At 44.1% G+C, this 52,630-nt stretch overlaps 2 protein-coding genes across 8 annotated transcripts; one reads left to right on the forward strand and one right to left on the reverse strand.

Annotated features, from left to right (window-relative positions):
* Nucleotides 1-745: 745 nt before the first annotated feature.
* Nucleotides 746-25,943, reverse strand: kdm4c (lysine (K)-specific demethylase 4C). 7 transcript variants are annotated; one of them, XM_071532044.1, is made up of 22 exons: nucleotides 25,826-25,943; nucleotides 23,624-23,790; nucleotides 22,850-23,025; nucleotides 21,952-22,066; nucleotides 21,433-21,626; nucleotides 18,965-19,014; nucleotides 18,392-18,495; nucleotides 18,010-18,147; nucleotides 17,672-17,865; nucleotides 16,585-16,847; nucleotides 14,235-16,318; nucleotides 14,008-14,119; nucleotides 12,638-12,819; nucleotides 12,129-12,378; nucleotides 9,917-9,993; nucleotides 9,204-9,259; nucleotides 8,923-9,031; nucleotides 4,511-4,705; nucleotides 3,746-3,916; nucleotides 2,729-2,848; nucleotides 1,642-1,734; nucleotides 746-1,415 (listed from the first exon to the last, which is right to left on the reverse strand). In XM_071532044.1, the coding sequence occupies exons 2-22, from the start codon at nucleotides 23,765-23,767 to the stop codon at nucleotides 1,248-1,250; spliced, it is 4,995 nt and encodes a 1,664-aa protein (XP_071388145.1). In that variant the 5' UTR covers nucleotides 23,768-23,790; nucleotides 25,826-25,943; the 3' UTR covers nucleotides 746-1,247. The 7 variants fall into 7 exon arrangements, with proteins under 7 accessions (XP_071388145.1, XP_071388147.1, XP_071388144.1 ...); XM_071532046.1 differs by having other exon boundaries at nucleotides 4,514-4,705; nucleotides 16,585-16,850; XM_071532043.1 differs by having other exon boundaries at nucleotides 16,585-16,850.
* Nucleotides 25,944-26,421: 478 nt separating this feature from the next.
* ecpas (Ecm29 proteasome adaptor and scaffold) lies at nucleotides 26,422-49,190 on the forward strand. The gene is made up of 49 exons (XM_071532071.1): nucleotides 26,422-26,464; nucleotides 27,274-27,404; nucleotides 27,801-27,917; nucleotides 28,441-28,559; nucleotides 28,783-28,932; nucleotides 29,277-29,454; nucleotides 29,798-29,937; nucleotides 30,420-30,498; nucleotides 30,588-30,707; nucleotides 30,978-31,063; nucleotides 31,180-31,255; nucleotides 31,343-31,392; nucleotides 31,494-31,560; nucleotides 31,692-31,814; nucleotides 32,133-32,236; nucleotides 32,437-32,560; nucleotides 32,781-32,861; nucleotides 33,014-33,230; nucleotides 33,608-33,699; nucleotides 34,341-34,475; nucleotides 34,621-34,780; nucleotides 35,088-35,260; nucleotides 35,588-35,689; nucleotides 35,988-36,111; nucleotides 39,677-39,822; nucleotides 40,099-40,153; nucleotides 40,321-40,435; nucleotides 40,574-40,642; nucleotides 40,832-40,949; nucleotides 41,428-41,595; nucleotides 41,713-41,792; nucleotides 42,208-42,313; nucleotides 42,663-42,710; nucleotides 42,822-42,940; nucleotides 43,614-43,764; nucleotides 43,876-43,941; nucleotides 44,149-44,238; nucleotides 44,453-44,519; nucleotides 44,611-44,702; nucleotides 44,823-44,889; nucleotides 45,035-45,232; nucleotides 45,688-45,899; nucleotides 46,112-46,155; nucleotides 46,302-46,494; nucleotides 46,629-46,776; nucleotides 47,210-47,315; nucleotides 47,437-47,525; nucleotides 47,612-47,683; nucleotides 47,863-49,190. Exons 1-49 carry the CDS (start codon nucleotides 26,443-26,445, stop codon nucleotides 48,000-48,002), a joined length of 5,529 nt encoding a protein of 1,842 aa, XP_071388172.1. The 5' UTR covers nucleotides 26,422-26,442; the 3' UTR covers nucleotides 48,003-49,190.
* The last annotated feature ends 3,440 nt before the right edge of the window (nucleotides 49,191-52,630 follow it).

The following is a 52,630-nucleotide window of genomic DNA, read 5'->3' on the forward strand; positions in this document are numbered from 1 at the left end:
TAAATTTCCTTGGGACCCACTGGAACTCCCTCAAGGACCCCTGGTGGTCCCCGGACCCCACGTTGAGAACCACTGTCATAAGCCATCTTTCTACTTCATTCCCTGAAAAAGATTCACAAAGAATCATGCCACCTGGAAAAGGAAACTTTACTTGAATTCATAAATAACAACTGACACTATTCAATAAAAAAGCAAATATGGATTTTTTTTATTTTGTTTTCCTTACAGCAGTTAGCAATACTTTATCTATAGCAAGCCAAAAATAAATACAAATATTAACTTAAATAATTTCAACAGTGTGTTTCATTCAACACAGAACGACAGTAGCATCTCAATTTCACATGTTAACAGGGCACAGTATCCAACACAACAGTCTAGCGTGGTTTCCTATCCGGGGTTCCTTTTCTTATCTCCTTATCATGGAAAGGGAATAACAGGTGGTGCGATCGATCAAATGAAAAATAGTCTTGATTATACAATAATTTATGCCACTTGAATGTCAAATTATACATTCAGCTTCTTTTGATCAACGTGGATGAACAAGAAAAGGACACGGAGAGAGGAAGCCACAGTAGCGTATTGGGACGTGGCCCATAGCAGAAGCAGGAGGAGACAATGTTTAACATGCGGGGAGAAAACAGTAGGACGTGATGAAAATACTACAAGCAAAGTGCATAAATATTCAAAATGAAAACTGGGAATAACAGACCCCCCCCCCCTCCATCCCCCCCCAAAAAAGCTACTGTAGATCAGCTATTTAGAAAAATCTCAAACTTTTGAATTTGTCATTTACAAAGGAAAAAGTATTTTGTTGTTTATTTCAAAAAAGGGTGATGTGACAAATATAAGTTGTGTTCTTTTTTTAAATTCCCTGACAGATGTGAAAGCACTAGGCAACCGGGGGCCATGATGCGCTCCGTTAAGCCATTCTGTAGATGGTCAGTCCAATCGAAACTCTCCTCTAGCCCGTCGCCCCACCCACCAACTCATTGATATACTGTACAAGCACACATTAAGTTAACATCCATCACACCCAAAGCACCCATTCCCTTGAGGTTCTCACGTCTTTCCTCTAATCTATTCACAAGGAAATTGTGTGGGCAATGTTTGTTAAGATGGAACTAGATCCAATAAGCTCACGCACCAGCATTCACACACTCACACACGCGCACATACACAAACAACCTCTCCTTTACATCCGCAGTCAATTCAGTGCATTCAATTGTCATTGATCCTTCTCCATTGCTTTATTTCCCTTTGGGGCTGCGTGGCTCACATGTGCTTTTGGCGGCTGTACGGAGGCCTGGCAGGGCCACATAGTCTTTTTGGAACCGTGAATTGGGCGTTCTCTGCCTCTTCCTCTCACCCTGCGTGGTAAAGAAAGCATCCTGGAAACGCATGCTGGAGGCCGTGGACTGCAGAGAGAGAGAGAAATGGGAGAACACGGCGGGGGAAAATAAAAAGAGAAGGAAGAAAAATTAGTGATGTTCCAGGTGGGCAGAGAGTAAAAATAAAATCAAGGGACAACTTCTATTCAAATGCCAATAAGAAGCCATAACACTGATCTGCATATCAAACTTTCAAAGTTTACATTTTAGCCTGTATCATCACTTTGAGTTGTCCATAGAGTCTAATACTTACAAGTCTACCCTTCACCTTTTTCGGCAGGTCTTCATCCAAAGTGTAGACGTCTTCCCTCTTGGCCAGCACCTGAGACCCGTCCTCAAACTCCACCTGAGAGAACGCAAACACATTCAACAGTCATCTACCTTGTTTGAATGCATTGGCTGATTGTTTTTTTTTGCCTATCCTCATCCCAGGTTGTGCTGAAAATTAAAATTGTCTATTTCGGGACATCAACATTTTTCAAGTCTACGTGACGAAAGATGGAAGATTCTTTTTAAACATCATAAACAGATTAAAAAAGTCATTTTCAGGTCACCTCTGCTCTGAGAAATGAATGCAATCTGCTCGTGAAATGCATTTTTTAATCACCTCAGCTTTATGTTGCAGAGTAAAAAACATAGTCTGACTCATTTCATACCTAAGCCCACCTTGACAATGGAAAGTTCCCGTTCTGCCGAGTCCAGCCCATTTCTAAAATCTGACCCATCTTAAGCCTGAGTGTGTGCGTCACAGATGCATTTGTGCATAACTAATGGTTGACGCCCCGCTCAACTAAATAAAGCTTTAAGTGGAAGCAGCCTGACTCTTGGCTTAGTGAATATTTCAGTGAGTTTGAATAATGCAGATTGTCACCTCCTCCTCATCCCCCATTTTTCGCTCTATCTCGCTCTCTCCGTCCCTCTTTTCTCTCCTCTGCCCATCTGCTTCCGCTCCGCGTATCTGAACAGCTTTTGCTCCCCATCTATCCATCTTTCCATCCCCCCCATCATCCTCCATCTCACTCCATTCCTCTCCTTTTTCTCGCCATTGCCTCAGCACCTCCCTCAGTCTCCTCCTCAAGTGTTCTCTCTCTTTTTCTCGCTCCACTTCTCTCTATACATAGACCTGGAGAACCTGATAACGTCAATAGAGTCACGATGAAGTTGAGGGAGTTGAACAAGTTTATTGCTGTATCTCTCTTTGACAAGAGGCTGGGCTTGCAACTTTCTCTCTACAAACAAAGACACACAAGTGTATTGTTTGTCATGCTTTTATGTGTGTAGAGTATGTGTGTGTGTGTGTGTGTGTGTGTGTGTGTGTGTGTGTGTGTGTGTGTGTGTACCTGGTACATATAGGACACGTTGGACCCCAGGTATTTGGCTCCGTAGAACAGCCCATCAGGCCACTTCACTTGAACAGCCTCCCCGACTTCAGGAGGACCCAAGTTCACACAGTCTCTGCTCTGCAAATGCAGGAAAATAACATTTGGTCTTTTTATGCATCAGTGTGTGTGTGTGTGTGTCAAAATGTCCTCACAGCGATAGAAAAATGAGGAAAGACTTCCAACACTTTGCCTGCCTTGATGTCGAAAAGGAGTCATTTTAGGTTTGGGGTTAGTGTTGGAATCAAGTTAATGTTATGGTTAGATGAGGCTCAGCCCTTTTCTCCCACCGTTTCAAAAACAGTGGGGAAGTTTGACAGGCTTACCCGCGAAAAAGAGCTGGAGACTTGATTGAGCTGAAAAACAAACTTTGGATACAGTGGGAAACATGGCGCTTCTGCTCCAAACATTTCAGATTCACCACCACTTGAAACACCTTGCTTGTCACGTAACGCATTGTATTACAAGACTAGTGTGTTGTATTTTCAGATGAATGCATAAGTAATTGTTTGTTGTCAAAGCGCTTACGAGACTTCGATGTACAGCAACACGAGCCTGGAGGCAGACAGTTAGTGGTCAGGGCTGAGGTTAGGGTTAGGGGTAAAGGATTGCGTGCAAATCGATGGAATGTCCTCACTAGTACAGTAACAAAAACAAGTGTGTGGTTACGTTTGTCACCACTACTTCTTTTAAAACGGTGTTAGCCTCACTGGGGGAGGTCTGGTGATTATGATAATCACTTGAGCAAATCCATGAATTTCAACCCATCAACAACAGTCATGTCAGTGATTATTCCCAGCTACCATGAAAAACGCTGTAGCCCCGATCACCCAACACATTTTAGAAAACTCTGCAGTCTGATAATTCTATTTTCATTTGAATGGAAGCTTCTTCCATCTGAAAGGGCTTTAATGTCTGCTATGACCTCGTAGAATTGGGAGGTGACCCGCGTGTGTGTCTAATTAAACAGATCCTCACCACTATATCCTCGGGGTAGGTGTCATTGGAGAAGGAGCCGTCGTCAAACATGACCTCGTAGAAGGTCTGGGAGGTGATCTGGGTGACCTTGGAGCTGTAGTAGCGCAGGTTCTTGTGTTTGGAGATCACCGTCTGGCCCAGTGCAATGGACGCCTGGCACGCCCGCTGTTTCTGGTACACACAGAGCGCAGGGCAAAGCTTAGACTGTATGCGAGGGGCGGGTGACAATACAGTATAGCATCGCAGTATGTGACGGCCACTCTAATTTGCATTTTAAGGCTACGAATAACCCAAAAATGACGTTGTTAAATGCAAAAAATATTCCTTGAAAGAGATATTTCAGTTTTTTCCAAGCAGTCCACAGAAGAAGAACAATGAGCTAATAAATTTGCATACATTATATCTTATCTATCATAAGAAAACGGGAGACATAATCAATATATTTCATGACACCAAGCTCAAATCATCCAAGAGATAAAGAAGTCCTGCATACACACACACGTCACAGCTGCACCATTTACTTTACTGTTCAGTGTATTCCCCTTTATTTTTATGCATGTGACCAATATTCATCTGTCCACTTCTACTCCACCGTCTACTATATAAGATTAACACAACTACAATAGGAACATTTATCCTAATCAAACATTTACAAGTACAAATGACATGAAAGTGTGCTAAAATGCCAACACATATCCATGTCCATTCCTGCTAAGCACAACTCTGTTCATAACAGCTGTAGGAAACACCTGTCCTATAACTTACAGCTGAGGAGCTCCGTGATTGGTGTCTGTGGCAGGTGATTGACACGACATACGGCCAATCATCAGGCTCCATGGTCACCCCAGCGGCGTGGGCACAGGTGACGTGAAAGGAGGTGGGACAGCGGCCGCACGAGCACTGGATACAAGCGCCCGCCTGCCGCTTCCCCGCACAGCGCTTACGACAATAGATGCACTTCTGTAAACACATGCAGACCAGAGGAAACAGTCAGAACCAAAACACTGACCGACGAGGGCTTGCATTCACCGAGATCAGAGTGTCAGTCACATCTGCCTTCCCTCCCATCTTTGCTGTCACTCTCCGCTGCATACTACATTATTATTCTTTATTGTTGTGAAGGAAACTCGACTTTATTCAACACACAGCCCTTTATTCAATACATAGCCTTTGGAATGGGGGTAAACTATGAGTCACTGTGCGCAGACTTTGTGAATATGAGCTCAAGAAAAACACCAGCAATTAACGACAAAAGACCAGAAAGTGAGTCATCGTTCGGTTGTGCCATGAACCTCATACATCGTTTAAAAACATTATGTGCTCCAAACAGTCATATCTGTGAAATCTGTTCAACTCGCTGTTATTGGATACAGTGGTGTAAACAAAGTGTGGAAACCGGAGAGTGAAATGAGAGGGCAAGGGAGAGAGGAGGAGAGGGAGAGGGAGAGAGAGAAAGAGAGGGAGAGAGAGCCCAGCTTTAACAGTCAACAAGAACATGTTATTTCACCGCTACAATACAAGGGAACCCTCAAATAAAAACACAACCCAATCAGATGACATCATTTGAGGTTTCCGCAACAAACCAGCACTGCAATGTCTATGTTGTGGTGTTTTTTTCCCCTTCTTGGGGTCACCGAGTGGTAGACAACTGCACATAGGGGTGGGTGTAACACACATACACATCCGACACACAAACACTGCCAAGCACACACATGCATAAACACACTCGCGCCTGCATTTCTGAGCCTACCCCTTGGTTTTCTGCACCAAACAGCCCATCAAGTCCATTTCCTCCGCTGTGGCATCTACCCTCTCCTCCTCCTCTCCTCCCACAAATCCTCCGCTCTCCCACTAAGGGGAAAAAATGACGACATCCCCCCATTATAACCCTACTCTCTTCCCCATTGCTCTTTCTCCCCTTTCGCATCCCTCCCATCTCACTCCATTTCCCTCACTCTCCCCCTAATACAACACCCATCTACTCCACTCTCTCTCTCTTTCACTTCACTTCCCCATTCTCTCTTCCACTGCCGTTTCGCATCTCTTTTAAGTTAATTTATTCATTAATCTCATTCCAGCGAATCCACATTAATGTAACCATACATGGTGACAGATAATAGGCATATATGTAGAGAAACTCCGGGGAGAATGAGCCTCAGCAGTAAGAGGGCTCAAGTGGGAGTTAGCTGGTTTGTAAATATGAATTCCAGCCTATAAAAAGGCCTGATGAAATGTGAGCTGTCATAACACTTGTCATATCATAGCCAGGTAAGTACATGATGTGTATATAAAGCATCTGTGAGTGTATAGAAACACTAGAATATTAAAAGGGCCTTAAAAGCTTCTAATTCCCCAAGTATATATATAACAGCAAGTGCTCATCATAGCCTAAGGCAGAATAGTACAGTGTTTGATATTTGGTAAAGATGGTAAAGATGGCTGTGTAAATACAACATTTTTTACAAGTCTATGTCCTTGTCAGCTAAGCCGCTCAAATAAATAGCCTTTGTGCCTTTCTTTGAACAATCAATAGCTGATCTAATTAGTTAACCCAGACAGCATTAATTAAATTTAACCTCCACAGCAGGTTTGGTTTCGCCTTCACAATTATCAGCTTAGCCTGTTTAATTCAGATATCAGATGAGGATCAGGAGGCACTGTGTACTGAAAGACTCTCAGAACGCTGATGGAATGAATGAATGTTTCAGTTAGCATGGCTGATAAATAATCTCCAACGTTCACCCTTTCTTTCTATTAATGAACCATCCTTTGCTCTGTGCCTCCTCAATTTCTGAAGTGAGTGGCTTTTCACTCTGTCTCCCACTTTCTCCTGGTGACTAACTTGGCCTACATTTCATAAAGCCCTCTCCCATACCTCCTCCATTATGGACAGCGGTACACTGATGAACTGGCCTGACTGTCTGGTCCACCTATTCAGGCCAGGATGACAAGATTCTGACTGGCATGCAACTTACACTGTGTGTGTGTGTGTGTGCGTGTACATGTGTGTATGTGTGAGTGTATGCATCTGTGTTTGAGCGCATGTATATGAGTGTTTATGCGCATTTGTTGGTGAAAAACAACAATTTCTACAAGAGTTTGAGAATATACTGAAGTGTAAATATGTTAATGTAGCTTTAAGTTTCAATGTGTGTGTGTGTCTAACCCACTTTCATCATGCCTGTGCCATCTCTCGGGTGTATTTGGGTGCCTGTGTTGAGCCATGCGTTAAGAACATTCCCACAGTAAATTATGAATGTGTATGTGTGTGTGTGTGTGTGTCTACGTGTGATAGTAAATTATGAATGTTCTGGGCTGCTGCAGGGGCAATGGGTCCAGTGCGAACGTCAAAACACGTGGCTCACTGAATGAACAAACAGATGAAGGAGTGGACAAAAGACAGAAGGAGAAAGGTGTACCATTGCCACCCACAGTCTCGCTCGCAATCTCCCTCTATTCAACCAACAATCAATATAAAGTATATGCCATGTTTCAATGTCACTCATGAATCCCATGCAGTCTGCAATAGTTGGTGGGAAGGGAAATTATAACTTCTTTGCAGCTACGTGTGACAGGGCCTTCTGCTTGTGCCTACAGTATTTAGTCAAACATGCTGTGATGCATTTCAGATTTTACCTTAACATAGAACTCACAGAGGTAATTCAATTCATCATGAACTAAAGCACTGGTCTATTCAAAAAAGTACCTGTGTCAGTATTAGAATGTGTGAAATATTGGCAGCAGAAATGATATACATACATTTACTAGTCATGTAGTGCTGGTAAATGGATTTCCTTGAAAAGTTAGATACATCTTCCAGAGTTCCTCAGTAGATTTAAAACTAATTGTATATAGAGATGGACTTGTGTGAGATTTTCAAAGTTTCAGTTTCATAGACTTAGATAATAATAAGAGCTAGAGTCCAGAGGACTGTCTTTAATCTGCAGTGTCATAGCATTAAAAAAAAACATGGCACCGCAACAAACTGAATAGCATATTCCACAGCTATAGACCAGATGTATATTCCTTAAAAAAAAACTGAACATGCACCCTGCCTTTTCAGAGTGGACTACAATTTTCATTCTGTTCAGGTTTTGGCCCATGGAAATGGAAACTGACTTTGTGGTGTATCCAAATGAGCTTTATTTCAATGTGGTGTGAGCAGATATGAACCATATCCCTGCAAATTCCCTGTGGGTACTGTCATTGTGTCCACAAAGTTAGTGTCCCATGCAGTGATGGTGGAGCAGCTCGAAAGATTTGACACGCATTTTCCAATACACAGGATGTTATTGAAGCTTGAACTATTTAAGGGTGAGCAACCATGTAGGAACCTAGCTCGGCCGTTAGAGAAAAGGGGGGTGGGAGAGAGCAGGTATGTCATTGGGGTTATAAAGAGGAAGCCTCTGCACCTACACTAGCTTGATAGTAACATACAGCAAATATAGGAATGCGCTCTTCATGCCGTCAAAGGACTCTTATTCCTAGCTTTGGAGGATGAATGCTCATAATCACAGTTCGAGATTAAACTGTCCACAGATCATAGGGATAACAGTGATGTGAATCCTATTTTAGGGTGATTTTATTTCTTTTTAAGAGCCCCATCCCATGTCATGATCAATCATAAAAACCTGACACTTCCCTTTAAATACTATACTTATCACTGAAAGAAAAATGTAATCTCGATACAAATGGGCAGTGTTCTATCTCTGCTATCCGTCTTGAGCTACGATGCACCTCTCTCTGACTCTTTGGTTTCTGCTGAGCTATCATGGCGCCTGCAGCAGAGAGCTAACTATAGTGGCAATGTGTCAGGTCTGCTGAGGCACACTCCGGCTCTCTCATTAAGCAAACACACACACACACACAAAATGCATAAAGGCATGCACATACACAAAGGCAGTCGGACACTCACACATACACACACATACACAAACACCGGCACGCAGACAGCCCCACTTGCACAAACCCCAACTCCCACCCACCAGTGGTTAATTATCTAGCTTTGATTGCGGGCATGTTCGTCTCACATTGTTAATTAGAACTGTGAACACTTCATTAATTAGACTGAGCCAGTCCTCAAGGACCTGGGGAATTCCAGCACTGCATGTGTGTGTGTGTGTGTGTGTGTGTGTGTGTGTGTGTGTGTGCGCGTGTGTGTGTGTGTCTGTCCTCACCAGTTTGTATCGCTGCATGGGGATCCTACTGGTGTCAATGGGACTCCTCTTGGCTTCATCGCTGAACCTCGCCTCCGGCAGAGCTACTGCACACATCACGTGGGCCCACCTACTTAGACACACACACACACACACACACACACACACACACACACACAAACACACACACACCCCGATTAATACATAAACATGATTTGCGGACACAAAGACTATTAATTCTTACATGCTTAAGAGATCACAAATGAATATGCACAGTTAATCAGAGAACAAAAGCATCTTACTTGTCATCTGTGGTTTTCTTCAGAGCCCCGCCTCTGAGGTTACACAGACAGCATTCCTGAGAAAGAGAGGCAGAGAGAAAGATCAGACCTTCCATCCATTCAACAATATCCTCTGAAAGGTGCTACAAATAGCAACATCAATATATCATTACTGTATGAATTTTGAGACAGAAGTATAATTTGCCGAGTAGATTGGCAGCCTCTACTGGCCTCTACACTGCATTTTACATTGTGTGCCCCCAGGCTGGATTTTGTGGGAAATCTGCAGGATTGTTTTACAGTTCAAAGGCAGATTGCTTAGAGGGTCACTCGTTCTTCCAGTGCAAACTGAGCTAAAGTTTCTCACAATGGCAGTGGAATGATCAAATCACTTCCAACATGTCCAACACACAGTACTGCTGGCATGAGATAGAGGCTACCAATCGTCTCGACAGTGGTCTCATTTGCTTATGATAATTATACCAAGGTATCACAATTAATTTGACAATGATATTAATGTTTAAAGATGCTACACATAGCACCTTTAACATCTTTTCTTTGGGTGGGTTGGATGTAGTGGAAGAGAAAGTGTGTTTTAACATAAATAAGGTATTTCTGTCTGTGGCATAAACCGTATTCAGCCATCTATCTAGCCTATGCTTGCTAAGATAACATATGGCTAACAAACTTAAAGGTCAAGTGACACCATACAAGGGACTGATTGGCTGACTTACCGCTGTGAAGCTTCCTTCCATACAACGATCACAAGACCACTGCTCACTGACATCATCTGCAGCAACACCATAGCAACCTAAAGGAGGGAGGAATTGATGGAAATTAAGGGCAAAGATATAAATCTATGGAAACATTTAAATCTCCACTTGGCAAGGAATCTCACAGACTCAGTGACCGCTCATAGATTCACTCACTAGGTTAGAATGAAAAGGGAGAGAAATAAATTAGTGAAATCCAAACTTGTCTGATATTGATCAAACGGTTGGCACAGTATCAATGAACCATTCAGAGAAAACAGCAGTCTTGATTCTATCTTCGATTAGAAAGAACAGATTTAAAAAGACAAGAAAAGTGCACAAACACAGACACACACACGTAAACACGCAACCACATCTTCCACATCTCCATTGTCCTTTCCACGGGTTGTTTGACAGAAAGGTGGGTTAGTGCCATGCAGAGCAGTGCAATGTTGCAGACTATGTGGAAATGGAGATCTCTGTGGTGTGTATGTGTGTGTGTGTGTACGTGTAATTGTGTAAGGAAATGTTAGGTGTGGTTAGGCAAGAAATGGAGACTTTAAGGGGAGCTGAGGTACGTCTGTGTGTGTTTGTTTATAAGTCTATTAGTGTATTTGTTTGTGTGTGTGTGTGTACATGTGTGCGTCCATGTATTAACAGAGTGCTTTGTGTGACTGGCTAGCCACAGCCATGCCAGGCTTGCATTGGCGTGACATCATGCTTTAGTCTCAGACACAAACGCAGCAAGAACCTTTGTAACTCCGACGACATGGCTGACAGACACCCCAAAAAAACATTACACCGGCTTGAAAAACAACAGCGGCTTTGTTTAACTGTTGTTGTTTGGTTTAGTTTTGGTCTGTGTCCTTGGTGGGGAAGAATAACACAAACGTTTTATAGAAGGAAGTGCTGGTGGCCTCTAAGAGAAAAACAATTGGAATTCAAAAGGAAGACAAATGTGATTCTTTTCAGAGTTGGCAGCTAGTTAGAATCCACGGGCTGGAGGCTTTGGACACATAAGCTGGGTGAATTTCTCTTTGTAACAAACACTTTAAGTGTGTGTGTGTCTTTTCTCCTTTCCCACAATCCATCACCAAACCAAACAAAAAAACCCCAGCTCACCTCTCTTTCCTTTCCCCGAGTTCAAATAACGGTACAGAGGGGAAAGCAACATCAGCCCGTATTTATCGCCGGGTCTCAAAACCAAACTTGTGGCTTTTACATCAGTGTCAATTGATATACACTTCATCTCCTACACCCTCCCACACACACACACACACACGCAAGAGAATGCATTTCACATATACAATAGTGAAGCACGCATACACGCATAACCCTAGGCCTCATCCTTTAAAGTAAAATATGAGGTGAGAACAAAACTGGTGGCGAGAAAGTATGAGGGATTGAAACAAACATCGGCAAAGAATGCATATGAAGAGCTGTGGAGCTGGGGATGACTGAGGGAGAAACAAGGTCTGCTAAAAGTTGTGGACTTGGGACAGTGTGTAAGATTGAGGATTGAAGGACTTTGAAAGTATAGTGCGTGTGCGTGTGTGTGTGTGTGTGTTTGCGCTCGCCTGTAGAAGACTGAGTGGAGTGAGGACTTAAGATATTGGCAAAATGTGTGTGGGTTGGGGAAGAGATCTAGGGTTGTTAAAGTGTGTGAGTGAGGGATTGAGAAAATGTGCTGTGCATTTGTGTGTGTGTTTGTGTAGTGGAACTGAAAGGCTCCAGGGTTTTAAGAGTGTGTGTGAGGGCTTGTGGCATTGGCTTGGGGCTGTTGGACAGGAAGTATGTGTGGTGAAGACAGAGGATTCACCCTCATTCAGCTGACGAGGGAAATAAAATACTCCAAACCACAGAGAGGGGGGGAGAAAGGGAAACAGAGAAGGGGAGGTGGAAAATTAAAGGGGAGCGAGTCAGGACTTAAACCCACTGAACTTGTTGCAGTGACATCAGAGAGACGAGCGCAAAATGTAGAAACAAACAATGTGGCTTGGCGTGGTAGGTGGGCAGTATTGTCAGAGTAAGTGGAAGGCATTGCACCACAACTACAGAAACAGGTTGCTTGAAAAGAACTATAAAAGGTTAGAGGTTATAGAGGTGGACACACACTTGCCCCACCCCACCCCCCAGCCCTGTACACATACACACACATACTGTACACACTAATGTCTCCCATGTGGATACATACTTGCGTGGACTTGGAGGCAGCAGCCCTGGCAGCAGAGCAGAGGGGAGGTGCCATCGTCCTGTAGCAGAGGGTTGGTGGGAGTAGGGGGGCAGTTCTGCTCCCGGAAGGAGAAGCAGATCTCTGGGACCAGCGGCTTGGTCCTCCTCAGACCTCCACTGGGCCACGTGGGGCCCTCCGGAGGAGAGGAGGTTCGGGACGGGGCGGGGGGCTTAGTTAGGATGGGTTTACTGTCCTCTGCTTTGTCTTCAGTCTGTGGGAGAAAAAAAAATGTTGCCTTTTTTTGTTCTTCTTAGGAGTAGGAAAGAGTCTTTGATAGTCGGTCAGTCAGATAATTGGTGCCTCCATCTTCAGCTATGTGGCTGAGAGATATGGCCATATTTTAAAGGTGTGTTTGTGTGTGTGTGTATATGTATGAGATAGTCTGTCTGTGTCATTTTTTGCTTGCAAAGTGATACATGCTTGTATGCATTCATGGAACTGTAAGCCATATATGTGTGAGTCCCCTCTACCTGATAGTAGGGCATGAAGAGCGTGCAGACAGCACAATACGGCTGCATGGTGGCTGCGTTGGCATTGTACTCCCTCTCTGCCGTGAAGTAGCCCTTCCTGCTCTGCCACAGGAAGAGGAGGGGCTTAGCCCATGCCTCCACTTCCTGCTCCTCCTCCTCCGCCAGGCTTGCCTCAGGGGGCTCTAAGTGAAGAGGGAATAAAGTCTTAAAACCTTGCAAACACTTTTGTATTCCACTAGTGCCTCTTTTTCTATGATGCAGATGGCGATCCATGCTGTACCAAAAGCAAACCTCCGGTCTAGTTGTTTGTTAATTAAGCCTATTCTGAATCTGAGGCAAACATGTGACCTGAATATCAAGAACACAGCGTGCATCATTCTCAGTGTTCACTTCAGCAGTGTTAATAGACTTGCTGCTAAATCAGATTTAATCCATCCAATGTGGTGACAATTTCTTCAGTGAGTTGAAAAAACACCATTTTGAATGAATAGGGGCCTGTCTGTTTACAAAATTGCCCCAAATGATTAAGGGCTCTCATCATCATAAAATGGGCTTCTTGCAGCCATGAATGGTCATTCCATGGTCATTTCTTACTCAGGAATAAACAACTAAAATGGCTGCTGAATAATTCATCCCTCGCCACAGCCAAGGAGATGATGAGTGTGCCTGTGTGTGTATGTGCATTAGCAGTTGTTAATTGAGACACCATGAAACCATGAAAACAGACAGAAGATCTATCACTCACTCATTTCGCTGTGGTAGACCTGAGACTTAAATCTATTTGGTATGTTTATGAGTGCATTGACGTCAGAAGAATCATTTACGGGGGAAATAAAATGTGAAAAATTAAGAGGGGAAGAGGGGACAGCAGAGTTGAATGGTTCAATGGTTATATTATACATTTTTTCGGGTAACACAAATGTTACCTGACATTACTCAATATTTCAAATTTTGCAATTAACAGCTGTAAAGATAGCAATTAGCATCAATTATATTCCTTATGAGGTTTACTTTCCTGCCAGCAACCTTATTTATAAGTAGGTGTCACATTTTTTGAAATGGTGGAAATTGCATTTTGGACTAAAACCTACTCAAAAAGTTTATTGTGACTCACACAAAGCCAACAGAAGTCAGAGGATCATGGTTTCTGGCCTGGTGCCACCCACTACTCACTGCCAACCACAATGTGAAATATCTATGAGTTTTTATTGAAATGTGCATGCCTCTAGGCTAACAGTATCTATGTGTGTGTGTTGTCTTTGAAGGCTAAAGCTTGGCAATACCTTTTCATTGCATGTGTGTGTCTGTGTGTGTGTGTGTGTGTGTGTGTGTGTGTGTGTGTGTGTGTGTGTGTGTTTGAATGCGCTCACCATCATCACTGGCAGCCTGTTGTTTGACAGCAGTGGGCACGGCCCTGGCAGTAGGTTTCCTCAGTGGGTGACGCCAGCTCTTACTGGTCCTCTTCACTGACAGCGCTGGGTACTGGCATGAAGAGGCATCATTAGAGGGCATTAGAGCGCATAGACTGTGTCTGTATTTGTGTGCGAGTGCGAGCAAAAGACTGACAGAGTGAGATTGTGTGTGAAGGAATACTCACGGCACAAACCTCCCCAGGTTCCAGCCCTGATTCACCACACTCGTAGTCACTTGTATCATTTTCCTCCTCTTCCTCTTCCTCCTCCTCCGATGACTCACTACTGCTCTCCCCCCTGGCGCTACTCTGCTGTTCCTCCTCTTCCTCTTCCGACCCCCCTTCTTCCATGTCAGACACCCCCTCCTGTTCTCCTCCTGCCATGCCCAAAGGAGAGCCGGGAGCCTCTGGGTCTAGACTCCCCTCTGCCTCCCTCTCCCTCCCCAGCTCCCGGCACAGCGCGAGGGCTTCGACCCCGTCCGCTTCCTCTCTGTGGAGCTCGTAGTCTCCGCAGAGCCCCAGTGGCTCCACGGCACCAGCTGACACTAGTGAGGTGGGCTCCAGCTGGGCCCAGGTGAGAGGCCCACCCTCCTCTTCCTGGTTCTCTGACTCACGGAGGTCTTGTTCTGGGTCGTCCAGGTCCGTGACCTCTTTGCACTGCGGTTCAGTCCACATGGTGTAAGGGAGGGGGTCATGGGTGAAGTCAGAAGGGAGGTCGGGGTGGAGACTCTGGATGAGTACCGCAGGACTCTGGGAATTGAGGTTTTTCCAGATGCTACTAGAAAAGGGTTTGGGCTCCATGTAGGGGCTCTGGGAATTACAATGGGAGGGGGAGTATGTATTGTGGTGAAGATGAGACTCATCCATTTGGTGGAGTTGTAGTGCTGAGTGACTGTTGTTTTGAGTGCTTAATGGAAGGGAAGGGGCGGGGGGATTGTGGCTTGAGGTGCCAGTCAAAAGGGAGCCCACACTGCTGAGGGTGAATGCAGTGTTTCTTTGAGTCGGGTCCTTAGAGTTTTCCTTAGTTGCTAACTCTGCTAGGTTGGGCCGCTGCTCTGGTTGAAGTGCAGCGTTGTGAATTAGCTGGCTAGCTGCAGCATCGCTCTGTGCAGGGCTAAGACTTTCCGACTTTGTATGATCCTCTCCTACAGCAATTTCTGCCATTGTTTGTGTTTCATGGAGACCATCAGAAGCCATTTTGTGCATAGCGTTGCTAGTTAAATTAGCTGTGTTAGCTTCTAAATCAGATATCCCTGCCCCTTCATGGTCATATTGAGAGGAATCCGAATGCCAGTTGTTGGCATGTTTTACAGTTTCTGTTGACATCACTGAGTCAGTTTCTGTCTCCTCCTGTTTGGCTCCTTGTGAGGACGGAGAGCCAGTCGGTGTCTCCCGCTGAAGCACGGGTGCCACCTGGTGAGTGTGTGATCTGGATGGCGGGACCTCAGTTAGCCCGTCATCAGCGAGGGTGAGTGAGGGCATCTCCTGGGTCAGGACAGGTGGCAAGGGACAGATTCCAACCTTATCTCCTGCCTGCTCGGGGGTGAGGAGCGGCATATCCACTCCATTCCTCTGTAACAGAGGAGGGATCAGGTTTTCCTCAGTGCTGCTGTTTTCTAGCCTACACTGCTGTCCTAACGGGGAGAGAGAGCTACAAGATGTGCAACTACCCCCCTCTACTGGCTCAGTGTTGAGATCATAAAGTGCTTCTGTGGTGGAGTGTTGATTGATATGTTCAGTTGAGTCCATTTTCTCTGCTTGAGCGGTGTTGTTAGTGTAATTCTCAGTACCCGTGTCCATTTTCCTGTCAGTGCTTAAAGCCTCTTCTCTACATGAAGAACTGACTGTCTGAGCTTCAGAGTCAAGAGGACACGAGCCCACCTCAGCCTCAACAGAACTGCCTGTTGTGGGGGAAGATGAGCCCATTTTGTTGGCCTCCAGAGGTGTGATCCCTATAGAACAGTCCTGAGAGGTTGAGAGGTGTTGCGGTTCAGGAGAGTAAGGCCTCGACTCTTCAATTCCACCATCCGTCTGGGTAGCCTCGGGCCTATGTTGGAATCCTTCAGCAGTCACGCCCTTGACCCCTGACCCCGAGAGGTGTTGAGGGTCAATATGAGTGAGTGTCTCCGTCACTGGAGCTTTGTTAACTGGTGAAGCAGGGGAGGGAGAGGAGTTGGAGTGAGAGTTTTGGGATGTTTCCATATTAGAAAAGCCCAAACAGTCACTCTCTACACGGTTTACCTTGACCACGCACATCTGTCTGCATGGACCTGTTGAGGACACAGGGATGGGTAAAATGTATAATCTACCATCAAGTACATAAGGAGTATATATGCATATTTTTTTCTGATTTATTTAGATATCAGTTGAGAGAGAGGAAAATAGACATAGACACACTTGCTCAGACTCAAACAGAAAATCCCTCATGTACCCATGCATACACACTCACAGGCTCACTTGCACACACTTCAAATCCAAGCAATTAACAGCCCAAGTCTCAAACAACACCTGCTGGCGCCATGAGTTAGTCTCTTACCAGAGAGCTGGAGCGAGTTCTGATTCTGGTTGTGCTTTGACTCAGCTTGCCTTTCTTCCTGCTCCCTCTCCTTCCCTTCCTCCTCCTCTTCCTCCTCCTCCTCCTCCGTCCGGCAGGTTGTCTCTCCTCCAGACCGTCGCACCTTGGGCCCGAGCGGACCACCCAGGCCTTTCCTCTTGCTGCTGCCCAGGACTGAGCTGCTTTCCAGGGCAACAGGCTCCTCTGTGGTTCTGAGACGCTTGGAGCGCATACGGGAGTGGGTGCTACTGGAAGTAAGGAGGGAGAGAGATCAAAGAGGATTCCAACTCAAACCCCGATTAACACTGAAAAGCGGTTTAGGCAAGCCTGGAATTTAGTGACTTTGGACACAAGGCCATTTGGCTTTTGCAATTGCCAAATTTTTCAGGCCACATACTGTACAGTAGGTTCCTAGCCAATGCACAAGGGCCCCAGCAAGGGCACCAAGGCCTTCTTTTGATGTTATCAACTGCAAAACGCAGACCATCACAATCTGATGCATCCCCACATTTAATGTAGAAAATATTATTTTTCTCTAAATAAAATGGCCTGATACACATTTTCCTAATTGTATTGACATTGATGGGGGCTGGAATCAATGATCAATGTACGGACTATAAATATAGCTTGCAAATTATTTGCATAGGGTCCAGCAGGCAGCAGTGTGCTGCTTTATGCCACAGTTGGCTATGGCTCTATCACTGTGTAGTGACAAACTATGCAACTGTATTTTTTGATATTTTTAATGTTAATGTCTGCAGGAACAGGTGGTGACATCAACATGAAAACAGTGGAAAAGTGTGAAAAGTGTGGTGGCCACTATGGCCTCAAGGCAGTGTCCAAGGAGCAACAATGGCTATAAAGGACAAAGCTGGCAAGAAACTCACCCAAGCTTTTAATTATCATGCATGTGCGTTAATTGTATTATAATCTTAACATACTATTAGGAACACTCCTAAATCAAGTTAAACCCCCACCAACAGTATTAGTTGCAGTTGGCCTATTGTCTAAATAAACAGAGTAGCATAGCAAACATTGTGTGAATACAACAAGGATATGAATCCAGTACCCTTTATTGGCAGGTTTGGTCTTGCGGCGCCTCTGCAGCCAGCTCTGCAGCTCAGGTGTTGAACTGGGAGTGGCGAGCGTGTGGTCAAGGGCCGCCGAGTCTTTGCCCAGCATCCAGGTAGCATAGCGGTCAGGCTGAAAACGCTTCACGAAGGGTTCCATGGAGATCTTTACCATGTCCTTACTGCATGTGCACTATAGGAGGGAGAGGGGAGAGAGGCAAATATTATCTCTGCTTTACCAAAACGCAGAGTGGCACACATCCAAGGCTGTGTTCACTCCTAAACTTAGGTTTGAGGTTGAAGTACAGTAAAGATCAATTCCATTTTGTCTGGTTACCTGCGTGGCCACCTTGCCATAGTCTATCCAACGCACACTGGCAAAGTTGGTGGACTCAGCACAGTTGAAGCCATGATTGAAGCCAGCATGGTAGCCATAAGGGAAGGTGATCATGAACTCTCCAGCTTCCTGAGTAATCTGACAATACGGGGGGGGGGGAGATGGGTTTATAAAAAGAGATTAAGAAGAGAAGAAGAGAAAAAATATATATAAGAAGAGAAAAAAACAAAATGCTTCTTTATTGTGAGAGATGCGGTAAAAACACAATGCCGCTCCAGAATGCCACAATCAGGGGGGCTGCTTTAGAAAGTTTGTAAGTAAAGGGAGTATGACTGGCAGAGAGGCGACTGGGAGTAACTTTTCAAAGAGGCTGAGTGCCTACCTTATCAAAGGGAATGCCATACTTCTTCAGTATGGAAGGGGAGATTAGAGTCATCTTGTGACGAAGAAAAGCCTCACATCCCTTAAAGCTATTGGGAAAGAATCCTGACAAACACACACACACACACACACATACACATCATTAACAGAGACACTGAGCCAGATTAAAGAAAATAAAACTTACTAAAAAGCTGAGTGAGTTGGGGTTTTACTTCAGAAACAAAGCCTGTTTTTCACTACAAGCAAACACCAAGTGGCAGCAACATTTTTAACTTTGAAGAACTCGGGTATTCATACACCAAATATTACCAAAGAATCCCACCTTCACTCGATCATGCTGCTTCAAGGTTTGTTACCAACTCCAAATTACTTAGTCAGCATTCCAGTCTAACTAACTGGAGAGCCATCTGTAACAATCAGGCACCAAACACTTTGGCACTTTTATAGTGTTTTTGCATTTCTGTGCAGTTTAAAGCAGAACTGCTTCTGTATGCTGCCATCATAGATGTTTTGGATTATTTAATTGTCTCACACAATATATCACAACAGCTGGTAGTGTAAAATATTCCCTTACCTGTAGCCAGACGCTCCAGTCTCTTCCCATGCTCAGGGGGGATGGCATACCTGTTGGAGACAAGGGCAAGGACAGTCAGATTGTGTGTGTGTGTGTGTGTGTGTGAATTTCTGATGATTTCTCACATGCTATTTATTACACCTACACTGTATTATACCTTGAGACAAACACCTTGTGTGTAGTGAGGTAGGGATTTTACCAAGCTTTCAGAGAGAACCTTTACAATTTCAAGACTGCCATCAAGTGGTGGATAAATGAATAACTGGTACTTGGGAGAAAGCTGGTCAACCTTTTCCAGCATTCTACTGTGAGTAAATGCATAATCATTACAATATGCTGAAAGGAAATTATCCTTAATCACACAAACACATTCATATTAATCGTAGAGAGCTTCACATAATCTACTTCCTATTAAGAGGGTAGATGAGCTCTTCAAAACAAACGCTGGCTATAGTTTAGACTAATGTATGTAGTCACTAAGACACTTCAAAACATGGGGGCCTAGTTCTGTCTCCGACAGAGAAAAAATAACCATCACTGATTGCTGCTGTAGAAAGAGGAGTTCAGTTGAATCTCATTTTGACCTTATTCTGCATCTTCCTGTGCCACACTGCTGACAGATTCTGAATTTTAACTATTCCCAAAGTTCCCGGCAAGAAACCCAGAGAGCTTGACAGAATTCCCCCAAGGTTTGACTAGGCATTCCATTTGACTCACACCATCCGCCCTCAGGTCTGTGGCATTTCTATCATCATATCACCTGTCAGCTTAACAGAGCTGTGAGAGACAGGGGCAAGAGGGGGAAGCAACCTCAGGTAGAGATGACATGGGGGGAGAGAGGGTGGGGGGGGATTGAGGAGAGGTGAGAGAGGTGCATCTTTAAGCTGCTCCCCTCCAGGGACGAGATGTCAAAATAGCAGCGGGATGAAAGAGTGTGTGTGTGTGTGCTAGATGATAAGGGTATGTGTGTGTGGATACTTGGGATACTAGGCAGCGCTGCGTGTGTGCGTGTGTGTATGTGTGTCACTGTCTGGCTGTGACACTGATCCCTGTGGGGTTGCAGGGCTCACTGCTCTAATGAGCAGAACTCCCTCCAGGGCAAGAGAGGGAGAGAGAAATGGAGCAAGCCAGGCTGACAAAGGAATAAAAAGCAAACTCCATTTTGATCTACCTTCGTTCTTTACCTCTTCTTTCCCTCTGTCACTTCCCCCTGCGCCTCCTTACACCCAGCTTCTCTTCCCTTAAAGAATGCAGTCGTTTTAACAACTACCAATTAGACCGATGCAATTTACATTCTATGACTGACTTGAATGCATTATTCTATACCCTGGTCTACAGAAATTCAGACAAGATAGCATTGTATTATGAAATAATGTAATATCTATACCTCCAAGGCTGCAATATCGACAATTTTTAATGTCGATCTCATGATCTACACAGTCAGTGAGTAAAGGGTGAGAATGAGAAGGCAGACATGCCTCGCTCAAGGCCAGAAACAATGTATATTATTATGTGATTTGTCATTCATAGGAAGTTGAACAGCACATATTCTAACGATGTTGAGCTACTTCCAGTGTTTCAAACCAACAAAAGGTAATGTAGACTTAAAACCTGACACTAGACTTTTAAAAGTTATATCGCAAGTCATACAACAACAACATATGTCAAAATATTATATTTTGTCTATATCCTGGTGCCTCACTCCAGTGTATAAATATTGATGATGACTGCTCCCAAGAAAACCAAACCATATAATTACACCCTCGGAGAAAAATATATCTCCACACCTACTCTCTGGGCATGCAACGTGGGCTCTACTGCTGTAAATGTGGCACCTGTCCTACTCTCATCACCGTTTGGCCTCTCCAAAATCCTGGCAGTTACTGCAGATGGCCACCTCCTCAGTGTGCAAACATACACAGTGGGCACAAATCATTGGGACCATCTGCACTTTCTATTTAACAGAATGGCCAGGTAAATCAAGGTGAAAGTTGCGAGCTCTTACAAATTTCACCTTTTAAATCCACTTAGATCATGAAGGGGAGATGTAGACAGAGGAGATGGGTAAAGATGGATTTTCCAGCCTTGAGGCCAATGAGATATGGATTGTGCAAAGGAGGGACACCTTAATATTAGGAAAGTGGTACTAATATTTTCTATACTTACTACTACTTTGTATACTCTCCCCTCTACCTCCTGAACATGCCCTCTACCTCCCTCCCTACCTCAGCCTTGAACATTATTTATTTAACTTTGACCCCAAATAAGTCACAATCTTGACAAGAGCACTGACATGCTTTAAGAGCCTGGGTCCCATAGTAATTTCAGTATGAACTGATTGCCATGAGAGGTCCATGTCTTCATTGAACAAGGAGAGGTGTCTTCCACACACCAAAGTACAAATATGGTGTTTTGACCCTCATGGTATATAGCCTGGGCATGTACCTAAACCCCTGTCCCGCACTAACCAGGACTTGGGCTCCCCAAAGTGCAGGTAGTTGATGCTGTACAGGTCCATGTCCTCAGTGTGCCAAGAGAAAGACGTCTTCCACATGCCAAAGTACAGGTAGGGTGTGTTGACGCCCTGGATGGACACACCACAGTCCTCCTCGATAACATCCAAGATGGAGTTCAGGTGGCCGATGTTCCACTCCTCTACATCCTAGGAGATTAGAGACGGTGGTTAGAGATGAGTAACACTGGTTAGATACCTCTAGGCTTTTATTTTAAATGCAAAAATACAACCTAAGACAGAATTTACATGTTCAAGATTCATTCAAGACCCTCTCCCAAGGACAGGGACAGCTGGAAATAGAACAGAAATGTGGATGAGAGGAGATGAGGATTAGCTAAAGAAATGAGTGAACGCTTAACTAGAAGGATTGAGCACAATGAGATTGGAAGACACGAAAAGTGAAGGAATAAATAATGCATGGAAAGCGGGGAAATAAAACAGAAAGAAACAAAGAGGAAGAAAAGCCATCCACCTCATCATAGAGGCTCCCGCTGACATCGGCTCCATAGATGGGCGAGACAAAAGTGAGGTTCTTCCAGTATTTCCTCTCAAGATCTTCATAGTTCAGGTAGCGAGGTGTACAGTAGCTGTGGAGGAGACAGAGATGACTTAGCATTTTAAAGACCATAAACAACTGGTTACTGTGAAATGGGCATCTGTAATCCTGCATGATGAGAACCTTCTCAGCGGACAATATATTTCAGCTACATTTTAAACCCCAAGCAAATATCCCCCTTGCACTTTTAGAAACCACTCATCCAACTCAAAGTTCAATCACATGTGGGATTATGAACTTGTCTAAAATCCTAGCTATGGAAATATACAAATTAACACCGGCTTTATCAGCTTTTCATTTCCTCGCCTCTGCCCCATGCCCCGCTTTCCTTTTATATTTAAGCTTAGCAGTAAAACACAATATATATTCATGGAGGTATAGATTTTTTTTTTTGTTCAGGACAACAGCCAAGGTCATAATGCCTGCAATGCCCACTGTGCAACTTCCTACATATGATGCAATGTTTTCTCCTCTTTACTTTCATTTTGTGGGCTGTGTTGGAAACAAACAGCATCCAGGGTAGTAAATTAACACCGGCCACCTGCCAGATACTTGTATATGGATGCAGTTGGTAAGTATGTCTACTCTATCAGCCACATTGCCAGGTAACAAACCATCTTTTATTATGTTGATAAAATAGTGGAGTTAGAGAGTGAATTCTGTAATCTTCCAGTCACTGTACCCAGTAAACAAAAGTTACTTTCCTGGCAGTACCATCTTTAACCCTTGGGTGTATTGTGTGAAACGTTTCCCTCCATAAAAATCGATCAATCAAACACTCAAAACAATCAAACAAGTCCCCCATGACACTGACTTGTCACTGTTGGCTAGTCGCCTGAACTCCTGCACACTAAGGGGCTTCTTCTGGATGTTGTATTGAGTGAAGAGCCCTGATTGGCCAGCCACCATTTGCTGGATGGGAGCGTGGATCACCAGGTCATCGATGTCGTCATAGGTACGACGAGGCTTCCAGCCCTTAGGAGGAATCACCTGGGGGACAGACAGAGGAATAGAGAGGTTAAAAGGATAAAGAGATGAGATTGTGGCTGAAAATAACACAGCAATAGTTATTTTTCTTTTTGTCAAAGAACTGCAGAAAAAGACCTCCTATTGTGCAATTTCAAGTCCTAAATGACTACATTAGATGGTAAACAATATTAAGTATCTCTTTGGAAGAAAGTTTCAAGAGATGGCTCATTAACTGTTTGCTCCATGCTACCCACTTCAATAGCAAGTAGACAGCACAGCGGTTCACATCTATAAATAATTTACCCACAGTTGTGTAGTTAGGGACAGTTTTCCTCCACTGTGTTATAATGATGTATTTACATACTGTACATACAGGGAAAGGCTGGTCAGTATTCTCACAAGTATCAGTTATTGTTTGTTCACTACTTGATGGCAATACCAGATACTATAAAAATCACATTTTACATTGTTTCTAAATCCTTAGTAAGGCTTTAGAAACAACATGACAGGACTCCGCATTGGAGTGATGTTAATGTTCATGTATACAAATACTGTTAAAGAAACACACACAACAACACATATAGACACTGTGCAAATACACACATACACCAGTGCCTACCTTGGCCAGGCCTGCGCGGTGTGCACCCTGAGACTCCATGTAAACCAGGTACTGGTTGAAGTCCTTGAACTCCTCCATGGTGGGCCTAAAGGTCATGATCTTGCAGGTGGGGTTTGCAGGGGTGTACACCTCTGCTCCCGCCATCCTGCTGCCTCACCAGATAAAGCCTGCGGATGCAACAAAAACCAACAGACGAATAGATAAAAAATGTGTTCCAGCATCAATTTGTGTTTTAAAGTTGACTTTCTAACTCTAATAAGAGAAACTGGGGAAAGGAAAAAAATAATAATTCATTTGATTACTTAATACCACTTCATTGTAGAAGGATACACTACAAGTAAGACTTATAAGACACAGGAACATTGTTAAAATTTCGGAAAGCTGGCAAGTTCACAGAACGTAGAGACTTTAGTTCTCATTACTGCAGTTTTTGCAGATGAAATCATCTCCGTTTGTTGAATAATGATTATGTTTTTGTTTTTTGCTGTTCTTTCATGTATGTAGGTAATGAATTCATGTACAGTATTAATATTAACTGTATTTTCTTGTACTATTCAAACATCCTTTAAATAATTCTGTGTGTTTTGTTTTCATCTTCTCTCACTGTTTTATTAATTTTTGTATATTGTTATTGTTTCTGTTGATTTTTGTATTGAAGTTATTCTTGGTTGTTGAGTGGTTTGTATTTGTGGCTGAATTAATAAAAAACAATAATAAAAAATAAAGTCATAATTAAATAAATAAATAAAATAGATGACTAAAATTAGGCTGTACCAATTTCAGACTTAAGCAATTGTTTGCACTTCATAAAATTGATGTATTGATTATTACTTGGTGAATCATGCCGTTACAATTCTATACTCCCTTCTTAATTTATAGTGGCAACATTTCATTTATTTCCACATTTATTTATTTGCATAATATCTCAGTAGCAATCTTCCTTTGACCATGAAGTCTGGACTAGATGTAATTACAGGTGTGCAGAACTAGAGATCACGAGCTGTGAAGCCGATTTGCTGTGTCGGTGACAGGTTCACCACTAGATGGAGGTAAAGATGCATTAAATGTCGAGTTGATCCATTGATCCTTGTTGATGCTGACAACCTCTCAGATTTTTGTCCCCGGTCCCATCCCACTCCCAACTCCAAATTTACTTTGCATTGAGACAAAGGATCGCATTGCCCCGGCTGGAGTTCATTTGATTTTCAACCTTGTATTTCCTCACAGTGCTGCTTCAACATACACTACATTATAATGGCGTGCGATCCGATTATGTAACAGGCCATAACAGGATAAAACAAGTACAAAAAAATAACTATTATGTTTCGAAAATATTGTAGTATACAACCTTACTCTTTGTCAACATATTATTAAAAGAATAATGTAAAAAGCATTAATAAACCTACTAAGCCTTATTAGGCCTATTAATCATTAAAACAAACTTGTTAAAACCAAGGACAATCAAGGTCTATCAATTCAAGACTGAATTATAACCTCGGTTTAATATTGCATATTGGAAAGCGTCTATAGCTTGGCTGATCTTTGTTGTCTGCCTAGCCAGCTAACTAGCCAGCTAGCCTACGTTTTGTTGTGATGCCAAGTAATGGCTGAACAAATAGCACAGTTAGCTAGCTCAGCTGGCTAGCTAACTTAGTAGACTAATCTGCTAGGGTACTCATTAAGTTGAGCTTGATATGACTTGATAGGAGCTGACTTGATAGGAGTTGACTTGATAGGAGTTGGTGATAACAGCTAGGAAAGGGAAAACATAAGTAGGCGAGCTAGTTTAGCTACCACATTAGCTAACTTCTCAATGCACGAGAGTGGGGTTTAAATGTCCCTTGCAAGGTGGCTGCAGATGCTAGGCCCGCAGCTAGCTTGCTATGTGGCTTTGTGTGGTATACAGATGATTTAATCTGAATATATGTATATAATGCATAGATTATTTGTCAGGACCATGCAAGTTCAGCAACAGATCGACGAACAATGACAAGGCATACAGAGCGAGGTGCCCCATGGCATAAGCGAGTGCCAACTTGTCTGGCTGGCAACGCTAGCTGTTGATAGCTAGGCTAATTCAACACAGTTAAAGCAAAGGAGTCACGAAAATTACACCCCTCCAATTAACTTGAGACGAAATACCATGCGCAATCATCAGCGGCATAGTACACACCGTCCCCGACCAAATGTTTTGTATTTTACCTTGGTTTAGAAAGACGGAGTCGTATTGTTGTTTATCCCTTTCCTTGTTCGTCCAGCTGTTTCACATGACAGCTGCTCTGCTGCTGCTGGTTTGTGCCTTGAAAACGGCCGCGTTCCAGATCGCATGTAGACCAGCCAGTCTACGTCACCATCCAAGTAGCTTTACGTATCATACGACCGGCTGGCTGTGGTGCGATAGACTTATCTCTGCACGGTGAGATCTGCAAATCGACTGACGAGTCGACGAATTGGAACGCGGCCAGTCTGCTTCACAGAAAGTCCGTGCACCTGCATCTGAAGAGATGTACAATAAAATCTTGGGTTTATTATGTGTGTCTGAGAAAAGAAAAGTCACATTTGTTGCTCAAAGCGCCATGCATATTGATTTATAGAAGCTTAAAAAAAAACGAGGACACAAAATAATATGGTCTCTGTATTTACAGATACTGCAATTTATACAAATTTGCGGTGATACATTTTGTGTGTACATTATATTAATTGATACTCAGATTCACCAGATAGTAGCCCATACTTAATCACATGTAGTAGAGAGGAGTGGCACCGGTGTGCAGTGGCACTCTGTAAACTGGGAGGGTCGCCTATGACTTTCTGCAAACATGGCTGCCCAAGATGAACTCAGTAAGTTTCTCTATGCGTTATTGGCGATTGATTGATGTCAGCTTAGATGTTGCTCGTGCTTATGACTGTCAAATATGTGTTTAATGAACTGATGTGGCTGATTGGAACAATTAAAGTATGTATGAAATAACGAGATACGTTTATTTAAAGGCTGCCGCAGTAACATTAGCATAGATAGCTAGTCAGCTATTGCTAGCATGCTAACGTCAGAAGGCCGTTTGCCCAGTCATGGTCAAAATGAAAGTATCACGTAGGAACAAATTTCCATTATGCTGTTATGACCCAGGTGTGTATTTTACAGTTGAACGTTTTGGGCATCTAGACTTCATTTAACAGGATGCCATTGGTGATGAAAGCTAATGGTGTGGCAGAGAAGCGATGAAATGCATGGGTAGTCTGTCAGTTAGCTAGCCTGTTAGTGAGCCATCCCAACAGTAAGAAGGCTGAGTGATGGTTACAGCATTACAGCAGCTGACAAGCTTATCAGCCAAGCTGGAGCAACATGCTCGAGGGATTGTCAACCTTAAATTCACAGTTATCACACTTTTTCACCATAGGCTTCAGGTCGTGTGTTTTGCATCCTCTATATGCAGCTGAACATCTCACTCACTGGTTTTGCATGTAGTGGCACTCCCATATCAGAATAGAAAGCTACTATCAAATTTAGGATGGCAATGCTCTCATTTTAAATAGGGCCAAGGTATAGTATTCAGTCCTAGAGCATGGCAGAAACTACCTAAATAATGAGGCAGAAATGTTACTCGAAGGGCCGTGTGTTTAATGTGTGTCATTTCTTTTGTGCTTGACAGATCAACTGGAACGTGTGTTCCTTCGCTTGGGCCATGCAGAAACAGACGAACAGCTGCAAGACATCATATCTAAGTTCTTGCCCCCTGTGCTCCTCAAACTGTCCAGTGTTCAAGAGGGTGTGCGGAAGAAAGTAAGAAGGATGTCAGCTATCTTTGTAGCTAAAAAGATTAAAATTAACACTGGAGTCTGTGCTGTGTACCTACTCCTCACATGCATTAGAATAAATGATAGAGTTCCATAGTCTAGAGCCTCTCCCTCAATATCTTTTAATAAGAAAGCATGTATTAAAATCTAACAACCTCAAGCTGAGGTTCACCCATAGCATACCTGATATTAGCTGTTCCTTAAGATTCTTTAGATGGAGACTTAAAGGTACCACTATGGTCCCCATGGCATATTTCCTCCCAATACAAGGATCCTTTTCGATTCCTTAATGTATCATTGTTCTCTTGCCAGCAAGTGTTGATTTATGCATCTCTTTTGTGTAAATACACTGACTGTCTACTCACTGTGCCTCTGCTGCTAGGTGATGGAGCTGCTGGTCCACCTGAACAAGAGGATAAAGAGCCGACCTAAGATACAGCTACCAGTAGAAACTCTGCTGGTGCAGTACCAAGACCCCGCGGCCGCCTCCTTTGTCACGGTAACAATCTCATTTTACACTTTAGATCAGGTAGAGCCAAAAGTGTAATATACATGTAGTGCAGCTATTTGCCTCACTCCTTGTCCTCAACCCCAGTAGAGCAATTTCAAAATGAATAGAAAGAAGAGGTGCCCATTGAGAATACACTGCAAATTCACTTGTGCTGCACATTTCATCATCTAGTGTAATCCTGGAATTAAAGACGTCTCCACTTCAGTAATCTTTGCCTGGCTGGATCTGGTTCTAAGCGCGTGGTTCGGCTCCTCATGTTTTAGCATTATCTTTTAATAATATGAGATTTTTCCTAACTGGTAATGAGTCATGCGCCTGTGCTTATTAGCTATCTTAAAATGGGAGTAGTAATCTGAACCCAATTTGCTTTTTATTTCCATAGTGCAGTTTATATGGTCACATGGCTCGACCAGAGATCAGTGCTGCTATTGATAGAAATGTTATTGGTGTTTGTCTGTAACATGAGACGGGAATGGTAATCACTTTTTTATTTTATTTTATTTTTTTGTAGAATTTCACCATCATCTATATCAAAATGGGCTACCCTCGTCTGGAGGTAGGAAAACAGTGTGAGTTGGCCCCCACCCTACTCACTGCCATGGAGGGCAAGCCACAGCCACAGCAGGACAGGTGAGGACACACACACACACACACACACACACAATAGGACACTTGGGGACCTTTACTGTTACTACAATACCTGATCAAAAAAAGACCACGTTTCAAAGTTTTTATTCCAATTATATATTTATCACTCATACTGCTTCAGTCGTCTTTATTCAGGCTGACCTTATCCTTTCCTTTTTGTATTATCATTTTCTAATTCCTCTCCAACCTCTCTGTCTTCTCCTAGCCTGATGCACCTGCTGATCCCTACCCTCTACCATATGAAATACCCTGCTGACACCTCCAAGAATGCCTCCCCGTTCATCCTAATAGAGAGGCCAAAGACGGTGCAGCTGCTGTTGGAGTTCATGCTAGACGTCCTATTGATGCCCTACGGGTGTGTACCGGGCTTGTGGTTCGGGTATTGTAAGACCAAGGGGAAGCTCAGAAGGGTCTAAGTACACCACAGTGAATGGAATGTATTTGTGCCGGCTTGAATAGAACAAATGAAAACCCAATAGGGAAGCTACTCAATCTACTTGGCGCTTTCATCCAGGTCAGCGAAGTTGTATGAAAGAGACCAGTGGAGCAAGACGCATCTATTGAGGCGTGTCCTGAAACCCTGTCAGAATTGTAGTCTGTAAATTTTGCCATTTGTCCCACCTCTCACTATTTCAACACAAGGCTTTTTTTAGCGTTTCAACGAGCCCCCTTGACTTATCGTCATTTTGGCTCCTCTAGGTTTGTGCTGAATGAGTCCCCCACTCGCCCCGCTCCCTCCTCCCCGCAGGGAGGTTCCGGGGCCGGGACAGTGGCAGCAGCCGGCCAGGGTCTCCCCCAGCCTCCCCCAGGGATGAGCGTCTACGCCGCCAAGAGGGTCATCGGAGAGGCCCAGTGGAGCGCTGAGCAACTAGAGCAGGTACCAGAGTCCTGACGCTGGAAGACTGGGCTGGGTGGCTATGTTTTTGTCAATGTGGGCAGGTTCCATGTTTGCGTGTATGTGTGCTGGATAAAGCTTGACTCTCGAACCAAAAGTAAAAGTAAAAATTTTGTGTAATGCTCAAGCAAGCTTTTTGTGATCCACACCCAACTCAATCTCTAAATTGTCTATTAGCTATCAATAAATAGCTGATAGACAATTTTTCGCGGTGTTTAAAAGGCTGTAAGATGGTTTGTGTATGCTTGGAGAGTGATAGACAGTTTAATGTGTTGCGTTTGCCTGTCTTTAGTTGTTGGCTTAATTGTGCGTGTGTCTTCGCCAGTGTAAGCTAGGCATAGTGAAGTTCATCGAGGCGGAGCAGGTCCCAGAGGTGGAGACAGTGGTGCACCTGGTGGTGGCGTCCAGCGACACCCGACACAGCGTGGCCACCGCCGCCGACCTGGAGCTGAAGAGCAAACAGAGGTAGGTGGAGGAATTTGCATCGCCTTGGGTTCACGTCTGGTTCACCGCCTGCCACATGTCATCCGCCCATCCAACTTTCCTGTCACTAACCCTAACCCTAACCCTGGGGAGAGGTAATTGATGCTGATTTGGGTTCCTGTTCATAAACTTATCTTGGAATGGAAAGTCAAATTTGAGATAAGTTTGCTTTTTTAGTCACATAGTCATTGTGGGTTCATATGGTCAAAAGACCTGAGAAATGATCAACATATCACCGTTCATTGTTCTTCTCTCTAGTCTGAGAAGCTTTAGGTAAGGCTTTCCTGTGTTTTTTCCGCTGGTTCACAACGTGACATGAAATTATATTAAAGAAGGTAAGAACCATGATGATTGTTTGGTAAGACCCGTGATGAAAGTAGGTCGGCATCTGTACACGTCAGAAAAGAAACGTTGGAAGAGTACATTTTCACTCAAATCACTGTCCATGTTTTTTTATCTTCCAGCATCATTGATTGGAACAATCCTCTGATCATCAACAAGATGTACAAAGTCTACCTGGGGGACATTCCTCTCAAAACAAAGGTGTGTAAATTCAGCATTCCCGGTTTTCAAACTTAACCCGTGAAATAGTTTGTGTATATATTATTGCTGTGTGTTTGTGTTCGTACTAGGGAGCGACCGTGAAGCAAGAGCTGAAACACGAGCCAGTGAGCACCAGAGTCAAACTGAAGATCCTGCCACACCTTCTCCGGTCGCGCCTAGCTGCAGAGTGCTTTCCTGCTAATATCCAGGTAGGGTGGGTTTGCATGCGTGTGTGTGTGCAAATTTGAATGCATTTGTTGTGAGACCCAAATATGCAGACATTTATTAAGTCTGGTCCTAGACTAAATCATTTTCAATGAGTAAAGCCATATGAATCCTTCCTTAATCCAGGACAAGATTGAAGGTTAACAAGGTTAAGGTTTAGGTTAACAAAATTGTCTCATTTTGGTCATATTTGTCTGTCTCATAAGATTTCTCCCATGTATAATCACTCTCCATGGTTTGCCATTCCTCCTTAGGTTGTGTATGATGGTCTGTTTGGAGCCAACACCAACAACAAACTGCTGTCTCTCACTTTGCAGTTTGTCCATCACATCTGCATGGTGTAAGAAAAGTTTAAGTTTTTCCACTGTGTAGAAATATCCCGGATAACCTGTGAACTTTTTCATGATAAAGTAGAGTATTTTGAAACATAATATTTGGGTGTTCTCTCTTTTTCAGATGTCCTGACACCAATAAACCCCTGGGGCTAATGCTGCTCAATGGCCTCACCAAGCTCATCAATGAATACAAGGAGGTAAAACTGCAAATAACAACACATATTTAATCTGTTATTTCATACAGTTCAGTAGTTGATTTTATATGTATATATGTGTCCTTGCAGGATCCTAAGTTACTGTGTGTTGCATACTCTGCTGTCGGGAAGCTATCCAGGTATGTTTGTGATCCCAATGCTCTTTTTCTTGAAAGCTGCCAGCTTACTATGGAATTTTTATAATGAAATATGTGCCATTTTTCTACACTCTCTCTCCTAGCCGCATGCCACAACTATTCACAAAGGACATCGCACTTGTACAGCAGTTTTTTGAGTCCATGTGCAAGGTAGGTTAAAGAATCTCAAGGATCTGGCATTAAATGCACTTAAGAACTCAATACCAAACAACAATGCATTACAGGAAAAATGTCTGATGACTGATCTTGGTATTTCCAAATTGCTGTGTTAACTTCTCCAGGAGGAGGCTGACGTTCGTCTGGCCATTCAGGAGGCTTTGTCTATGATGGTAGGAGCCTACGCTAACCTGCAGGGGGCACTGCTCAACCTGATGGAGGCCCTGGTGGCTGCGTACATAGGAAAGGTAGGCATGAAGTCAGAATGCATACCAGGGCAAAAGAGATTTTGAAAAAATCTGGTTAAAACAACAAATGTGAGTGGTGTTTGATTTGATCTGAAGTAAAACTAAGCATAAAACTAAACATGAAACATGAGAACTAAAACTAAGTGAACTACCTGTTACGTCAATTCTATTAGGGTATTTTAAATGTATTTGAAAAGTAAAGTAAGAACACATTTTAACAGTCACATACTTTGTGATGTTGAATTACTGCTAATGTTCATTTGGCAGCGCTATGATAGTTGCTTTGTTTATAGTATTTTTTTTCTTTTTCTTGGTCAGCCGGAGGTGCAGGTTCGTCAGGTGGCCATGAAGTTTGCCAGCACGGTGTTTGCACGTGATCACGTGCCCTCAAGATACCTGCTGCTATTGGCTGCTGGAGACCCGTAAGTCCCAACACTGCTGTATAATGGAGAGGGAAACTAAAACACTAATACACTATTGGTAATTTAGTGACTTTTGAATGCACCTTACTTGCATCGAAATAGTAGGTAAATGATTATTTATCACCTGTAAGATGATGTGAAATGAGGGTTTACTCTGTTGAATGGAGCAGAAGATGAAGTGTTTCTCCTCTGTGTTGCAGGAGGGAGGAGGTGTGTGGGGAGGCCCAGAAGGTGCTGAGGGCTTTTCCTATCAAGAGCTCCGAGAAGGAGGGATCAAAACCAATGCCCTCCTTTCCTGACATGGTGGCCTACGTCCAGGAGAAGGTGAAGGCCAATGGCATAATTTGGCCTACATACAGTATATGCTGGAGGCCTTTCCTTGAGCTTGACAACCCTTGAAGCAGCTGCTGTTTAAAGAAGTAGTTGTCACTCTGCGGGGCAACAGGGTTTTGATATTCTTTCAGGTCACAGTATTTTATACCGGTTGTTATTTTTGCTAGACATTATAATGGCTCTCACATATTTTTTGATCTTGTCGTATCAGGCGGCTCAGAGGATGAAGACTCCAGCCAAGTACATTGTTGGAACCTCCACTCTTCCTTTCAACCCGTCTGCATTTGGAGAGGTAAAAAATAATTGGTGATCAATCAGTTGCATCCATTCACCTTGACACGGACTGATTTTACGTATTCAAGTTTGTCTTTGTCGGGAAGGATGTTGCTTTTTTAAACCTCTTCTGCTTCATGTCCGCTGTGTTTCCTCTTCCTGTTCCCCCAGATTGTGCTCTACCTGAGGATGTGTCTCGCCCACAGCGCGGGGGCCACACCGCTGTCCAAGAGCCTGGTGGACATGCAGGACGACGCACCAGCCATCGGCCGCTACGTCCACGCACTGCTGACCTCTGAGCCTCAGCCCTCAGGGTCAAAGGGTGGCGAAGCTAATCCTATTCATATCTACATGGACCTGCTGCAGCAGCTGCTCTCCGCCGTAGGAGGTGAGAGGAATTAATCTCCTGTTCACTTAGGACCATTATGGAGACAAGGCTCCAGTGTTATTTACATGCTTCTTACAAGACTGGTGTGGTGGTTTTAGTATTAGGTTAGATTAAATACTATGGGCCCAAATCAGACCTTGACTTTAGCACAGCACAGTGGTGCATAAATCGGTTTCAAACTTCATGCAGTCTCAATCATTTATTGTGTTAAAATGTGGGCATGTGAGACTAACTGTGTCTGTGTTTGACTTGACTTGACTGGATTCGGCCCTGTTATAAACAATGTTGCATTAATCCGTGCATGTATGCATAGGTTATTGTTTTGTGTTCTGAAGACAATCTGAATTTATTGCACTTTATTGGTAATCTCTCAACAGGAATCCCAGTTATGTACTGTCTGCTGGAGGTGGTGTCTGTCTGCCCACAGAAACTGGCTCCCAGATATGTTGAGAAAATTGACTGGATTAAAGTAAGTGTTTTTTTGGATAAAAGATATATGTTTTGCTTCTTTTCTTTTGAATGTACTGGCAGCCAATTCACTCTCACCAATTCTAGACACACTCTTTGATGCGGTTTCCAGTCTTTTAGCACAATTTTTTTTAAGTTTCTCAACAAAAGGCAAGTGACTTAAAATTACACAAGATGGTAAAAATTAAATGTAATATCTGTGTGCGTGTGTGTGTGTGTGTGTATGTGTCTGAATTGGCCGAGGGTGTCCAAAATTGGCTGCACGTATGTTAGGTTTATCGATGATGAAACATGCTTGCATCATACCAGCCTAATACAGATGAGGCCATCATAAAACTCTTTTCACATGCGGGCTGCACTGGTGGAATGTTGCTCCACCCATAAGAGGAATTTATTGGAAAAATCTGCAGCACTAATGCATGATCGATGCAGGGTGGGGAGACTTGTTGACTACATTGACTTTCACTGTGAGCTGATTCATCAGTATGACAAATATCACCAAACAACAATTGACTGAACTATTCGTCCAATCACCACATAGGCTCAGCTGTCCTCTGATATTGTAAAGCTGTGATATTGATCCAGATTACCACACCTATCGATGCAGTCAGTTGTAACGACACACGTTTCCTTCCTCTCCAGAGTCTGATGAACACAAACAAGGAAGACATGAGGGAGCTGGCGGCCCAGCTGTATGCCGTGGTGGTTTCCACCATGTCTGGCAACGAGCTGAAGACCGCTGTGTACAACCTGGTCAAAATCACCAAAGACAACCACGTACGCCACTTTGCCTCTACACAGCTCTTGATACTTGATAACTTCAGAAACAGAAATACCTCCATGTTAAAGAGCACTTTTGCATTTATGTGTATAGTAAGTTGTCCCAGTTTACCTTGCCGAAATGTTTACTGTTTTTCTACAGAGTCCTGAGACCCAGCATGGCGCCATCTTGGCTCTAGGCTACATGGTGGGAAGGTACATGAGCAAGAGGAAAGCTGTCACTGCTAGTGATACTGCTCAGCGAATGATCACCACACCCCAGGAGGATGATGAACTTGTTGCCATGGCCACCAAGACAATTGGTATGAATTCACGCTATTGTAGTGATGTTACATGCATTTCCTGCCAGCATAATTCATTGACTGTGGCAGTTGTTTGAGCACAAAAAATGGGTGTTTAGTTACAGTTACCAGTTGTTTGCTGACAAACAACAAGGGGATGTAATGAATACTATTAACTGTAGCTTACATCTACCCGCCACTATTGTATTCCCATAACAAAATAAAGGTCACACTTTTGATTTGCCAATGTAATGCTATTTGTGTGAACCAAATTATTCCTGTCTATTTTGGATCATCCGCTCATGTGTGTGTATGTGTGTCCGTCCAGGTTCCTTCCTGGACAGCAGTAGTGCGCTGCTGGCGGTAGCGGCGTGTACAGCGCTGGGGGAAATTGGCCGCAACGGGACCCTGCTGATCCCCGCAGAGGGTGAGGGCTTCACCAAACTGTCCACCGTGGACAACCTGTTGGCTCGCATCCCCTCCGGCAAGGAGAGCACCAAGGTAACCTGGGACCATACAGGAAGCCATACAGGAAGTGGCTGCTTTATGATTCTGTCTAGTGGTGACAAGTTAATAAGCTGTGCAATTATTTATATTGTATATGTTATTGATGAATAAGTGTGTATATGTGAATAAGAGTGTTTTATTATTAAGTATTAAGCATTAACTAACCCTTAACTCATTGACCCTTATTGTAAAGTGTTACTGATCACTGTTTCATCGGTGTATACATCAGGTAAAATTCTGACTTTTTCTGCATCATCCATCAAACTCACTGTGTGTGTGTGTGTGTGTGTGTGTGTGTGTGTGTCCATGTGCATGGTCCAGATAAAGGAGCGATCAATTCAGACGTTGGGCTACCTACCAGTGGGAGATGGGGACTTCCCCCACCAGAAGAAGCTGCTGCAGGGACTCATGGACTCTGTGGAGGTATGAAACGCACTGACTGACTGACAGCAGGGTTAACATTAGCTATGTAGGCTTCTACAAGTCTGCAAGTTGCTTATGACTCAGACAGAAATTCATAGAGTTTATTACTGAAGTATCCCATCTCCTTCCCCCATTTCTTTCATGGATTTTGGATCAAACTTCATTCTCCATGTGCACAACATCAACAAGCCATTTCGCAATTTGACCATTTCAACACAATTACATCTTTCACTTTGTCTGTTTTATTCTTTCTTTTCCTCGCTTGCTCACTCTCTTTTCCCTTCTCCCCCTCTCTCAGGCCAAGCAGGTGGAGCTGCAGTTCACAGTGGGTGAGGCCATCACCAGCGCTGCCATAGGCACCAGCTCTGGAGCTGCCAGAGACCCATGGACCTGCACCGAGGACCAGTACAGCCCACCATACAGTAAGGATGGGTTTCCGCACACGCACACACACACACCTACACACACACAAGGATTTATGAGCATGCACATAGAGTAAAACACTCCACCTTACACCCACACAGTACTAGATACATGCACTCAGAGTATATACCTATTACATATAATTTGAATTGCAAAATGTTGTTTTGTTCAAACACTATCGCTCTCACTACTGTCTTTGTTCATTTATTTAGATTGAAGGTATTGAAGATTTTTCACTCTAAAATGTATTGTTGAGTTTTACATGTATGTTGAGGCTTTACAAGGTTTGTTTACAAGGTTGTAAAATTGGGAGTTAGACTAAGAATTCTAAAGCCATGTTCAGACAGCAGGTAAGTCCGATGACTGTCCACATTGTAATTTACAAGTGACCAGATTGGATTTGTGTTTTTAAACAGTATAATCATTTGCTGTCATTGTGCTGCCCCTTTAAGAGAACTGATGGAATCGCCTGTCCTGTCTCTAGACTTGGTAGTTTGGTTTCCATGGTAACAATGCCAACTGCTGTTTTTTTCTTTTCTGTTCAGTCTTTTCTTAATCCCTAAACAACATATGTCTGTAAATAATAATTAACATTTCGTTTAGACACTTACCTTTATGTGATTCTCAGCTTTAATACTTACCTGAAAGATCGCTTGTTTCTTCTTTTACTTGTAATAACTATAAAAACATTAGCAATGCTAATTGCGTTAGCACGCTATGGCTTTTCTAATGTTAGCATTTGCACTAATCGCTACCTGGATACAAGCTAATACTATCCAGTTCATTGAATAACAGCTAACCAGCACATACTTATGTTTATTTGTGTTGTGTGTATTTGTAACCTACTTGTTTTTGCCTCAATATATCTAAATGAAAAGAAATTTGACATATTGAGACACATTGTAACTTGTAATTGTTATTTATTTGTATTTCAGTTTCACAGTGCTTTTAACAGTAAACATCCTAAAACTTACCTGCTGCCTCTTGGATGCTTATTGAAGAAACCTGTTTAGCTATCTGCCAAGCTAGTCAGCACCACAACACTCTAGTGAGGGCAGAATAGTGAAAAGACAGACATTTAACGGGTCGCCCAGAGAAGAGTGGATCATCACAGACACAGCATTCTTCAGCCATTAAAGCTGCAGTCAACATGGATAGCCAGGAAGAAATGCTTGAAATAAGATCACAGTGCTCTAGCACCTCATGTACCAGTCAACATTCCTCAGCCAGTACCATTGCAGAGGCTGCATGAGCACAAGCATTGTTTGCTCAAAGAGAAGCCGACATGATTAAGGCTCAAGCATATATTGAAGAGGAGCAACAAAAGGCTACAGCTGAGGCTGCTAGAAAGAAAGCTGAGCTACAGGCCAACCTACACACACTGCAACTAGAGAGATCAGCCGCTGCAGCCATCGCCGAAGCTGAAGTTCTGGAGGCAGCTGCTGAGAATGAATTTGGAGAGCCATATCATCCAAGCATAAGTCCACAGTGAATTTAGTACCTGACTCTCACCAAGACTCCAAGCTACTAGAACCCGTATCTGCACCAGTGCACCAGCTAGTAATGGACAATGGTGAGACAGCTATACGCTACATGGGGAAAAGTAATACACAATCGAGTGAGATCAGCGACCACGAGTTCCATGAATTACCTGCTCGGCATACATTCAGACAGGATGTCATCTCTCCTAATCATCCATGCACCCAAAGCCCATCCAGGAATGCCTACCTCCAACAAGAGTGTCTGCACAAGCCATGTCCATCCAAAGACACCTACAGACACAGAGAACAGTCACACAGCAGACCATTCTGCAATGATTATCAGCCCCTCCAGCCACACCCAAGTTCAACCCCCAGACCCAATGAAACCAACTCATCAGCAACAGCAGACTTAGCCAAGTACTTAATACGTCGTGAAATGGTAAGCTCTGGGCTATTAAAGTTTGATGATCATCCAGATAATTATTGGGCCTGGAAAGCATCTTTCTTAGTTCCACCGAGGACTTGAACTTGACAGCGAGGGAAGAGCTAGTTCTCCTCTGTAAATGGCTTGGACCAAAATCATCTGAGCAGGCAAAGAGAATGTGAGCAGTGCACATCCACGATACAGCAGCAGGTGACAACATGGTGTGGCAAAGATTGGAGGACTGTTACAGATTGCGTGAAGTTTCAGAACACCAGTGTCTGTCAGACGGACAGAAGTCTCAATCAATTCTGATGGCAGCCATGATGGCCTCTCAGGAAGAACGGTGGTTGACCTGGACAAGCAATGCCCATTACACAACAAACCACATCCCCTGAGAAGATGTCGTACTAAGAACATTTGCTACAGATGCTGTGCATCATCCAGTCATCTGGCTAAATACTGCGACAAGAATGTTCAATGCAGAGAATGTAACAGCGACAGCAACCCTACTGCGCTACATCCAGGGCCGGCTCCATGGCAGTCTGGGGCCTCTACAACCACAGGAGATCAAGGCGGGAAGCAACAGGAAAAAAACACTCCTGTTATCTCAAAATGCACTGACATCTGTGGGAAGTTCTTCGAGCTCTTTGGCATTGCGGCAGATACGGCACCATACACCCTGAAGACATGCTCGGGAGTCATTGAAACTGCAGGGAGGCGAGCTAACAGCTACATTATTGAATCGTTAGATGGCAAAGCTCATGTTCTGCTCCCCACTCTGATAGAGTGTGATATGCTCCCGGACGACAGGTCTGAGATCCCCTCACCTGAGATCGCCAGTCACTATATGCACCTCAGCCGAGTAGTGGACAAGATCCCAGCTCTAGACCCTAATGCAGATATCCTCATTCTCCTTGGCCGAGACATACCACGAGTGCACAAAGTCCACGAACATTGTAATGGACCCCTCAATGCACCCTACGCTCAGCGTCTCGACCTTGGCTGGGTGATTATAGGAGAAGTCTGCCTCGGAAGATCCCACAAGCCAGCCGGTGTTAATGTTTATCAGACCAGTGTGGTAAGCAATGGGCGCACATCACCCCTGCACTAACAGCATCCACGTCAGAGAGAAGTTTGATACTCCAATGCCTCACCATTTTCCTTCAAGCACCACTGAGACAACTGACCTCCTTGATGAAACTGACGGTCTAGGAAAAGGAGTGTTTCAGAGAAGACCACATGACAACACTCCTGCCATGTCTGTGGAAGATCAAGCTTTCCTCAAAATAATGGACAGGGAAGTCTTTATGGATAACTCAAATAGTTGGGTGGCACCTCTACCCTTCAAACTGCCAAGACGCAAACTCCCCAATAATCGAGAACAAGCAACCAAGCGTCTTGCATCCTTACGCCGCATGCTTGAAAAAAGGCCAGACATGAAAAATCTCAGGAGTGTGCACGCTATCAGATATGAGATATCAGATATGATCCATCAAAAAATTGATTTGAGCTGCCTGTCTGAACATAACTTTAATAGTCCCATTTCCATTTAAATGTCAAAAATTCCAATAACTTAACTCGATATATGCTAAATTTAGATGGTAAAATAAATTCCAGACTGATTTTTTTATTTTTCCACTCTCTTCCTTGCCCTGTCAGATATGAAAAACAATGACGTGGTTCCTTGGGTCCTCAAGTCCATCTTGTCCAAGTACATACCCAGCCAGAACCCCCACGTCCGACAGGCAGCCTGCATCTGGCTGCTCTCCCTGGTCAAGAAAATCGGCCAACACAAAGAAATCAAGGTACCTGGCTGGGGGGTCAGTGGCTAAAGACAAGTGGGGGTCACAGTTCAAGGGTTGAGCTGTGTGTTATCCAGGAGTCAATTCACATGAATACTTCCTATTCCTATTAGCTTCATATGGGCACCGAATTCAAGAAGTGTTTCAGCCTCTTGTGATTTAAATATAAGAATTACTTGGTATTTTGCTTTGTTTTTCTTGTGTTGGAGTTGGAGTTCATTCTGTATTTGTCAGATCACTCTAATTGTAATAATTGTTGTGCTTTCTCTTCTCCTCCAGTCTCACCTGAAGGAGATTCAGACAGCATTCATCTCCATTCTCTCAGACCCTGATGGTGAGATGAGGATCTCTATGTTACATTGATCTACTTATTACTATTATACCAACCAGTTCTTTTGAATGTATTTGTGCATCCCTGCAACATTACAAAAGGAAGAGCCCTCACCACTTGTTCTCTGTCCTTCCCACCTCTTTATCCATCCCTCCTCTTCTTCGGTTCAGAGTTGAGTCAGGATGTGGCATCTAAAGGCCTTGGCCTGGTCTATGAGATGGGAGGAGAGGGGGACCAGCAGGAACTGGTGTCCACCCTGGTGGAAACACTCATGACTGGGAAAAGGTAACAGCTAGATGGATGAGTGAAGGAGAGAATGGAGCAGGAGAGAGAATCATAACAAGTTTTAGCATCATCTGTGTAGGGGAGAACATTTAAAATGCATGAAGATAATGTTTAATGCTGATTTATCTTTCCTAACAGAGTGAAGCATGCCGTGTCAGACGACACAGAGGTGTTCCAAGGAGATGCTTTGGGGAAAGCACCTGATGGGTAAGTAATATGTCGCCACAATTAGGCATGTTTTCTCTTTTGTTACTTTTTCAAATTTAATGACATTGTTACAAAATGGGAGTTTTAATAAGAAGACAAGCATCAAATAGGAACCAAACTTAACTTCTGAGTGAGGTAATTTATGCACAAATTGACCCTCTTCTTCCTCATATTCATGGTTCCTGGCAGGCAGGGACTGTCCACGTACAAGGAGCTCTGCTCACTGGCCAGTGACCTGAACCAACCAGATCTCGTCTACAAGTTCATGAACCTGGCCAATCACCACGCCATGTGGAACTCTCGCAAGGTACTGCCAGGAAGTACAATCGACCGGTTGATGTATTACTAACACACCAAAAGGCCTTTTTTAGAGTTAATGTATGATAGCAGATTGAAGTGATCTGACACTGTGTCCAAATACTTTTGGCATTCTGAAATGAGGAGAGCATGGCAGGAAGGGCTATAGTCTTTTAACTGTTTAACCAATATTGCAGAAAATATATTCAAATTAAAGCAGACAGTCAGTACTTTCGCCTCATAGTTATTGCATAATTTCTCCTAGAACGTCAGAGGACAGAGCCAAAGCTTGTCACTAGCCAAATACTCACACAGTTCACCATGTTTATGCACCCCACCTTTTTCTCTTTCTCGCAATTCTTACTCCCTTTGCTTTCATTCTCATCCTCTCTCTCTCATCCACCTCCTGTGCCTTTTCACCTTCTCCCTGGACTGGACTCACCTCTCTTATCCTCTCTCCCACCTCACCTCCCTTCTCCTCCCTCCAGGGTGCAGCTTTTGGGTTCCACATCATAGCAGCCAAGGCCGGAGAGCAGCTGGCCCCATACCTTCCCCAGCTAGTGCCCCGTCTCTACCGCTACCAGTTTGACCCCAACCTGGGCATTCGCCAGGCCATGACCAGCATCTGGGATGCCTTGGTCACTGACAAGACCCTGGTAGGAGCTGATACACGTACAACAAATACACACTCATATACACATAGACCTACATGTAAATGGCTGCCATCATCAGTGTGTTGTATGTGCACATTTGATTGGGCTGATGTGTTTCAGGTGGATAAGTATCTTAAGGAGATTCTGCAGGATGTCATCTCCAACCTGACCAGTAACACCTGGAGAGTACGGGAGTCCAGGTACAATAACAGTACACACCCCATATATGAGTTATGTATAAAACCCCTGAAACTGAAGACTCCTAAGATGCCATCATAGTATCTACCTTCATCTATTTATGTAGCATGAGTTTTGTGACTGTGTATAGGACCAAATGCTCTAAAAAATATCCCTTCTATTTCCTTAGGTTGTGTTTTACTTCTTTTTCTAGTACTTCTCTCATACATGATCGTTCTGTGGTCACAGGAATACTATGAGGGCATTAAGGCCCTTTGTACTCCTTGCCATTGGTTGCTTGTATTTTGTTGATGTAGGAATTAAAGCCTATTCTACTGTTGGACTCACTGTAACTTGCTCTGGATAAGCGCCTCAGCTAAAATATAATGTAAAAGTCTGTAGTTGAAAGTTTGATTCATATATTAATTTCCCATCCAGCTGCCTGGCTCTGAACGACTTGATCCGCGGTCGCCAGGCTGATGACCTCATCGATCACTTGGCGGAGATGTGGGAGACACTGTTCAGAGTCCTTGATGACATCAAGGTGACCAGGAAATACTCATCAGAATTGCTTTTATTCACCGTGCACAAGGAATTTGACTGTTTTTTTAACACATTACAAGACAGTTTCACAATGCAGGATTCACACACTAGATGTCAGACAAACTATAACAGGACCTCACATACAGTGCGACAGTAGACTAAACATGAACATATTACAAGTATACATTCTCTCTTCTCTATCATAAACTCCAGTCATAGCTAACCATAATGATTCCATAAAGGGGTTCTCATTTCTTTTAATTAAGATCTGCGACATGTTATGATCCCTGTTACAGTAGGCTCAGATTTTTATTAGATGAGATTCTGACCGCGTCATGATTGCGTTTCAGGAATCTGTGAGGAAGGCTGCAGACCTAACCCTGAAAACACTCAGTAAGGTAAGGCTGTTTGTCATAAGTCTTGCCTGCCTGTATGTGTTCATATTTGTTTATGGGTACATGCGTGCATGTCCAAGTGCTTGTCCCTCGACACTCTTTCTCTCTGTCCAGGTGTGCGCTCGCATGTGTGAGTCTACAGGCACTGCAGCCCAGAGAACTGTAGCGGTGCTGTTGCCCACCCTGCTAGACAAAGGCATCGTGAGCAATGTGTCAGAGGTCCGCTCACTCAGGTAACGCCTCTCTTCATTTGTGTTTTTGTATTGCATAACTGTAGTATTTGTTTTGTTGCGTGGCCTTGTTCTGAAATTGCTCATATTGAGGCAACTTTTGCTGAACTCCACTCCATTTCTGCCTGTCTCTCTGTCAAATGCTGCATTCATATTTTGGCAATATGCGGTAGACAAACCAGACCGGGTGTTGATTTAAAACTCCACAAATGCTTGCGTAAATTGCTGGCTACTGCGTGTGCAGACTTGAAAGTTCAATTTTCCCAATGTTTGCCTTCAGTTCTGGCGGTGAAGTTAAACCAGATGTCTAGCAAAATAGATGTACCCACATATGATCCAACAAAGACAAAGTTGTGAATAAGCAAGGATCTTTTGCCAAGTTTGGCTAGACTATTCAAATCCCCTGCTTAGCTTCCTGTTCGTTTATAGGGAGAGTCATATTTAATAATTTATGCAAAATATAACCCATTTTGAAACTAAATTAAATATTGAAAATAAAGACAATAAAGTTTTTATTTTATCAGTGTGCATGGAATGGTCGAACATATTGTTTATTAAAATCACCATGGCTGACCGATATGGCTTTTTTCTTAGGCCACCATATGAATGCAGCATAACTCTCCCTCACTCTCTGCCTTGTTCTTTCCCATTCACTCTATGTGTTACTCCCCACCAGTATCCAGACCCTGGTGAAGGTTAGTAAGACCGCTGGTGCCAGGCTGAAGCCTCACGCCTCACGGCTCATCCCCGCGCTGCTGGAGGCCCTCAGCACCCTGGAGCCTCAGGTCCTCAACTACCTCAGCCTCAGAGCCACAGAGCAAGAGAAGGTAACCTCAACAGTCTACTTGATCATCACCCTCTTCCACTAACTACAGTCTGTAAGTTTTATTGCAGGTTACAAGTCACCTTGTCATGCGGTGTGTTGTTTTTCCCTCCAGAGTGCCATGGATGCCGCCAGGCTGAGTGCTGCTAAGTCCTCCCCCATGATGGAGACCATTAACATGGTAAAAACAACACCATCTTCATAATTATGGTCAATTCTCAGTTCTGGTATGACCCTTCAACATTTTCTTTTGGGGTTTTGGACCCAGTTTCTATTTAGGTCACAGTAAACAATTTCAGGTTTCTTTTAGGCAAAACCTTACAAAATATTAAGAAAAAATCAGTCACAGCTGTTTTTAAGGGTATATCCTTTGTGTCTTTGTGCCCAGTGTCTGCAGCACCTGGATGTTTCTGTGCTGGGAGAGCTGGCTCCCAGGCTCTGTGAGCTACTCAAGAGTGGAGTGGGCCTGGGTACCAAGGTAGACACACACACATACAGTAACAAATTCTTACATTGTCATTCAATGGCTAATGGTTTGCTTGTGTGCTTATTTGCATCCTCATTTCACTTCAGCTGCCTATTTCCCATGCGTTGCCCCTTGTCTCCTTCCTCTATGTTAACATGTGGTTTGCCAAGTCAACCTTTTCATGTTAATTCCTACGTATTGAGTTTTGTCTCCTCTCTCTCCATAGGGCGGCTGTGCTAGTGTAATCGTTTCCCTCACAGTGCAGTGTCCCCAAGACCTCACCCCATACTCAGGTACAGCACACGTATTGTCTGTTCTTGTTATGTATTTACTGTATGCTGCTAGTGAACCGATGACAGTGGAGTGGTGTATTTGGTGTTGCAGGTAAACTGATGAGTGCCCTGCTGAATGGCATCCATGACCGGAGCAGCGTAGTGCAGAAAGCCTTTGCCTTCGCTCTGGGGCACCTAGTCAGGGTAAGCACCGGTTATCATAAGCTTATTACAGTAACCACACTATAGGTTATTCTCAATGACTCAGTAAGCACTAGCTGTCGTCCTCAAGTATCATAATAATATGTTTGGTTGCCCCATCAGACTGCAAAAGACAGCAGTGTAGAGAAACTACTACTGAAGCTCAACACCTGGTACCTGGAGAAAGAGGGTGAGAACAGAAAAAGACACGTTCCCGCCTGTACTGTGACATTCAAAAGATAATTTGATTGAATGTGCATTACACAGAATGGTGACTTTCTGACTCTGCTGTCTTCCCTAAACCATCTTTTCCCTCTCTCTCTCTCCCCACCCAGAGCCAGTGTATAAGTCATCATGTGCACTGACGGTGCACGCCATCAGCCACTACAGTCCTGATGTGCTGAAGGGCCATGCGGGGGTGGCGCTGCCCCTGGCCTTCCTGGGCATGCACCAGGCACCAGGTCCCGACGAGGAGAAGGGAGAGAGCCACGATGCCACGCTGTGGGCCGAGGTGTGGCAGGAGAACGTCCCAGGTGGGCAATACGCACACAATATAAATATGAAGTGAAAAAAATATTTTTTTCTTTATAAAAAAAGTGACACAAACTCTTGACATGATTGATGAAAATGATTGAAAATGTGCAAAACAAATTTTGGTCATTTTAAAGGATACTAGGTAATTTAACTCCTTGGTTCACAAAGGGAAAACATTTTTATAGACTGCATCTTTTATAGTTTAGAAATATTAAATGATGACAATCAGGTAAAAATATATGTGTATATATAGCATTTTGGAATAATGCTTGTATTGAATCATATGTACATAGACACAAAATGCATTGTACATTTGAGCAGACAGTTGACTTATATGTGAAATATAAAGAAAAACAATCTAAATCATAAAATCTATATGTATTGTATTGTATGTATATGTATTGTCATTATGACAGCTTGACCTTTTATGATTTGAACTTTACTTGGATACCAGGCAGCTTTGGAGGCATCAGACTCTATATGACCGAGCTGATCGCTATTACGCAGAAGGCACTGCAGTCCCAGTCCTGGAAGATGAAGGCTCAGGGTGCAGCTGCCATGGCAACTGTTGCCAAGGAACAGACGGGCTCGTTGGTGGCACCACACCTTGGCTTGGTGCTAACGGCCTTAATACAGGGACTGTCGGGACGCACATGGGCTGGCAAGGTAAGACATAAAAATACAACAACAGCAGAACATATAATAATAAGGGATTACTTTAAAATAACTATGTTAAAAACAGATTTTTGATTGTTGAACTTTTCCCGCTACCCACCTTGGAGGTTCACGTTGAATCATGGAGTGATAAGAGTGGTCGCATTGACATTTTAACGTTACATTTTCTCACACCAGTGCTTCGATTTTTGTTTTTCTTCCAGGAGGAGCTGTTGAAAGCCATTGGATCGGTGGTGTCCAAATGCAGGTGCGGCTTCTCGCAGTAGTTTTATCCATTAAAGCCAATCTCGCATGTAGAACAACACATTCATGTACTTTCTTTTATGCCTTGTTCCTACCGTTCTCACTCTGTCACCTTCTCCCCCCCCCCCCCCCCCCCTCCTCCGGCTTTAGCGCGGAGCTGCAGAAGCCTTGCGCAGGCCAGCCCACCATCTCCGAGGTGCTGGGGGTTGTGGTGAAGGAGTGCCGCAAGGAGAGCCTGGTGTACAAGCTGGCTGCCCTACGCTGTGCCGCAGACGTGCTCCACAGCAGCCAGGAGGACCGCTTCAGCGACATGGCTGACATCCTCATCCCTCTCATCAAGAAGGTACGATGACATCTACACGTTTGATATTGTTCATGTGTTATTATAGTGCTAAAAACATGAGTGAGATCTGCAGGGTGACAACTATATTGTTGCTCCAATAAGGTGGTCAATCTAACTTCCGAATTCCCCAACAGAACTGCCCAGAGAGCGGCGGTATGTCCCCGAGGTCACTGGACGATGACGACGATGGAGATGTGAAGGACAAAGAGCTGCGGACAGAAGCTCTGCTCTGTGCCTTTGAGACACTTGGAAAGAGCTGGCCCAGGAACCCACAGACCCAGAGTAAGACATCTTAAGTGACCTGGTGCAGTGAAATTAAAAATCCCTAAATCATATTTTCCAAGCTGTAAACTAGTTTGTATGCCTTCTATATGGTGAAACATATCAATCCTGGACACAAGTAATTTCCAAGACAAGATTATACAGCTGGTATTAAGGCAGAAAATCATAGCTTTCCTGCCCCCCCCACTGGTTGAAGTTGAACACCCTGCTGGACTTCTAGCCCCACCCCAATCTGTGATTATGATTGTGTTGAGTTCATAGAGTCTGATCAGAGTAGAAAATGTTGCCGACCCCAACTAGAGATGAGTGGATCCAAGGACTACTATCCGGCTCATTTTCAAACTTCTATTAGTCGGAGCTTTAGGTTTTTGTATGTGGTTTTACAGAACCAAATAGGTTGCAGCTTATCACAAATAACTTTTTTTGTTTACAGCTCGTTTCCAGGTGGAGTTGTGCTGTCTGATGTGTGAGAAGCTCAAGCTGAGCACCTGGAGAGTCCAGCTCGGCGTCCTACAGTCTATGAAGGCATACTTCCAGGGGTGAGAACCAAGCAAACACAGGATGTCCTAATTCACCAGTGTTTTCTCTTAATTAGTGCTTACACTGCTCCTATGCAAAAGTTATTTGAGCCGTTTATGAAGTTATCATTTCTCTCTGTAGGTTGTTACTGCTAGAGAAGGGCCATCAAGACTTCAATGCACTGTCCCAGATCCTCACAGAGACCTGTGCTGCTCTCACATACCCTCTAGGTAAGGTCCTCACACCGTTACTGTACTCTGCATTGCAGTCTAATCTGCATGGATTTCAGTACATCATACATTGTGTTCCCATCCAGAAAACAAGAGTTACTCGTCTGTGAGGACGGAGGCCTTGTCAGTTGTGGAGCTGTTGGTGAAAAGAACCGGAGGTAAGTATTCACTCCTGCTAGAATTTAGATTTTCCTATAAAATGTAGCATTGTCATCCTCAGTTCTGATTGGCTGAGTTAAGTTCATTTTGTCAGTGCATGATGCCAGAGATCATTGACATTGGCATCACTGTGGTGTTGATGAAATGTTCTTGTGTGTGTGTGTGTGTGATGGTGCAGAGAGCGAGCAGTGGGACTGCGTGTCTGTGAAGAGTCGGGAGCAGCTCCAGCGCTCCCTGTCCACGCTGCAGTCCGACAGCAGACCGGACCTGCGGGACAAGGCCCAGGAGCTGCGCAGACACATCCAGAGCCAGCCCTGAACACACACACATGCGCGCACACACATACACACACACCTCTCACCTAGCCAGCCAAATACATGCACTCATACAGACACAAAGCCATGTCAGAGCACACAAAACCACATCGATTTCTTTCTACTTCTTTGTGGAGGGGAAAAAAAAAAACATGCATAGTACACTCCACTGTCTCCCCTCTTTTATACAGCTGATTTCTCTTCAACAGATCTTCACTAATCTCTGTCATTTCATTACCTAACCATATTACCTGTGGGCTTTGAAGCTGGCTTGTGCAAAAGAGACTGCTCCATTCAAGTTGACTGACTGATTTAAAGCTGACGGCTGACAAAACTAGACCTTGTCTTGAAGAGACTGCAACAACTTGCTCCAAGTCTAAATTCGGAAAATGACGAAGAGCAAGACAAAGACTATTATGTGTCAACAGTTTTATTTGGTTCATTTCAATGGACAGTAAGATAATGATAATAATAAATGCCATATAAACCAATGTGTTGGGTTTGTGAACACTGTATACGTATTGCCCCAAATGGGGACTTTTACTACTGTTGTGGGTTTGCCTGCTCATGAAACACCAGAACAACAGCAGGTCCTACTCATTAGCTAACGCAGAGGGTCGCTGGTCAGCTCTAGGCCTGAGTTTTCCCTTTTCCTGGATGTGGACACATCCACTATTCCACCACTGCTGTTATATGGGTGAACGAGCACATACATAGGCAAATCCCATACATTTAAAATCTACATTGAGGGAGTGGGGGAAAATAATGAAGAACTGAGTTGGACTAGGGCATTGAGCACCTCTCTCTGTCCTCTGTGTTGAAAATGGTGTTCTTTCGCCTCCCATTTGCAAGGTGAATGGGGTATGAAACAACCTATTTTCCGAAGTCTTGAAAATAAATAAAAACCCAACTGTGAAGTTGAGAGGGTCGCATTAGTTCTTGTCTGAATTTATCCCCAAATGAAATAAAACTACTCTGAGAACTTTGACAAGTGACACGTTTTTTGTCTTGCCAAATACAGGATGACGTAATGATGTCATACAGTTTTAATTGAAGGGTAAAAAGCAAGCAACAGATTCTAAGATGGCACGGTATAAATGCTGAACCCCCACAGTCCCACCCCACACACACAAAATCTACAATACTCACAAACTCAAAATCTTGCTCATCTTGTCACTGACTGATATGAATAAACTGCCAGAAAGATATCACATATCCCCAGAGTCATCTTTGTCTCTGGACTTGGTCAGGGCTGGGGGGGTGGGCTGTAACGTTGGGACGCTTGTACCCTGTGCTGTGGGGGTCACTCTGCTGCGGCCCCCGCACCGGCCGCGCCATCATGGGATCACATGTGATGCCACAAACCCCAGCCATCTAAAAGATGTCTAGAGAACTCAAAACGAAGTTGGTTCAAATCAAATTATTAAATAGGGTATATTGGACACCAAATAAAATGTATCAAGTAGGTCTTAAAGAAAACCCTCAGTGTTGGAAGTGTAAACAGGCTGTGGGAACCCTGATGCATTCTTATGGCATTGTCCAGAAATAAAGACGATGTGGCATCATATCCATAATGTTTAAAGAAATAACAAATGTAAATATACCATTTTGTCCTTGTTTTTTCCTCTTGGGAGACCCATGGAGAATTAAAGAGATGCCGAATGCCATTGCAGAACGGGTACACACAGCTGTGTTGGTTGGGAAAAAGATTATGAGGTACTGGAGGTCTGAAAAGGTGATTTCCATGGAGGAGTGGTATAAAGAATTTAATGTATTAGCATCTTATAAGAGTCTCATATAGAATGATGGGTAAGTCATAAATATACATACGGCACATACATACGGCAACACAACATTTAAATTGAAATGTTCTTTTAAAGAACATGACAGAACAGTACAGGTACAATTTCTATCTTTGGGGAACAAATATCCAGTGTTGGAACTTTTTTTCTTCTTTTCTTTTTTCTTCTTTTTTTTTGTTTTAGCTAGTGTGGCAAGTAGCTGGCTGATTATTGTCATCTGACTAACTCAGAGCATTCATTAAAACCTGGGTGTAGGTGACAATTTACCCCAGGAAGTAGATTGGAATTCTAAATCAGTTTGATTATGTTGACAACCAGAAGTTTCCTTTTTCAAAGGGCATTAGTCAAATTTCCACAATGCTGACTGCTAACTCCACATTAACAGGTCCTTTGTTAAGTGATACCACAAATCCGATTTCTGCATTTTCCACTCCAAAATAAAACTTTTAACCAACAACTTAAATCTGGAGTCGAAACTTTGTGTTCCCGCAACCATTTGTGTGATGATTTTGATGTATGTTTGGAGTCGTCGTCTGGTTGAAAGGTCCTTCGACGGCCAACTCTCAATCTCCTGGCAACCAGGTTTTGGGTTAAAATATACTGATATTTAGTGGAATTCATTATGCCATCGATCTTAACAACATCTGGACCACTAGCAGCCCCAAAGCATCAGTATCATAATTACCTGTATGATAATTTCTTAATTTTACAATGCATCAATTCACAGTGATCAAAAAAATTGAATGACATGGACTGATTGCAATGCAACACTGAATTTATTTTTTGCAGTGGGATTTCAGTCACTTTCTTTTTCCTCTGAGTGTTTGGAACACCTGACGGAAGAAGCGTTGGACTCTGTTCTTCTTCTTGGTCTTTTTGATCTCTGAAAAATAAAACAGGACAGTCAATGCCTCAGTTCATCTTGATGGAAGTAGCCATGAGCTACAGTGTGAGTGGACCTGATGGAGAACTCCTACCTGATGTGGTGTCAGAGGATTGTTGCACCTCCTCCTTCTCCTCAGTGCCAACCAGGCTGCTGGTCAAGCCTTCCTGGACTGGAGTAATGGCAGGAGCTTCAGTAGGGAGGGTCAGAGGAACCAAAGGAGCTTCAGTACGGAGGTTCAGAGGAAACACAGCAGCTTCAGAAGGGAGGGTCAGAGGAACCACAGGAGCTTCACAAGGAATGCTCAGAGGAACCACAGGAGCTTCAGTAGGGAGGCTCAAAGGCACCATAGGAGCTTCAGTAGGGAGGCTCAGAGGAACGACAGGAGCTTCAGTAGGGACGCTCAGAGGAACGACAGGAGCTTCAGTAGTGAGGCTCAGAGCAACCACAGGAGCTTCAGTAGGGAGGCTCAGAGGAACCAGAGGAGTTTCAGCAGGGAGACTCAGAGGAACCACAGGAGCTTTAGTAAGGAGGCTCAGAGGAACCACAGGAGCTTCAGCAGGGACACTCAGAGGAGCCACAGGAGCTTTAGCAGGGATGGTCAGAGGAACCAGAGGAGCTTCAGCAGGGAGGGTCAGAGGAACCACAGGAGCTTCAGCAGGGAGGCTCAGAGGAACCACAGGACATTCAGTAGCGAGGGTCAGAGCAACCAGAGGAGCTTCAGCAGAGAGGCTCAGAGGAACCACAGGAGCTTCAGAAGGGAGACTCAGAGGAACCACAGGACCTTCAGTAGGGAGGCTCAGAGGAACCACAGGAGCTTCAGCAGGGACACTCAGAGGAGCCACAGGAGCTTTAACAGGGATGGTCAGAGGAACCAGAGGAGCTTCAGCAGGGAGGGTCAGAGGAACCACAGGAGCTTCAGCAGGGAGGCTCAGAGCAACCACAGGACATTCAGCAGGGAGGCTCAGAGGAACCACAGGACGTTCAGTAGCGAGGGTCAGAGCAACCAGAGGAGCTTCAGCAGGGAGGCTCAGAGGAACCAGAGGAGCTTCAGCAGGGAGGGTCAGAGGAGCCACAGGAGCTTTAACAGGGATGGTCAGAGGAACCAGAGGAGCTTCAGCAGGGAGGGTCAGAGGAACCACAGGAGCTTCAGCAGGGAGGCTCAGAGGAACCACAGGACATTCAGTAGCGAGGGTCAGAGCAACCAGAGGAGCTTCAGCAGGGAGGCTCAGAGGAACCACAGGAGCTTCAGAAGGGAGACTCAGAGGAACCACAGGACCTTCAGCAGGGCGGCTCAGAGGAACCACAGGACCTTCAGCAGGGAGACTCAGAGGAATCACAGGAGCTTCGATAGGGAGGCTCAGAGGAACCACAGCAGTGAGACTCAGTGGAACCACAGGAGCTTCAGTAGGGAGGCTCATAGGAACCACAGTAGGGAGGGTCAGAGGAACCAGAGGAGCTTCAGCAGGGAGGGTCAGAGGAACCACAGGAGCTTCAGCAGGGAGACTCAGAGGAACCACAGGAGCTTCAGCAGGGAGACTCAGAGGAACCACAGAACCTTCAGCAGGGAGGCTCAGAGGAACCACAGGACATTCAGTAGCGAGGGTCAGAGCAACCAGAGGAGCTTCAGCAGGGAGACTCAGAGGAACCACAGGAGCTTCAGCAGGGAGACTCAGAGGAACCACAGTAGGGAGGGTCAGAGGAACCAGAGGAGGTTCAGCAGGGAGGCTCAGAGGAACCAGAGGACCTTCAGTTGCGAGGGTCAGAAGAACCACTGGAGCTTCACTAGGGAGGCTCAGAGGAACCACAGGAGCTTCAGTAGGGAGGCTCAGAGGAACCAGAGGAGCTTCAGCAGTAAAACTCAGTGGAACCACAGGAGCTTCAGTAGGGAGGCTCATAGGAACCACAGTAGGGAGGGTCAGAGGAACCAGAGGAGCTTCAGCAGGG

The sequence above is a fragment of the Centroberyx affinis genome, unplaced genomic scaffold (genome assembly GCF_046629955.1).
Source record: "Centroberyx affinis isolate AG114_WGS23_722 - 3 ecotype Tasmania unplaced genomic scaffold, CSIRO-AGI_Caff_v1 ptg002161l_1, whole genome shotgun sequence".
Lineage (NCBI taxonomy): Eukaryota > Metazoa > Chordata > Actinopteri > Beryciformes > Berycidae > Centroberyx > Centroberyx affinis.

Bases quoted from the DNA above. Each gene is read 5' to 3' on its own strand.
- ecpas (XM_071532071.1), top strand. From the start codon at position 26,443: ATGGCTGCCCAAGATGAACTCA. The intron at 43,765-43,875 runs GTAACCTCAACA...TTTTCCCTCCAG, and splicing joins GAGCCACAGAGCAAGAGAAG to AGTGCCATGGATGCCGCCAG. The intron at 44,890-45,034 runs GTGAGAACAGAA...CTCCCCACCCAG, and splicing joins CTGGTACCTGGAGAAAGAGG to AGCCAGTGTATAAGTCATCA.
- kdm4c (XM_071532041.1), bottom strand. From the start codon at position 23,767: ATGGCGGGAGCAGAGGTGTACACCCCTGCAAACCCCACCTGCAAGATC. The intron at 21,627-21,951 runs GTGGATGGCTTT...CTAATCTCCTAG, and splicing joins GCGGGAGCCTCTATGATGAG to GATGTAGAGGAGTGGAACAT. The intron at 4,706-8,922 runs GTGAGGACAGAC...ATGTGTTTACAG, and splicing joins CCATGCAGCGATACAAACTG to AAGTGCATCTATTGTCGTAA.